Below are 72,089 nucleotides of genomic sequence, written 5' to 3'. Positions count from 1 at the left end.
CTGAGAATTGATAATCACACTTAGATGTGAGTATTATTAGAACTTTAATATTTTTAAATTAAAAGCTACAAATAACGTTTCATGGGAGCAAATTGCAAATCACTGACACACATGGCCACATACTGGGGAAAAATCTGTCCGTATTTTATTTCAGATCCTAAAATTAAGAAAGGAAAAATTATTCTTATAGAGATCAGCAATATTACAGAGCCATCAGAATTAGGTTGAGGAAAAAAAAAACTTTCTTTATTGGCAATACATTTTTGTAAGTAATGGTAATCCACCTCATGCTTATGAATTAGGAGGGTTTGATTTTAAACATATTTTGATTTTGATAAATTTAAATAAAATATTCATCGATCAAGACCTAATTAATTTTATACCTGAATAAAAATGCAATATTTGTGGATTAAGTAGTCCTGTAATGTTGTCTTTTGTGCCAAAGATGTAGTAAGGGGACTATTTTATCATAGCTGGAATGAAGAATATACAAGTGACATTTCATTTATAGTAAGAAGTCAAAAGGTGTGTTCATGAAGGAGGTGGTTCTTCTGGCAGGGCCTAATTCAAGCCTACCAAAACAAAGCAGAAAAGAAAAACTCCACCAAAATGGCCATGTTATGGCAGCTATGATATTTGAAAAAGACTGGGAAGAGGAGGAAGTGATGGCATCGTTCTACTCAGCCTTCAGTTTCCTTCCACAAACAGTCAAGTGAGTATACATCATGTACATGTAGAAAGTCTCCCATTACTGGACCTTGTTATTAAGCTATGTTTATAAAGTCACTGAGTTAGATATAGTTGTCATGAGGTCCATTTTGTCGGGGTTGGTACCAAAAGAATCATTATCACCATTTACTATAAATAGAAACTTATTTCGATTCCATAATACATATGTATATATATATAGGATATGAACCAAACTTTCACAGGAGATACATGTATGTCCCTAGATACATAAAAGTTGAATGCACATAATATTGATAATAAGGAACATGAATTATTATTTAGATATACTTATACAAATCATTGAAAATAAACTAAATTTGATCCATGTACATTGAAGGAGACAATTATGGCAAGCCGTTCTCGTCAAAACTATGTTTTACCCATTTTTTGAAAAATTTACACACTGAGATTAAAAAACTTAAAAACACACACTGAGATATTAAAATAACGTACTGAGAAATTAAAATTACTCACTGAAAATTTAAATTACACACTGAGATTTCAAAAATACACACTGAGAATTGAAAATTACCCACTGAGATTTGTGCGCATAAAATGTGCGCAAAAATCTCAGTGTGTAATTTTCAATTCTCAGTGTGTGTTTTTCAGTTTATTTCATCTCGGTGTGTAATTTTAAATTCTCAGTGTGTAATTTTTAATTCTCAGTACGTAATTTTAATTTCTCAGTGTGTGTTTTTAAGTTTTTTTAATAAGTTTTTTAATCTCAGTGTGTTTTTTTTTAAATCTCAGTGTGGAAATTTTTCGAAAAATGGCTTAACCCTTTCACCGATTGCTGCCCAGACAGAAGCTACTCTGAGACGATGGCTTCCCTGGCTACTTTTACTCAAGTGGGAGATCTTCATAATAAATGTCAATGAAAACTTTGTTTGTAGTTATTTGTGTATTTATTTCATTCACTAACACTATGTTCACAGTTTTTTTTATGTTTTGATAATTTTTTCCTCATAAAATATTCTAATTTTCAATTTTTCGGCATTATTGAAGTGAAATTCTCAAAATTCTGCTCTTTGACCCCAAATCGTAATTTTTTAACCCAAAACTGCAAAATTTTGAAAAAAATTGTGAGGCTGTACAAATTCCTCACACAGAACGATGTCCATTCCAAGTGTTTTGTACATAAAACGACATTTTATGTCAAAAACGTATACTAGTTTGGCTTAATTTTTCCATATTCATTCCCCAAAAATGTTCCCTCATTTCAAATTCTCGTAAATTCCGTAAATTTCCTCTGATTTTGACACGGTTTTCAACAAACGGAACCGCCATGTTTACACTTTCATCCGGGTATCCATCAAAGAAAGATAACTCATGTTTGCACTGTTTTGAGCGGAAAATAAAAAAGATGTATTCCGATCCCGGTAAAACGGGACTCATCGTCAGCAGTCTGAAGCGTGAATCTCGGTAAACCGGGACTCATCGGCGAAAGGGTTAAACATAGTTTTGATGAGAACAGCGTGCTATAGACAATCATCATAAATCCTATTGCGAAATTGGATACAGTTGTTAATACTGGAAATATGTTACAGAAACTTAAAAGTTCCACTGTAGAGATTAGTCTTTATCTGTCCCTTGAGCAAAGGGCCAGGGGACAGCACTAGTCAGTCTAGTCGGCCTGGAGTCAGAATTATGTGTCTGGGTAGGCCAAGGGTGACATGTCTTCCTGCAAACTGTTACCTTATGGGCTAGCATGTTAAAGATCCGGCTTGTACAAAGCAGGGTCAGTATCACTAGAAAAACCAAATAGCTAGAACGCCGCTAAAAAAGTCTAGAAATAGACTAAACATCTAAAAACTAGTCATTTACCACTTTATTCATATTATTAGCTTTCATACTCTAATTTTTGCCCTTTCCATAATTTTTAGCCTATACGTTCAGCACTTTAGAACTTTTTTGTTATCTCTCTCATAATCTCAGATAATAGTGACCCTTTAGCAATGTTTATTTAGTAATTTGCTTTTAATTATTAAGAGCTTGTGAACGTTGTTCTAATGTTACATTAGTATTACAATGTTTTTTTATTAATGTGTATTCATTTTACTGATTTTAAATTAAAAACAGGATTTTGAAATTTATTAGTATAAAATTTTGTACATAAACGACAATGCATCATAAAGCCTTCCTCTAAAGGCTGATTGGTATTAAAAAAAACTTTTGGTAATTTGACTAATTTCTATACTATCAGAATAATGTAATAAAAGACAACCAAGCTTAAAAGAAAATTGATTGCAACAGAGAAATATGTTTCATCAACATAAACCCAGGAGATAAACATTTCGGGAATTGTCGTTTATTTTGAATTTAGTCCTAAAAGACTAATATTGACTTTTAACCTTCAATATATCATTACTTCAATACTAAAACATGTAAATGTAATGTTTTTGATCAGGTAGGGGCGGGTTTTTATAGTAATGTCTTCTTAAAATTTCAATTTACCAGTATTTACCGCTGACATGGTCAATAGTATTGACTGTTTTTTTGGCCAACCATGAGAGGAATATTTCTATTGATTTTGAGGTGACAGAAGGTCAGGTCATGGTCATGACTTTATAAATATTAAATTAACCAAGTTCTAACATTGCACTCACAAAAAGGTTTTAATATGAGGTTAGCTGATCAGAGGTGTCAACTTGTACTTCACTTGAGGATTTGCGATCCCTCTTAGATTTTCTAAAAGTTAAGCCAATAATGAAGCTTTTCAATGGGAACCACATTTTTTTCAACTTAAATTTGCATGGGACATTGACTGTTTTATTAAGGACCATTCAATATGTTTATCTGAGAGATGGGCCTGTGCAAAAATTCAATGGGAACCAAATTTTTTTCAACTTAAATTTGCATGGGACATTGACTGTTTTATTAAGGACCATTCAATGTTTATCTGAGAGATGGGCCTGTGATCATGAGGAAGGGCAAATACATTCAATTTATTGCTGTACACAAATGTATATATTTGGCAGGGCAAAATCATTATTTACTAAGAATAGTGTTGGGGCAGGAACTTTTTCTGTTAATGATAATCATATGCTGTTAATGGGGGACTCAACCTCATTTTTGTCTCGCCTGTGACGAAAGTCACAGAAAGTGAGACATAGGTATTACTATCCGGCGGCAGCTGCGTTAACTATTTGTATATAGATAAAGCTTTATATTTCAGAAGGTTGAAGACCTGGATGCATCATACTTTGTATGCAGATACCTTATGTTACGAAGTTTCTGTCTGTCATATGTCCAATGTCCTTGACCTCATTTTCATGGTTCAGCGACTGCTTGAAAAAATTTTATAGTATTTTTGTTATGTAAATTTCTCACTTTTGAGTAATGGGATACATGTAACTATAATTGGTATATTGGTTCCTTGCAATGTAAACATGTCCTTCAGACAGGGTTCACCTGACCTCAGCCTCATTTCATGGATCAGTGATTAAGGTTAAAGTTACATGATTAGGTCTGTTTCTCAGATACTACAAGCAGTAGGTCAGCTATTATGTGGTGTATGGAATGATTGTAAGGGATAAATGTCAGTCTGGCAGGTGTCATTTGTCCTTGACCTCATTTTCATCGTTCAATGGTCAAAGGTAAGTTTTTGAGTTTTGGTTTGTTAGTGGAAGAAGACGTCAAGTCTTCTGAAGACTTAAGGGGCCGACCATTGGCTTTGAGTCTCTGTATGCCGCATTCATTTCGTGTATTACAATTTCAAAACAACTTAGATTCCTGACACCGATTTTTACACATGATTGGGCATCTGAATCATTTAATTTGTAAATTATGATTGTAAAACAATCACTAGCGTAAATATGACCCTTTTATTTATGTAAATTATTAGATTTCATCTTATCCACATGAAAGTAATTTGTTTACTTGTAACAGGATGTTTTAACTGTAGATATTTGTATTACGCATGCGTGAATTTGGTATCGGTACAACTCGCCCTGTTTACAAGTTCGCCCTTGAAGTTACGAATTTGCAATCCTGCAGACAAGAAGATTTTATTTTTATATAAATAAAAAGGATATATAAAGTGTTATCTTTATTCATGGGTTTCCTTTGTCATGTGAATTAGATGCCCTTCGTAACATACATGTAAACCTCCCGTTTAGGAGAAAAAACTCCCGTGTATGAAATTTTTCAGACGCCATATTTGATCATTTCTTACTACTGTACGGGTGTAATTGACACCTGTGTTAAATTTTACCTGAACATCAAAGAAGATGTATAATTATATGGCTTCACTTGACAGCTTGGGTGTCAAACATACTGGTAATCAACGATGTTTACCTACGGCTAACTGCCATTGTGTTATCAAAACGATGTGTATTGGGAATATTGAAATACTTTTTTGTTACTTCCCTTTGTTTTATCCTGTTTTCAGTTATTTTGCTTTTAAAAATGTAAATGGTAAAAAGACTATAAATGATTAATATTTTAATCAAATAATCATAAAAGGATGTTGATTAAATGAATTTAAATGATTTTGGACAAATAAAAAAATTAAAATTTATAAATTATTTTATTAATTTAGACCTCCTTTCAAGGATTAAATTGAAGTTTATATATTAAATTTGTTTACAACTGGTTAGAAGTCAACGTACAATATGTGCAACTATGGGAACTTTCAAAAGTTGGCAGGTATGTAACAAGTCTTACTATTTTTATGCTCCATTTATGGGCAATATGTTTTCTAGTCTGTACGTCCGTCCTGCTTCTGGTTATAAAGTTTATGGTCGAGGTATAGTTTTTGATGAAGTTGAAATCCAATCAACTTGAAACTTAGTACACATGTGTTCCTCTTGATATGATCTTCTTAATTACTGCCAAATTAAAGATTTTACCTAATTTTCATAGTCAACTGAACATAGAAAATGATTGTATGGATGGGAAATCCATGTACTTATGACCTTTTCTTGTTTGAAGAAAAAAAATACATTTTAACGATAATGGAACAAAGCAGCCTGGGTAAGTGGGGCTGCTTTTATGGTAATTCAAGTTACCTTTTATTCACCTTCTTCCACTTCAGAGCTATCAGCTCTTTGATTTTTCTAATACTATAAGCAATAGGTCAACTATGTTTGGTGTATGGAATAATTGTAAGGTGTACATGTCTGTTTGGCAGGGTTCTTCTGACCTTGACCTCATTTTCATGGTTCATTGGTCAGTGTTAAGTTTTCCTGTTTGTCTGCTTCTTCGATACAATATGCAATAAGGTCAAGTATATTTGATGCATGGATTGATTGTAAGGTGAACATGTATGTCTGCCTTGGTTTATATGACCTTGACCTCATTTCCATGGATCATTGATAATATAAAGTGTATGTGATACTTGTAACCAATCATGGTTAGTAAAACTTGCGAGACATTTCAGCGTGTACACTCTTGTTATTCATCATGTCCATGTGGGACAATAACTATTTCAGCAATTTTTTGTAACAATATTTGTTTCTTATCAAATAAGGCTTAAATTCCATTTGTATTTAACTTAAATTATCATATCTGATGTAAAGTAAGCACAATGATTTGTATTGAGTATGTAACAATCTTAAGATTAAAAAAAAAAATGACAATTTCTAACATTGACAATCATGATTTACTGAAAACAATTATATAATTTGCCTTTTTTCAACACGGTAGATCTCCAAACTAATTAGAATTTGGCATTTTGTAAGAACAGTATAGACATGACATAATGGTCCAATTTTATGAATAATCTTGGGTCATTTTAAAAAAGATATACATGTAGAATCTCTCGAAGTTGACTATTGGTATCTCAATTTATTCCCAACTGAAGATTCTTTTTTTTTTCTAAAGCATAAACTTTGACACTGATAAATTTACATGAAAAACAGATTTAACAATTTTGTAAGAACAGTATACAAGGTAGATACCTGTCAAGTTTTATGACAATCCCAGATGATTTGAAACAGTTAAAGGAAGTTTTTAAAGTCAACTACATGAATTTAATCCCAACTGAAAAAACTATTTTTTTTCACATATATTGATTATAAAGTTTATAACATTTGAGAGCAAAAAATCTTAATAAAAATAAAATTTGCCATTTTTAAGAACAGTACCTAATGAAATAGCTTTAAAGTGTTATGAAATTGAAGAAAATCCCACTTGATTTGAAAAAGTAATGGTCATTTTCTGTCGTAATTAAATGTATGGCAAGCCGTTCTCATCAAAACTATATTTAAGCCAATATTCCAAAATTTTTTAGACAGACTAAATAAACTGAGAATTGATAATCACACTTAGATGTGAGTATTATTAGAACTTTAATATTTTTAAATTAAAAGCTACAAATAACGTTTCATGGGAGCAAATTGCAAATCACTGACACACATGGCCACATACTGGGGAAAAATCTGTCCGTATTTTATTTCAGATCCTAAAATTAAGAAAGGAAAAATTATTCTTATAGAGATCAGCAATATTACAGAGCCATCAGAATTAGGTTGAGGAAAAAAAAAACTTTCTTTATTGGCAATACATTTTTGTAAGTAATGGTAATCCACCTCATGCTTATGAATTAGGAGGGTTTGATTTTAAACATATTTTGATTTTGATAAATTTAAATAAAATATTCATCGATCAAGACCTAATTAATTTTATACCTGAAAAAAAATGCAATATTTGTGGATTAAGTAGTCCTGTAATGTTGTCTTTTGTGCCAAAGATGTAGTAAGGGGACTATTTTATCATAGCTGGAATGAAGAATATACAAGTGACATTTCATTTATAGTAAGAAGTCAAAAGGTGTGTTCATGAAGGAGGTGGTTCTTCTGGCAGGGCCTAATTCAAGCCTACCAAAACAAAGCAGAAAAGAAAAACTCCACCAAAATGGCCATGTTATGGCAGCTATGATATTTGAAAAAGACTGGGAAGAGGAGGAAGTGATGGCATCGTTCTACTCAGCCTTCAGTTTCCTTCCACAAACAGTCAAGTGAGTATACATCATGTACATGTAGAAAGTCTCCCATTACTGGACCTTGTTATTAAGCTATGTTTATAAAGTCACTGAGTTAGATATAGTTGTCATGAGGTCCATTTTGTCGGGGTTGGTACCAAAAGAATCATTATCACCATTTACTATAAATAGAAACTTATTTCGATTCCATAATACATATGTATATATATATAGGATATGAACCAAACTTTCACAGGAGATACATGTATGTCCCTAGATACATAAAAGTTGAATGCACATAATATTGATAATAAGGAACATGAATTATTATTTAGATATACTTATACAAATCATTGAAAATAAACTAAATTTGATCCATGTACATTGAAGGAGACAATTATGGCAAGCCGTTCTCGTCAAAACTATGTTTTACCCATTTTTTGAAAAATTTACACACTGAGATTAAAAAACTTAAAAACACACACTGAGATATTAAAATAACGTACTGAGAAATTAAAATTACTCACTGAAAATTTAAATTACACACTGAGATTTCAAAAATACACACTGAGAATTGAAAATTACCCACTGAGATTTGTGCGCATAAAATGTGCGCAAAAATCTCAGTGTGTAATTTTCAATTCTCAGTGTGTGTTTTTCAGTTTATTTCATCTCGGTGTGTAATTTTAAATTCTCAGTGTGTAATTTTTAATTCTCAGTACGTAATTTTAATTTCTCAGTGTGTGTTTTTAAGTTTTTTTAATAAGTTTTTTAATCTCAGTGTGTTTTTTTTTAAATCTCAGTGTGGAAATTTTTCGAAAAATGGCTTAACCCTTTCACCGATTGCTGCCCAGACAGAAGCTACTCTGAGACGATGGCTTCCCTGGCTACTTTTACTCAAGTGGGAGATCTTCATAATAAATGTCAATGAAAACTTTGTTTGTAGTTATTTGTGTATTTATTTCATTCACTAACACTATGTTCACAGTTTTTTTTATGTTTTGATAATTTTTTCCTCATAAAATATTCTAATTTTCAATTTTTCGGCATTATTGAAGTGAAATTCTCAAAATTCTGCTCTTTGACCCCAAATCGTAATTTTTTAACCCAAAACTGCAAAATTTTGAAAAAAATTGTGAGGCTGTACAAATTCCTCACACAGAACGATGTCCATTCCAAGTGTTTTGTACATAAAACGACATTTTATGTCAAAAACGTATACTAGTTTGGCTTAATTTTTCCATATTCATTCCCCAAAAATGTTCCCTCATTTCAAATTCTCGTAAATTCCGTAAATTTCCTCTGATTTTGACACGGTTTTCAACAAACGGAACCGCCATGTTTACACTTTCATCCGGGTATCCATCAAAGAAAGATAACTCATGTTTGCACTGTTTTGAGCGGAAAATAAAAAAGATGTATTCCGATCCCGGTAAAACGGGACTCATCGTCAGCAGTCTGAAGCGTGAATCTCGGTAAACCGGGACTCATCGGCGAAAGGGTTAAACATAGTTTTGATGAGAACAGCGTGCTATAGACAATCATCATAAATCCTATTGCGAAATTGGATACAGTTGTTAATACTGGAAATATGTTACAGAAACTTAAAAGTTCCACTGTAGAGATTAGTCTTTATCTGTCCCTTGAGCAAAGGGCCAGGGGACAGCACTAGTCAGTCTAGTCGGCCTGGAGTCAGAATTATGTGTCTGGGTAGGCCAAGGGTGACATGTCTTCCTGCAAACTGTTACCTTATGGGCTAGCATGTTAAAGATCCGGCTTGTACAAAGCAGGGTCAGTATCACTAGAAAAACCAAATAGCTAGAACGCCGCTAAAAAAGTCTAGAAATAGACTAAACATCTAAAAACTAGTCATTTACCACTTTATTCATATTATTAGCTTTCATACTCTAATTTTTGCCCTTTCCATAATTTTTAGCCTATACGTTCAGCACTTTAGAACTTTTTTGTTATCTCTCTCATAATCTCAGATAATAGTGACCCTTTAGCAATGTTTATTTAGTAATTTGCTTTTAATTATTAAGAGCTTGTGAACGTTGTTCTAATGTTACATTAGTATTACAATGTTTTTTTATTAATGTGTATTCATTTTACTGATTTTAAATTAAAAACAGGATTTTGAAATTTATTAGTATAAAATTTTGTACATAAACGACAATGCATCATAAAGCCTTCCTCTAAAGGCTGATTGGTATTAAAAAAAACTTTTGGTAATTTGACTAATTTCTATACTATCAGAATAATGTAATAAAAGACAACCAAGCTTAAAAGAAAATTGATTGCAACAGAGAAATATGTTTCATCAACATAAACCCAGGAGATAAACATTTCGGGAATTGTCGTTTATTTTGAATTTAGTCCTAAAAGACTAATATTGACTTTTAACCTTCAATATATCATTACTTCAATACTAAAACATGTAAATGTAATGTTTTTGATCAGGTAGGGGCGGGTTTTTATAGTAATGTCTTCTTAAAATTTCAATTTACCAGTATTTACCGCTGACATGGTCAATAGTATTGACTGTTTTTTTGGCCAACCATGAGAGGAATATTTCTATTGATTTTGAGGTGACAGAAGGTCAGGTCATGGTCATGACTTTATAAATATTAAATTAACCAAGTTCTAACATTGCACTCACAAAAAGGTTTTAATATGAGGTTAGCTGATCAGAGGTGTCAACTTGTACTTCACTTGAGGATTTGCGATCCCTCTTAGATTTTCTAAAAGTTAAGCCAATAATGAAGCTTTTAAATGACTTAAAAAATGCATATCATAAAAAAAATCCATATGATATTTATCCTTTGCACAGGGATATTAAAGACAATAACAGAAATAATCATATAATTTATAAATTTCAGACTTGAAATCATGTTACCTTGCGGTAATTCCTTGGTTAAGCCCCATATTAGTGGAGGGAATATGGATGGCCAGATTATACACCAGATTTTCTGTAGGAAGACTATTTATTTACAACCGTCGAAGCAACTTCTTGAGGTAAGTTTACTTAATTCATTTGTTCATGTACCTCAGCTGAGGTCAAGATAAGGATAGGGTCTTTTGGGTACTTCACTCCTCTTTTCCATTCAATTGGGTTCTGCAGTTTTATTTTTAGCTCACCTGACCCATCTTCTAGAGAACCACTGAATGGGTTCAAACCATTTAATTTAACAAGGTCCAGGTCAGATGAACCATGCCAGGCAGACAGGTACAGCATGTACCTGTCTGCCTGGCATGTATTCTTTTGATCTAATACTATATGCCTTAGGTCAACTATATTTGGTGTATGGAAATATTTTATGATCTTTATGTCAGTAGCGCAGGTTTCTTTTGACCATGACCTCATTTTCACGGTGTATTGCACAGTGTTAACTTTTTGTGTTTTGGTCTATTTTTCTTAAACTATAAGTAATAGGTCAGCTATATATGTTGTATAGAAGCATTGTTCGCTGTACATGTCTGCCTGGTATGGTTCATCTGACCTTGACCGCATTTTCAAGGTTCATTGGTTTTTGTTTAGTTATCTTGGTTAATGTTAAGTTTATGAGACAGTTATAATAAATTAAAGCTTTATACTTAGGACTATCAACATAATATCAATGATTAGTATAGAAGGCGAGACATTTCAGCATGTGCACTCTTGTTGGTTATTATTTTGAATAATATTATAGATAGAGATAAAATGTAGACAGCAATAATGTTCAGCAAAGTAAAATTTACAAATAAGTCAACACGACCAAAATGGTCATTTGACCCCTTTAGGAGTTATTGCCCTTTATAGTCAATTTTAAACCATTTTTTGTAAATCTTAGTTATCTTTTATAAAAATCTTCTCCTCTGGTTATTATCTTGAATATGATTATAGATAGATTTAAACTGTAAACAGCAATAATATTCAGCAAAGTAAGATCCACAAATAAGTCAACATGACCATAAAAGTGAGTTGACCCCTTTAAGGAGTTTTTGCCCTTTATAGTCAATTTTTATACGACCCCAAACATTTTTTGGGATTGTATATTGGTATGATGTTGTCTGCGTCGTCGTCGTCTGAAGACACATTGATTTCCAGATAATAACTTTAGTTTAAGTGAATAGATTTTCATGAAATTTTTTCAGAAGATTCAATACCCCAAGGAGGAAGGTTGGGATTGATTTTGGGGATGTAGGTCCCAACCGATTAGGAATTAGGGGCCGAAAAGGGGCCCAAAACTAGCATTTTTCTAGGTGTAGGAGAATAACTTGTAGAAGTATTTCAATTGCTCTAAAATCATACAGCAATGTTTAAAACCACAAGTAGACGGTTTGGATTCATTTTAGGGGTTATGGAGCCAAAGTTTAGGAATTAAGGGCCAAAAAGGGGTCAAAACAAGCTTTTTTCTAGTTTCAAGACAATAACTTATGTTCAATTGTATGGATCTCTCTGAAATTGTGCCACAGTGTAACAAAGGGGAGGCTGGGATTAAGTTTTGGGTTAATTGCCCAAAATATGTAGGAATTAGGGGCCAAAAAGAAGCATGTTTCTAGTTTCCAAACAATCATGAAAATAACTTGCGTTAAAGTGTATGGATCTCTCTGAAATTGTACTACAAGGTTCAAAACTGCAATGGAAAGCATGGGATTGAGTTTAAGGGTTATTGCTCCAAGGGTGGTTCAAAAAGTTTTTTGGGGGGGATTTTTTGTTTACCATTTTTTGAATGGCTTCCTTTTTTTTCAAAGAAGTTTCAAGAAGAAATATTCAATTGCACAGTATTGTGCACAAGATTTGTTAGATCTTTGACCACATTAATTTTGTGACAAAAACCTTTATTATGTCAAAATTTTGATCACAATCCAAATTCAGACAGAATCAAGCTTGAATATTATGACCAAATTTGCCCCAACTATTCAGGGTTCAACCACTGGGGTCGTATAAAGCTGGGCCCTGCGGAGCACCTGGTTAATAATTTTGTAAATTTTAACAAAATATTTTCCTCTGTAACTAATGGGCCAAGCTCATTATCAATTGAGATAATTGTAAGAAGCAAGAATGTTCAGTAAAGTAAGATCTACAAACACATGATCACCATCACCAAAACACAATTTTACATGAATCCATCTGTGTCTTTTGTTTAATATGCACATAGTTTTTTTGAACTAGCTGTCAGATAACTGAGAGTACTCTCAGATCTGTTAATTGTGTCTTTTTGTGTCGGGATGTATAACTATAAGTACCCGGCCACGTTCACTTATATTTTTGTCCATCTGATGAGTTAAGCCTTTTTCAACTGTTTTTTATTGTTCGTTCTTCTGTTGTACTGTTATACCACTGTCCCAGGTTAGGGGGAGGGTTGGGATCCCACTAACATGTTTAACCCCGCCACATTATTTATGTATGTGCCTGTCCCAAGTCAGGAGCCTGTAATTCAGTGGTTGTCGTTTGTTTATGTGTTACATGTACATATTTGTTTTTCGTTCATTTTTTTACATAAATAAGGACATTAGTTTTCTCGTTTGAATTGTTTTACATTGTCTTATTGGGGCCTTTTATATCTGACTATGGGGTATGGGCTTTGCTCATTGTTGAAGGTCATACGGTGACCTACAGTTGTTAATGTTTGTGTCATTTTGGTCTTTTGTGGATAGTTGTCTCATTGGCAATCATACCATATCTTCTTTTTAACCGGATTTTTGTGACAAAAATGTCGGTTATTGATTTGGGGATGTGCGGCGGGCGGGTGGCAATCAAATGTTGTCCGTGCATTAACTCATGAACTGTTCAACCAAAGCTTTTAAAATTTTAATATGTTGTTACTGACAACTAAATGAAGGTCAACTATTTTTTAAATCTTCTCCTGTGAAACTACTAGGTCAAATACTAACAAACCTTAACTGAATGTTCCTCTGGGTTTGAGTTTATAAATTGTATCAGGTGATTGGATCCATCAACAAACATGGCCCCTGTTGCTAAAATAGAACATGGGGTCAAATCCAGTTTTTGGGTTATATCTCGAAAAATAAAGTTCTTAGACCGCATTCATTCTGTGTCAGAAACCTATGTTGTGTCAACTATTTAATCACAATCCAAATTCAGAACTGTATCAAGCTTAAATGTTGTGTCTATACTTGTCTCAACTGGTCAGGGTTCGACCTCTGTGGTCGTATAAAGCTGCGCCCTGCAGAGTATCTGGTTCTGTCTTTCTTAGTTTTTTGGCAGAAACTGACAAATAGAAACATAAAATGGCATTTTCAAACATGTATTAAATTGTACTTTAAACATAAATTATATAATCAATCACTTGCTCTTAAGAAGGGTGCAGGTTGGGTATCTGTGAGCACTAAATCACCTTATTCTAGTTTTTATTACATTTCTTTAAGGAAGATGATACATGTACTGTAGAAAAAGAGACATTGGATCTTCCAGATTTGCATCCTCCAAAAAAACGTCAAGATACATGCACTGTAGAAAAAGAGACATTGGATCTTCCAGATTTGCATCCACCAAAAAAACGTCAAGATACATGTTCAAAGGAACAAAAGACAATGGATCTTCCAGATTTGCATCCTCCAAAAAAACATCTCAAGTAAATAATTAATTTGCTTTTTTTTTTCTTTAGTTAGGTCATGTAAGCTGGTGTCATTACATTGTGTCTGCTGTCCTTTTATTCACATTGTTATCTTTTCAAGAATCATTTGACCGTATTTAACAAACCTGTTGTAAAAGGTATGATAAGGCCAAAAAAAAAAAGTTTCAATTCATTCTGATAAGTGGTTATGGAGGAGTTGCAGATACAAAGTGAAACATATTGTACCAGACGAAAGAACAGAAGGATGGACTTCCCCATCACTATATATACCTCTGCTTTTAAAAGGGGGGTATAATAATGACAAATGCTATAATGTCACAAGCTATCATCTATAAGGTTTCCATAAGCTATCGTCTATAGGGTAGACATTTTACCAACCAAGGGTCGCAGTTATTCATTCAATTCTTTTTGTGTAATATGATCCAGAAATCAGTGAAAAATGTTATACCACGAATATAATGATTTCACAGTATTGTTGAAGCCTTCATAGCAAATAAAGAACAAAAAATCTAAACACTGTTCTTATACTTGACTCATGTACTGTATACTATGTGCAATGTTTTTATGTGTTTATTCATGTATATCTCTGAAATTTTTAAATATAAAACTGATATAATTAGAATTTTTTTAATTTAGGCCAAACTCTGAAGGAACTGAGAGCATGTCATTTAAGGATAGCAGACCTAATATAAGTGACAGAACAGATGCATGTAATATTACACAACTTGATGATCTTTACATGAAAATGGTGTATGTATTCTTAATATTAACAGTCTTTCTGTATTGCTTTTTCATTTCATTTCCAATTTCAAAAAAGTCATTAACAGATGGATATTATCTGGGTGATTTCTTGTAATTTATGAAATTCCTTCTTGTGAAAAATGTTTCAAACAATCTGAAGCAAAAATACACATAATAAAACAATGCACCAGATAATACAGCACAAATCTCATTTTGTAATTTTAAGTTCCATCTTTATGGCAAGCCGTTCTCGTCAAAACTATGTTTAAACCCTTTTTTCGACAAAAATACACACTGAGATTTAAAAACCCAAAAGAACACACTGAGAAATCGAAATTACACACTGAGATTTAAAAAAATAAAAAACACACACTGAGAATTCAAAATTACACACTGAGATTTTAAAAAGACACACTGAGATGAAATAAATTGAAAAACACACTGAAAATTGTTAATTACACACTGAGATTTCAACAATACACACTGAGATTAATATGCAAATTTCTAATGAATATTCATGAGATGAATAATTCAACAGATTAATATCTTGATCTCAAGAACTCTTGTCATTATAATGAAATGCGATTCCTTCAACCAACATTCGTATTAAATTTCAAGACTTAACATCGCTCATATTCATAAGTTTGTTGCCTATAATTCAATGTAATTCAGATCATTACTACTACCAGTAATTAAACATGGGTCCCTTTGTAGTAGGTGGTTTTCTATGCGTTAATGAATAACACCTAACGAGAGCTAAAGGTTCTGATTCTTTATTGTACCAGTATATAAATAACAAGTCTGAAATAGCAATACAACATATATAAATAACAAGCTATTTCATATAACATAAATATATATACGTTTACGAATATCACAGGTTATATAATACAGAATTATAATAAATAATACCTTTATCTGTTATTAACTAAGTAGCAAGTAAAATGTATTGCAAGTAGAAAATGTTCAGTGTTTACATTCAAAGAAATTGACATCGGGTGTCACGTGTACTTTTACAATAGCTTGACCTTTGTCGATACACTAAATCGGAATGTGATATGTAATTTACGTGTATCTGTGTATTTGTATTCAATACTGGTTTACCTAACAAACGGTATATAATAAATGTTACATCTACATTTATTAATAATGACTTCATTAAAATATATAATACGTATAATAATTAACTACATACAACAATCATAAAGTTGCAAATATAATAATCATAAAGACTTATGATGTCAATATTATCGATTCATTAAAAGCTCCAAATTAACGGGAGGTAATTCATGTTTACAATACAATATAAACAAAGTTAAACTATAAATAAATATACTCTTACCACTTGTGGAGTGAGTTGTACTACTGATAAGGTTAACGACACATCATATACACATCACAATCATGTGTTCTACATAATTACATTACATGGAGTCCTGAAACCAAAATACGAACATAAATACTCGGACTCTTAATTATAAAAATATACAATGTAACAAATATTCTTTACTCATTCATATTTGTACTTGATAAAAACTATTTACTACAAAACTATTACTTTATATAAATGGAAACACTTTTCTGTCTTTCACTTAATAAGCCGTCATTTATAAAATATAGACTATTCATGACAATAATCAAATAGTCATGTACGCAAATTAACAATACAATTCTACCGTGGCAAATAAACCGTAGATTATAAAATCATATACTTCTAGCTTAATAAAATACTATCATGTACATCTCGTGTACTTGTGTTACATACATGCGATATGAGGAGAACGTTACAAAACAAAATAGAAACTTTACTAGAATCTCATTTACGTGAAAAATACAAATAATGTTAATAAAGAAGTAACTTACAGTATTCTGTAATAATGTTGTCCAAAATATATAAGGTTTACAGGTAAACTATATGTGGTCAATATAATCAGACCATAAATTCAATGGACTGTCATGGCTATCGTCCCGTGGAAATGTACAGGTACAAAACAAAGGAAATTAAACTTGACCGCGAAAATATTAACAGCCAATCAAATACAATGATTCAAGTAAATCCCTAATGAATATTCATAGAAAATAACGTGAATATTACTATACATAAAAATAAGGTTTGTAAGTAATAATTTAAACTGAATATACAATATTCAAAATATGTAATTAAGCTTTTATAATTAATATAGTAATTAAATAGATGATTTTTACAATATATAAAATGATCATAAAAATCACTCTACTACATTCTCCCCGCTGTAGGAAAATGACTTCCACGTCATTCCCGTCTGTTTCCCCCTTCACTGAATGTTGACGTCCTCGGCAAACCATTAACCAGTTCGCATGATGTCGAGGATGGTTCTTGACAACTCCATCTCTAAACCTTTAAATCTTCCTTTTCTTGCTTCAGACTCCAACCAGTGAATCCTCATTAACCAATCAGGCTGTTGGATAGTAGTAGCCTGCTTGGATACAACATAGTCCTCCAGGTATTTCGGTGGTTTCCTTTCTCTCTGAGGTCTAGTTGCTACTGGTGGGTCTCGTGGTGGTGTCGGTAATATACGTCTTCTTCTTTGTTGTTGTTCCGGAGCTATGGTGGGTTCGTCTGCCTCTTCATGTGATAAGTCTGTTGGCGCACTCTCATCTTGATCAATAGAAGTGTTTTCTTCGGTAGTCTGAGCAGTCGCTTCTTCAGGTTCCTCATCACTCACAGGGTTTGGTTCTGCAGCTGTATTAATGTCCACAGGAAGAGCGTCCCCTCCTAAACCAGTTCCCTGCTGATCACTACTCTCAGCTCCATCATGGCCGTCACCAGTGAAACCAAGAGTTCCTTCTTCTTGTAGGTCCACAACTGGTACATCACTGTTAGTGTTGTCCTGTGTATCCTGATCAAGTATATAATATCCATACTCCTGCTCCGACTCCTCATCTGATACTTCATCAGTGGTCCTGTTCTCACTGTTCCCTTCAGATTTCGTCGGTTCCTCAGGCTGCTTCTTTCTTCTTTGCCTGGGCGCAGGACGTTTCTTTTCTTTATCAATAATCTCCTTTGGCAGATCTCCAATAGGCAAGAACAGATTCCTATGTAGAGTCCTCTTTCTTCCTTCTTTATTCTCTTTCTGAACCACGTATACTGGTATTCCACAATTAGGCTGACTAATTATACAGTACGGGTCATCTTCCCACCTATCTGCTAACTTGTGCTTTCCATCAAAAGCTAGAGTCTTGACTAAAACTCTATCTCCCGGTTTCAGCACAGCTCCTTTTACTTTCTGGTCGTAGTGTGTCTTCTGTCGTTTCTGGGCAGCAAAGATGTTCCTTGTTGCTGTATCATATGCTTTGCGTAGTCTTTCTTGCATTTCCTCTGCATACTTAGTTGTGGTAATAGGTTCAGCTTCATCTCCAATTCCAAAAGCGATGTCGATAGGTAGTTTTGGTTGTCTTCCGAACATCAAGAAATATGGAGAGAATCCAGTTGATGTTTGACGAGTGCAATTGTAAGCATGGACAAGACCAGCAACATGCGACTTCCAATCTTTCTTCTGGACGTTCTCTAATGTTCCAAGCATACCAAGTAATGTCCTGTTGAAACGCTCGGTGATGCCATTACCCATTGGATGATACGGTGTTGTTCTTGACTTAGTCATACCAGTGATGTTGCATAATTCCTTAATTATTTTGGATCCAAAGTTGGCACCTTGATCGGAATGTATTCTTTCTGGCAAACCATAGTGGACGACAAAGTTGTTGAAGAATGCATCTGCAGTTGTTCTTGCTGTCTGGTTTCTAGTTGGTATTGCCAAGGCATATCGAGTGAAGTGGTCTGTTATTACTAGTATGTTCTCAAATCCACCTGTAGATCTTTCAAGTGAGAGATAGTCCATACAAACTAACTCAAGAGGTTGTGTCGTCTCAATGCTGATAAGTGGTGCTCTATGACTTGCAGGTTGCTTCCGTCGAATACATCTGTCGCAGTTCGATATCCAGTTGTCAACATCTCGATTCATTCCAAACCAAACAAAACGATCTCTAACCAATGATACTGTTTTGTCTCTGCCTTGATGTCCCATCTCATCATGTAATGCTGTTAATACTTTGGAAATGCAGTCTTCAGGTAATACCATTTGTTTATGTTGTTCCCCATTGTCCTGGATAATACGGTAGAGTACGCCATCGATCATTTTCAACTTGTCGTAGTTGTTCAAAAACCAAGTGTTCCATGGTGAACGTTCTAGCTGTTCTTTTCGTGGCTTGCGATGTTCATCAACCCAATATATCCAATCTTTAAGGTAAGTATCTTTCTTCTGTTCCATCTTGATGTTAACTAGATGTTGTGATGGTAAGTATGGATCATCAGTGGCTTTAGATGTTGTCATTGATAACGTCTGAACATATGGTTGTGCATGCTGTAACTGACAAATGGCTTTCACAGAATCTGTACTAATGTTGGAGGTGTTGGTACGACCAAGCAGTTCTGGAAGTCTGGAAAGTGCATCTGCATCAGCGTTGTTGACACCAGGTCGGTAGACGATGTTAAAGTTGTATGATGACAAACTTGCTATCCAACGATGTCCAGTGGCATCAAGCTTCGCTGTTGTTAAAACGTAGGTAAGTGGGTTGTTGTCTGTAACCACGGTAAATGTGTTGCCATAAAGGTAATCATGAAATTTCTCTGTTACTGACCATTTCAGAGCAAGGAATTCTAACTTATGGACTGGGTAGTTCCTCTCAGTCTTGCTAAGTCCTCTGCTGGCATAGGCTATGGCTCTTTTCTTTCCTTCTTGTGTTTGGTACAGTATTGCTCCAAGACCAAGCATAGATGCGTCTGTATGTAATTCAAAAGGTTCCTTGTAACGTGGATAACCAAGAACTGGTGGCATCGCTAGTTGACTTTTGAGCTTCTGGAAGGCATCTTCTTGTGGCTTGTCCCAAAACCATGATGTTACTGTTGGCTTCTTAAGTTTTCGCTTACTGGACTTCTTTGGTACAGGCATCAAATCTGTGAGCGGTCTTGCTATCTTGGAGAAATCTTTGACAAACTTGCGGTAATAGCCGACAAAACCAAGGAAGCGACGTACCTCTTCTGGCGTTGTTGGTCGAGGCCAGTTGATAACTTTCTCTAGTTTATCTGGATCGGGTGAAATACCATCTTTAGAGACAATGTGACCGATGTACTTGACTTTGTCTTTGAAGAATGCACATTTCTTGGGCGAAAGTTTCAAGTTGTGTTCTCTTAGTCGTTGTAGTACCATCTGTAACCTTTCAAGATGTTCTTCATACGTCTCCGAAAAGATGATCAAGTCGTCAAGGTATATAAAGCATATATCTAGGTGAAGATCTCCAAGTATCTGTTCCATGAGACGTTGGTAAGTTGCTGGACTGTTTACGAGGCCAAACGGGAGTCTGTTAAACTCGTAGAAACCAAGAGGGCCGACTGTAAATGCTGTTCTAGCCTTGTGTGTCTCTTCTACCTCTACTTGGTGATAACCACTCTTCATGTCCATGACGGTATAGTAGTTGTTTCCTCCCAAGGCGTCAAGGATTTCTTCGCTTCTAGGAAGAGCATATGAGTCTTTAATCGTCAGCTGGTTCAGTTGTCTATAATCTACACACATTCTGAGCTTGTTGTCTTTCTTCCTAACCAATACAACATTCGATGACCAAGGCGAATGTGAACGACGAATGATCCCAGCAGTAAGTAGTTGTTGAAGGTGTGTTCTAACTTCGTCGAATAAGGCAGGTGGAATACGCCGGTGTCGTTGTTTGAATGGTGTTTCATCTTTCAGTTCTATCTTATGCTGTACGGCGGTAATGTGGCCTATATCAGTATCTGAAGTGCTGAATACATCTCTGAATTGATGTAGTAGTTCTCTGGCTTTACGTAGTTGATCATCAGTAAGTGTATCTGGAAATGTAGATTCATTCCATGCATCTTGTTCGTAGGTGTCTGGTACATCAATGTCGGTGACTGAAACAGGTTGAAGTTCGCAAAGGATGGCATTTGGCGAAACTGTCACTGTTCTGGTAGTTACATTGCTGATATGTACTGGTATGATGCTGTTGTTTCTATACTGATATGATACTAATGATGGAGCTATATCTAAGTCTGATGGTATTGCTGCTCTATCAGTTGACTGTAGGAGTCCACAAACTGGATGGTATGGTAGTTCATGGTCCATGTATCCCTGTAGAACGACATCTTTGTTAGGTGGTATACGGATAGTCTTTCCTTCAGCACTCTTAATGATGGCAAGTCTGTTGCATCTCTTCTGTAGTTCCTTATCTCTAAGTAGGAGACATCTAAACGTAATATACCATGGTGTATGTAGATCTGCTGTTTGTAGAAAACGTGATCCATATCGTTGCTTTACATCAGTCATAGCTGCTGTCAAAACGTTGGTTCCCAGTAGAAGTGGTACAAGCTGGTTGTAAGAACTGTCTGGAACGACTAACAGTAAGCATGGCTGAGGATCTGCTGATGTAGATGTACCTGGTAACTGTAAATCTGCTGAGATGTAACCAAGGTATGGCATGTTCTGGCCATCTGCACATTCGATGTTAAGTATCTGGTTGAGTGTCTGAATAGGACTGTCAGCAAGGTACTGTCGATGGAATGACTGGCTAACTGTACTGACTGTAGAACCAGTATCTAGTAGTGCTGCTGCTTGAAGTCCATTGATGACTACTGTGACTTCATTAGGGCTACCAAGTAATCCTTCTGTATCACCTGATAACTGTCGTTGTTGGTATATCTTAGCTTCAGTGTTCATCTGCTGAAAGTTACAAGCTTTTCTAGTGTGATCCAATCTAACACAGCAGGCAAAGGCATAGTGGCCTGGTTGTCCACATCTGTAGCATATAACAGGTTCTCTGGATGGTTGAGATACATAAGTCGGAGTAGGAGCAGGTTGGTATTCAGCTTCTATCTGGTCCCAGTATGGACGTTGTCTGTTGCGTCTTCGGTGGCGACGACGTTTTCTGCGTGGTGGATAGTACTGTGGATCAAAAGTGTCGTAGGTATTGTAGTGTTGGTCATACCTGGCGTTGCAATATGGCTCATTCGGTTGGTCATACATGGCTAACGGTGTAGACTAGTGTACCTATAAACATTCAATTCATTCACCCTAATTCAAGTTCAATATTAATGCAACAATCTAATAAGTGTCAACACCACCACACTAAATGATCAAATGGAAATTTTTAATCAATATTAAAAAATAATCAACAATGTATATCTACACTCTCAAAATCTAGATACTATCTAACTCAGTGAATGTCTAATATGTCCCTACGTGGGCGCCATTTGTAGTAGGTGGTTTTCTATGCGTTAATGAATAACACCTAACGAGAGCTAAAGGTTCTGATTCTTTATTGTACCAGTATATAAATAACAAGTCTGAAATAGCAATACAACATATATAAATAACAAGCTATTTCATATAACATAAATATATATACGTTTACGAATATCACAGGTTATATAATACAGAATTATAATAAATAATACCTTTATCTGTTATTAACTAAGTAGCAAGTAAAATGTATTGCAAGTAGAAAATGTTCAGTGTTTACATTCAAAGAAATTGACATCGGGTGTCACGTGTACTTTTACAATAGCTTGACCTTTGTCGATACACTAAATCGGAATGTGATATGTAATTTACGTGTATCTGTGTATTTGTATTCAATACTGGTTTACCTAACAAACGGTATATAATAAATGTTACATCTACATTTATTAATAATGACTTCATTAAAATATATAATACGTATAATAATTAACTACATAATATCATACAACAATCATAAAGTTGCAAATATAATAATCATAAAGACTTATGATGTCAATATTATCGATTCATTAAAAGCTCCAAATTAACGGGAGGTAATTCATGTTTACAATACAATATAAACAAAGTTAAACTATAAATAAATATACTCTTACCACTTGTGGAGTGAGTTGTACTACTGATAAGGTTAACGACACATCATATACACATCACAATCATGTGTTCTACATAATTACATTACATGGAGTCCTGAAACCAAAATACGAACATAAATACTCGGACTCTTAATTATAAAAATATACAATGTAACAAATATTCTTTACTCATTCATATTTGTACTTGATAAAAAATATTTACTACAAAACTATTACTTTATATAAATGGAAACACTTTTCTGTCTTTCACTTAATAAGCCGTCATTTATAAAATATAGACTATTCATGACAATAATCAAATAGTCATGTACGCAAATTAACAATACAATTCTACCGTGGCAAATAAACCGTAGATTATAAAATCATATACTTCTAGCTTAATAAAATACTATCATGTACATCTCGTGTACTTGTGTTACATACATGCGATATGAGGAGAACGTTACAAAACAAAATAGAAACTTTACTAGAATCTCATTTACGTGAAAAATACAAATAATGTTAATAAAGAAGTAACTTACAGTATTCTGTAATAATGTTGTCCAAAATATATAAGGTTTACAGGTAAACTATATGTGGTCAATATAATCAGACCATAAATTCAATGGACTGTCATGGCTATCGTCCCGTGGAAATGTACAGGTACAAAACAAAGGAAATTAAACTTGACCGCGAAAATATTAACAGCCAATCAAATACAATGATTCAAGTAAATCCCTAATGAATATTCATAGAAAATAACGTGAATATTACTATACATAAAAATAAGGTTTGTAAGTAATAATTTAAACTGAATATACAATATTCAAAATATGTAATTAAGCTTTTATAATTAATATAGTAATTAAATAGATGATTTTTACAATATATAAAATGATCATAAAAATCACTCTACTACACCTTTTCAAAAGTCTTCCAACAGTTTCCTTGATTTTGCTAGTTCATCTTTTATATTTTTGTTACGTTTATATGCTATAATAGACACTTGGGTAAAAATTTCACTGCATTCTTTTTGCAGATTGTTCCAATGTTTTCTTATAATTTTAATAAAGTTTTTCACTATTTGGTTGTATTTTGTAATAAGAGTAAGTGGGTATTTTTCTTGTTCTTGTATTTCTAAAGTTTTTTTTATTAATAATTTGGAACCAAATCGAAGGACTAACGAGTTCTGTCCCCTTGTTGTTTTAAGCTTGTAATAGATTCAGATTAAGTATGCTAATTAGATATGTGCGCATAAAAAGCTCAAATATGAAAATCTCAGTGTGTAATTTGAAATTCTCAGTGTGTAATTTGAAATTCTCAGTGTGTAATTTCAAATTCTCAGTGTGTGTTTTCAGTTTATTTATTCTCAGTGTCTCTTTTTGAAATCTCAGTGTGTAATTTTCAATTCTCAGTGTATAATATTCAATTCTCAGTGTGCATTTTTCATTTTTGTAATCTCAGTGCGTCTTTATGAAATCTCAGTGTGTAATTTTTAATTCTCAGTGTGTAATTTTCAATTCTCAGTGTGCGTATTGAAGTTTTAAATCTCAGTGTGCTTTTTTGTAATTCTCAGTGTGTAAATTTTTCGAAAAATGGTTTAAACATAGTTTTGACGAGAACGGCTTGCCATTCATCTTAGTAAATTTAATCTCCAGTGAATTTTGGCATCCATCTGTAACTTTGTACATTTTATTCTTTTTCCTCTAACCACTTGGCCAAATGAAAGTGAATTTAAGCCATTTTTCTCGAGCCTTTGACTTTAGTCGAAAAAGCAAGACATAGCGATCCTACATTCCGTCGTCAGCGTACACAAATATTCACTCTGTGGTTAAAGTTTTTAAAATTTTAATAACTTTCTTAAACTATTCTGGATTTCTACCAAACTTGGACAGAAGCTTGTTCATGATCATAAGATAGTACATGTATCTAGAAGTAAATTTTGTAAAAACAAAATTCCCTTTTTTCAGTATTTGACTTAAAAATAGACTTAGTTTTTCTGCCAGGAAACATAACATTTACTCTTGGTTAAAGTTTTTAAAATTTGAATAACTTTCTTAAACTATCCTCAGTTTGTTCCAAACTTGAACAGAAGTTTGTTTCTGATCATAAGATAGTATCCAGATTTTTACAAAATTCCATTTTTTTCGCCTTTTACTTATAAATGGACTTAGTTTTTCTGCTGGGAAACATTACATTCACTCTGGTTACAGTTTTTGAAATTTTAATAACTTTCTTAAACTATACTTGATTTCTACCAAACTTGGACAGAAGCTTGTTTATGATAATAAATAGTATCCAGAAGTAAATTTTGTAAAAATAAATTTCAATTTTTTTCAGTATTTTTCTTTTAGATGGACTTAGATTTTCTGCCCTGAAACAACACATTCACTCTTTGGTTAAAGTTTTATCTTTTTTTAATAACTTTCCTATACCATTTTGGATTTGTACCAAACATGGACATAAGCTTTTTTATGATCAAAAGCTAGTATCTAGAAGGAAATCTTGTTAACATTTTGTACCTGTGTATCTGTATTTTACTTATACATGGACTTAGTTTTTCTTCCAGTTAACATTACATACAGTCTGCAGTTGAAGTTTTTAAAACATTTATTAGATTCATAAACTATCTTGGATTTTTAGGCAGTTAAGATGCCTTATGGGAGCATCCTGGGTTTGTGTTATACCCAATAAATGCTGAAATACGTGCCATTGTTATCATCTAGCTAGCTACTATATTATTTATAACTTATTGGACAGTTTTTTCACACTTTTCATTCTGGATTACAAAAATTATGACCAGAAAAACCTTAAATGATAGTCGATTTTCCCAAAAGTTTTGAAGTTGCACATAGGAAGTAGAGCACATTAGGAATCCTTGTGTAATTTATTCTACCTTGAGCTTTTGGCTAAGAACAAATGTATGAAATATTTAATCGCCGAAAATCTCTAAAGACATGTAGTTAAGATTTCCCAAATTGCAAAAGTCGTAGGAATATTGTTTGTGGTCAATACGTAGTCAACTAGGTCAGAAGTCTATTAATATTAGTTCAATTGATCACGCTGTTGGGGGGGCAATTTTGAATTAGAAAACGAAATTTTCGTATTTTTTTAGTTTGGACGCAGGGGGTCAAATTAGCGGTGGTCCGAGGTCTGAGACCTTCCACTTTTGCAGTCAGACTTTCTTCTTGGTTACTAGCTACGCCCTATATGCCCGACGTATGCCTGCCTACAGTGCTTACAGCACTTTGATTACCAAACTTGGAAAGAAGCTTTTTACGATCAAAAGATAGTATCAACAGGAATAATTTTATTGATTCTTTTCCCTCATATTTGCTGAGCCTGTGATTAACAGCAAAAGTAGGCGAGACTATGAATTTTTGTCGAAAAAATTATACTGACATAAAAAAACACACTTAGAATCAGGGCTTTTAATATCTAGGATTGTGGTCTACCACTAGGATAAAGTAGGGAGAAGTGGAATTTCATTTCAGTAGTTGCCTTATGTTTTCATATTTATCTATGACATATATACATTAAGGAAAGTTTTTCCTTGCAGAAGAAAAATATATCTGCAAAATTTTTATATGATAGGTGTATATATTGATAAACCTTAACCCTTACCATGCGGTGACCGTCATATGAGGGGCGTACCCAGACCACCTTTATTTGGCTCCAAGGTCGTTCCATACTTTTAGAAGACCACTTTAGGAAAATTATTTTAAAAGTTGTGCATGTTCCGTCAACCTGAGGCTATCCATGTTCATGTTTCTCATGTATAAGTTGCATTTTGAGCACAAATACTGACTAAAATTGAATCTGCTGAAACTTAGTTTTCTGGAGGGGTGGGCTTCACATCTGTGTCTTACACAGGAAGTTCAGAGGCATAAAACTTGCAAAAATAGTGCAAACTCATGGCCATATAACTTCCAATCGTTATTATTATTGAAATACGCATAGGAAATTACCACTTCCAGTTTCGTGTCCATTTGAAGTCAAAAATCAGAAAAAAAATCGTGAAATTCCGTATTTTTGGTCCAAATGACCTTCTGTAGACTGCTGAACCAAGATCAGATTCAATCCCACCTAACAACGGTTGGGGTCAATTTATTAACTAGGGTCCACTCTACATGCAGGCTTTACCAGCATCCCTGGGTCTTCTGGGTCAAGAGAAAGTACGTAAAATCGTCAAAATTGACGCTTTTTGTACCTGATGACCAACATTTCAGGTCATAGAAATATCTTCAGAAGAGATATATCCTTAGTTGGCTGTAACAGAAATAGAGAAAAAGAGGAAATTCTTCATGTTCTCAATATTTGGTTTTTTTTGTCAAGAATGATTGTAATACATGTATATTTCAAATGTCAGATGAATTTTTATTATTCAGAGGAGCAATGGATGAGGATGAGGCTCTTGAAACAGCTATTCAAGAAAGTGTTGATGAATATACTATAACCTCAAAATCTGAAGAGCGTGAGTCAGCATATGGAAAGTAAATAACATAATAAACTTTTTGATAGAACAATTGAAGGTAAGAGATGAGAACTTACTGGTCCAGCATTTTTAGCTCACCTTTCCTCCAGGGAAATATGAGCTTTTGCCATCACTTGGTGTCTGTCGTCTGTTGTCAAACTGGAACTGAACGATCCTTAGGGTATCTGGAATAAAGTGTGTTTTATTTTCTGTTATATAGTTTGTAAGATATCTCCTTAAGTTTTCAAGATATCAAGAAAGTTTATGAGATATCTTATAAAGTATATAATATATCTTATAAACTTTATCAGATATCTTTTTAAATATGTTGTTTGTAGAGATATCTCATAAACTAGATATCTGATAATCTTAATGAGATGTGTTATAAAGTTTTAGGAGATATCTTGTAAACTATATAGGATATCTTAAAAAGTCCTTGAGACATCTTGTTTAGTTTATAAGATATCTACTTAAACTGTAATTATATTAAGATATCGCCTATAGTTTATAAGATATCTTATATACATTATTGCATTACAAAATAAAGTCTCCCTCCAAAGTCATGGAAGTCAGTCCCCCAAAAAATTGTATTTAAGGGAAGCAAAATATTATTTTTGTTGAAAATATGTTACAATTCTTGTTGTTTTTAGTGTGCTGCTTCTTTTCATTCTAAGGTAAAAAATTTGCTGTAAAAAAAAAATTTCCAATAATATTCGTCCATGAATTGTGTATAAAGTAGGATCCAAGTAGACCAATAACTATTTAATGGTAACATGAAAAGGCATGTGTGTAGTTCATTAACATAATGAGACCAGGTGATGTAATAAATTAAGTACATTTTAACCCTCCCCCCCCCCCAAAAAAAAAAAATCTATATTCTCAAAGAATAGATAAATAAATAAATCATTGTGTGAGAATGCAATTTAAAGCTGCTTACAGAATCATCACATTAATGTCGCCTTGACACTTCAAAAAGTGGAAAACTTTATATCAGTTTCTGTATTCTTAAATAATGTAATAACTAATAAGTAACAGAAAACCTTGCATGGAGATGCAGAATGTAATTGACATTTGAATGGACCCTGACCTCAACATCATGGTTCATTGATCTTTGAAGATGCAGAATTAAACATTATATACTAATTACAGGTATGAACAAGTACAGGGTAGAACACCAGAAGAGGTCAGGGGTATTGTATCAGCATGGGCAGATAGCAAAATATCTGGGGTGGATAGAAGGCTCATTGTATCCAGAAATACAGTTTTCAAATCTTCTCTGATGTATTTCAAGAGGGATGCATTTGTCAAGAAAGCTAGCCTTTTAAAGGTATAAAATTCATAGATTGGTGATTGGTGAAATAATATAAAAGGTTTCAGTAAAGCAAGCTCTTAAAACCATTTTTCAAAAAATTTCGAAGCTGAGATTTCAAAAACTACAAATGATAATCAAAGGTTCCAGGATTATAATTTTATGTGCCAGACCATGTTTCATCTACAGAAGACTCATCAGTTACACTCAGTGACACTCGAATCAAAAAGTTAAAAGGCCAAATCAAGTACAAAGTTGATGAGCATGGAGGACCAAAATTTCCAAAAAGTTATGCCACACTGAGAATTCAAAAAGACACTGAGATTTAAAAACTTCAAAAACACACGCTGAGATTTAAAAACTTCAAAAACACACGCTGAGATTTAAAAACAAAAACAAACATTGAGAATTTAATTAAAAAAACCAAACAGATTAAAAACTTAAACAAACACACTGAACTGCTCAATATTAAAAAACTTTCAAAAAAACAACAGAACTCTACGATTTCAAAACCTCAAAAAATACACACTAAGAATACAAAACACACACTGAGATAAAGAAACTTCCAAAAACACAAGAGATTTTCAAAAAGACACACTGAGATTTAAAAACCTCAAAAGCTACACATTGATCACTTTTATCTACATGTGTTTTTATTTTACCTTCCTAAAAGCCAGGGTGAGCTTTTCAATCACTTTCTGTTGTCCTTTGTCCATGAGTTAACTTTTTCATAAATCTTCTATGAAACCACTGGGAATACTCAATTTCTGAAATCTAGATCTTAATATTATACAAACACCTTGTCATTATCTTGAAAACAGGACCCATCCAGTGAGCTAACACTTGTTAGTTAATTTCTGACTTGCGGTCATTCTTCCTGCCAAGAGTTGTCTTTTGTAGCAGTCAATGTACCCTCGGGACAAGCAGAAATTTTTCTTTCAAACAAAACCATAAATTAGAGTATTCCGAAGGAAATTGGAAAACGCTGAACTTTTTAGTTTCATGTTATAATTTGTACATTTGGCACCTCTATGAAATTATTCGAGGTTTTATTTCTGATAAAAAATTATTTGGAAGTTGCAAAATTTTTCTGTTGACGAATACCTCTTACAACGCAGAGATTCCACATTTTCACTCAGATCACTCAAACTGTATCCTTAGGCAGCGGAGAAAAGTCATGATGTCTTCGAATGTTATACCTACTGAAAAGGGAAAACTCTGACAAAAACATCTAAGTTACGGATGCATCCAGGTCGCCGCAAGTCAGGAATAGATGTTAATTTCAATAAAAATTTGAAATCTGTCAATCCATCCTGTTCCTATGTAATACTTTATTTTTATCCTGACAACTTTAAGAATTTTAAAGTAAGGTTTTACTTTGGCATGTTTGATCTGTGGGTGATTCAGTATAGAATATAGTTCTCCGACCTTCTTTTATTGTGGAAAGTAGGTGAGATCTCTAAAAATGGACTTCTTTCTAATGCATCTATTCTGAAGCAGTGGACAGGAAATATCTGCAATTATATAAATCTATATTTTTAGGTCAGTTTTACATCAGATGAAGGTAGTGTGGAGGATGCAGCTGATGCAGGGGGACCCAGGCGTGAATATTTCCGACTTCTCTGGCAGTCTGTCATTGAGTCCAGTGGTCTTGTTACAGGTTTGACCCTATATATATATTATGGCCAGCAGTTCTCGTCAAAACTATGTTTAAACCCTTTTTTTCGAAAAAATTACACACTGAGAATTAATAACCACACTTGAGATTTAAAAACCTAAAATAACACACTGAGATTTTAAAATTACACACTAAAATTAAAAAAAAATGAAAAACACACACTGAGAATTTAAAATTACTGAGATTAAATAAAATTGCCTTCCCTGGGAACAGCCTTTAGCAAAAATTGAATTTTAATCATTTTCTTCAGAACCGCCAAGACAAATTGAACAAAGCATGGCTTAAAATGTTCCTTTCTCAGATCGTCCTGAACATGCATGAAATATTTGCCACTGGCCATTAAGCAACCAACAATCAATCAATCAATCCTTCCTCCGATCCATATTTGTGGTGTTAAAATATTTGATATTTAATTTTTATAGTGAATGTTACAGGCTGTACTTTCTTTTTATTTCAATTTTTTCCCCATTCTATATGTATACCATATTGATATATTTAGTAATATTTAACAGACTTCTACCACTGTAAACCAGATCAGTGATTAGAGCCTCATGTTTAATTGCACCAAAAAAAAAACGGTAAATATCATCGATCTGTGTAAATATAATTAACTGAAATCTATATTTATTATAAGGTTGCCGTAATAGAGGATATACTTTACGCCCTAATTATGGTGCCCAGGCAAGAGGGGAATATATAGCTTTGGGTATTATGATGGCCACAGGGATTATACAGGGTTCGGAAGCACCTGCACTATTTGTTCCCTCAATGGTGGATGCAATTGTGGCAACTTCAACAGTCATAAGTCAGGTTGATGATGTGGTAGAAGAATACTATCACCAACAGCTAAACGAGGTACAATAATTTGTAAAGATGTAGGATAGTCAAATTTTCAGTTGGCCTACATTCATAGAAACAAACGTAAAAAAAATAAATATTTTACTAAAAGTAAATAAACTGAACAAACGTCAAACAAAGTGAACACAATTACAGCATGCAAATGAAAACATGTTATTTTGATTTTAGTTTCTTGTGTACAATTTGGAAATTAGTATGGCATTCATAATCACTGAACTAGTATATATTTTTTTAGGGGCTAGCTGAAGGACGCCTCCGGTTGCGGGAATTTCTCGTTACATGGAAGACCTGTTGGTGACCTTCTGCTGTTGTTTTTTCTATGGTCCGGTTGTTGTCTCTTTGATACATTTCCCATTTCCATTCTCAATTTTACATAAATGAAATGGCAAAAGAAAATATAAAAGTCAAAATTCAAACACAATTTACAGTTAGTAAACTAAGAATTAAATAAATCAGCTAATTATGTCATCACAACTACTACCATATACTTTTCATCTATTGGTCAAGATTTAGGACGATACAGTAATTCATTGAACTTCAAATTTATTTAGTTTCAAACTTCATTTCTTTTTTTTCTTTTTTTTTTTTACATAAGCAACATATTTTATTTTAAAATACATGAACCCTAAGCAGTCCAGGGCAGCTGGCTTAGGGGTACCTGGTCTTATTACATAACCCATTTGACAGGGAAATAACAAAACTCACTTTAAAAAGTTTATTTAACATTGTATGTAAATACCTGCATTTTTATTAATTTATAATTATATACATCTTAAAGATTTTATTTTTTTCATAAATTTGTTATTTCATACTAAAAGAGTTTTTCCGTATTATTTCAAACATCATCTCTAATAAGCAACAACAACCAAGTTGATGTATATATAAATTCTTTTGTTATTTAAATCATGTTTCCTTCAAAATAATTTGATCGAAACTGAAATCGACAAACCACTTCATTTCAATTTCATTTGAAACTTGAAATATCACAATAATTATTAAGATGAATCGCTCAATATATTATCAGATTATACATGGCATTTTTCATATCAGATGTATTTATCAGATGTATTATCAGCCCAAGAGGTGAAGGATCGAGGGCTTATAATACATCTGATATGAAAAATGACATGATATGATCTTTTTATCATATGCTTCAACAATGGTAAAAATAACAGTTTAATATATTGATCCTTGTAAGTGAGTCTGAAGTAGAAGTTCAAAAAGTGAACAGTTTACAGACGCCAAATGTAATACATCCAATATGAAATCTTTCTATCATATGCCTCAACCGATTAGAAAAACAACGGTATAATAAATTTTTATATTGACGATAAAAAAAAATCAACAAAACATAATGAACACTGTTTGGAAAATAAATCAACTTGCTAAATTGTGCTGGAAACTTTGAAAAATGCATTTATTGTATCAGTTGTTTTGCATTTTACATATTTTCTTATATTTGTTTTGTACTGTATTTTTTTACTGGAAACATACCATTGAGGAGTATTTTCCAGAATTTGCAGAGTTACCCCTTTAACTATATATTAACTAAATAGCAAACAGCATTTAAACTATAATTCCACTGACAACTTTGTATATCACCAACAGAACAGAAATTATATAAACTCCAACCTCTTTGAACCCATAAAAAGCACTTAACAAAATTATCTGCCATTGAATGCTTCAATTAAACCTCTGTATGGCAAGCCGTTCTCGTCAAAACTATGTTTAAACCATTTTTCCGAAAAAAAATACACACTGAGAATTAAAAACCTAAAATAACACACTGAGAAATCGAAATTACACACTGAGATTTAAAAAAATAAAAAACATACTGAGAATTCAAAATCACACACTGAGATTTTAAAAAGACACACTGGATGAAATAAATTGAAAAACACACACTGAGAATTGTTAATTACATACTGAGATTTCAAAAATACGCACTGAGATTAATATGCAAATTACTAATGAATATTCATGAGATGAATAATTCAACAGATTTATATCTTGATCTCAAGAACTCTTGTCATTATAATGAAATGCGATTCCTTCAACCAACATTCGTTATAAATTTCAAGACTTAACATCGCTCATATTCATAAGTTTGTTACTTATAATTCAGATCATTACTACCAGTAATTAAACATGTGTCCCTTTTCAAAGTCTTCCAACTGTTTCCCTGATTTCGCTAGTTAATCTTTTATATTTTTGTTACGTTTATATGCTATATTAGACACTTGAGTAAAAATTTCACTGCATTCTTTTGCAGATTGTTCCAATGTTTTCTTATAATTTTAATAAAGTTTTTCACCATTTGGTTGTATTTTGTAACAACTGAGTAAGTAGGTATTTTTCTTGTTCTTGTATTTCTAAAGTTTTTTTTATTAATAATTTGGAACGGCCAAATCGAAGGACTAACGAGTTTTGTCCCCTTGTTGTTTTAGTTTGTAATAGATTCAGATTAAGTATGCTAATTAGATATGTGCGCATAAAAAGTGCGCACAAATCTCAGTGTGTAATTTTAAATTCTCAGTGTGTAATTTCAAATTCTTAGTGTGTGTTTTCAGTTTATTTATTCTCAGTGTGTCTTTTTGAAATCTCAGTGTGTAATTTTCAATTCTCAGTGTGTGTTTTTCATTTTTGTAATCTCAGTGCGTCTTTATGAAATCTCAGTGTGTAATTTTCAATTCTCAGTGTGCGTTTTTCATTTTTGTAATCTCAGTGCGTCTTTATGAAATCTCAGTGTGTAATTTTTTATTCTCAGTGTGTAATTTTCAATTCTCAGTGTGTAATTCTCAATTCTCAATGTGCGTTTGAAGTTTTTAAATCTCAGAGTGCTTTGTTGTAATTCTCAGTGTGTAAATTTTTCGAAAAATGGTTTAAACATAGTTTTGACGAGAACGGCTTGCCATACCTCTGCACTGGTATTTCACATAATGGAGGTGTGCAGATCCACATGATTTTCATGAAATATTGTCAAAATGACAGGTAGTTTGGACGTAGTCAATTTTTTGTACTAACTGCATAAAGAGAACATGGTTTGTCCGGCTTACTCCAACAGTTTTCAAGCTGGAACTTTTGTATTATGTAGAGTATTAGAACATTTACAAACGTCATGCATATTGTTCGATTCTGTTTTTAAAAAATTTCACAAATGTCAGGATGGTGAACTTTGTCACTATATGCCTTTGTCATTACACAGCCACAGAGGTGTAAATATGCATTACTGATAATTGTTCATTTGAAAAATAGAATTCATCATGTGACATTTGAATATTAAAGTTACCTCTTTTTAATTTTGAAAAACTTGAGTTGTGAAGCTAAGAAGGAACAACATCACCGGTATATGTTCTACTTTATAGAATAAATCAACTATGATGGGGGCATCAAACATGCCTTACAGACACAACCATTTAAAGATGTACTTCTGCATCACTGTTTGCTGAATCTAATGCTTGCAAACCTATTTTCATATGCATGCAGCAGGGCCTCAGGGGGCATCTTTTTTATCTAGTTTTTTTAAGTGGAACCCAAAAGGAATCTAGGTGATATTTTTTGGTAAATTAAGTTGAAAAAAAAATACCCCAAAAAACACTTGCAATTGAAATAGTTGTTTACATTTCATGTATCTTGATGATAAATGAAAGTTTTATTTGGTGTGCTCAAATAAGTTATTTGTATGCAGACATTAGTCAGTTGACTAGATCAGATATCATAAAAGATAGGATTACTTGATAGGACAAAGAGTGAACATAATGACAAATATTTACAGTAGTAACCTCTTTCATGTACAATTAGATGATAGTTTATGTATATCCCTTTAAAATATTATCTCTCTTCAATACTTTATGTATAGGTTGAAAATGCAACTTGCGACAATGAAGTTAGAGAAGCAGTTGACAAAAATAGATGGTGGGAAGAGATAGATGGAATAATGTCGAGGGTAACAATGGATAATAAGGAGGAATTTATTGGAGTTGCAGCCTCTTATCTGACCACACTCAGATGCAGCTCAATGATCACTGATTTGAAGAAGGGGCTGGAAACATATGATGTAAGGTTAAATGTATTGATAAATTAGTTTTTTTTCTCACCTATTATTCATCTCATGAATATTCATTAGTAATTTGCATATTAATCTCAGTGTGTATTTTTCAATTTATTTCATCTCAGTGTGTCTTTTTAAAATCTCAATGTGTAATTTTGAATTCTCAGTGTGTGTTTTTTATTTTTTTAAATCTCAGTGTGTAATTTCAAATTCTCAGTGTGTTATTTTAGGTTTTTAAGTCTCAGTGTGTATTTTTTTTCGAAAAAAGGGTTTAAACATAGTTGTGACGAGAACGGCTTGCCATAGGTTTTATAAAGTATTAACATTATTATAAGGGAAAACCAAAAAGAATTTGTAAATATCGGGGTAAAAAAGGCAAAATTTAAATATTTGAAATTGGTCAAATTCTTAGGACATGTTTTCTTCCAAAGCTTGGATATGGTATATTATGGGTTTAATAATGTGTTTTGTGTATATAGTAGTTATGGGGTAAAAGAAATGATATAAAAAACTATATAATTGACAAAAAAATCTTTAGATATGTGGAATGAGTGAGATTTGCAGTCCCTATGACTGCTATCTCGCTTGTTTTAATTGAAGACAAATTAGTTTTACTATATAGTTATTTACAGGTACTAAAACTAGTCATCAAGGAGAATCTAAGAGATCTGTTCGAGTACAAAAAGGTCAGAATCAATTCGTCTGACCTTTTGGCATTACTGAAGCCAAGGTTCTCCCATGATCCAAGGAAGAAAGAGCACGAAGAATTGGTGCTAGTCAATTTTCATCATTTTGTTGAATCAATTCAAGGTATGTTTTTCTAGACTTTTAAGGGCATACAATACAGTTACAGGGGAGGTAATGACGTTGTTAACGTAAAATGTTATTTTCGCAACATATTGGTAAAGATGCATTTTTCGACTGATTTTTATCATTCAAACTGATTTAATTTGAAAATGAGTGCATTAAAATGACATTTTGTTTCATTTTGCAGAGAGATTATGTGGACCAAATTTTATAAAACAGTAAATAGTTCAATTTTTTAATTATTGATAAATATACATTAAAAAATTACGTTTTTTTCTCAATTCATGACCATTTGATAAATATGAGTTATTTCTGAATAAAAAATGCATAATTTTTTATGATACTTATAAAATACAGAAATTACTTATTATTTACCAAAAAACAAATTGTGTTGTCTTTTAAAACAAAAAAGTGATGTTTTTCTTTCGAAAGGGAAATAAGGCCACAAATCCAAATTTTCCGCAAATATACAAAATTTCTACCTCATTTAACTCAAAAAGTAGCACATAAAGGTATATTTTTTATTACAGATTTGATTTAATCAGGCATAAAATAGCCTATATGCAAATTTTCATCAAACTGTAAATACAGGATCAAAACTGTATTGTATGCCCTTAAATAGAAAATTCTTCTCAAATATTATTATTAATTTAGAGTATATTTGTGATATCAATTTATCCAGTATATGTTGGTATACAAGGCAGTTTATACGTGTATTATATATTAAGTAAGGGAAAAACAGTATTAATAAATGAATACATTTAATGACATCAAAATTTACATGGAAATTTATGGCTGCTGTTGCATTTGGGGTCTCCAGAACTACTGATCCAATCTTTTCAAAATTTGATGGTTCTAAACTTGTGAAGACCTTCAAGATTTGATGCTGTTGCCATAAATACAAAACATAAAAGTGAAATTTTCCAAAATTTGATTCAATACTATTGAAAATTTATATATACATTCCTAATCATGTATTGAGGTTAATTTAGTGTTTCTTTTGAGGTTGACAGATGCCATTGCCATTGATAAATATATTGAAATCAAGAAGTGTTAAAAATTTTGCAAATTTAATCCCCCAATTATTGGAAGATTTATACATACCTTCTTAACTGTGATTGACAAAAATTAGACTTACATGTGACAGATTTTTTTTTTATTTAGACAATGAACTGGAGACAGTCCTTAAAGAAGGAGATGTTATTCTTACAACGACAATGAATGAGTTCATCAGAGAATTAGAGCCAAAACATATCCTTGTTTTTGCAACAGGATCAAGCAGAATACCCACAACTGGGTTCCATCCAAAACCTGCGGTGACATTTCACCATGACAATACACAATACTTTCCATGTGCAGTGACTTGTTCAAATGAGTTGCAGTTGTTTGTAAATGCTGCAAATACCAATCTGTATGTATTTGCAAGTAACTTTTTGGTTGGGTTGATGAATGGAGGTACTTTCAGTAAATGTTAATGTATAAACAGTGATTGTTGCTCAGACCATTGTAGATTACTGTACATTAAATGTTAAGCTAATATAAACAAAACAAATATTAGCATAATGCTATTTCTTGGCCACACATTAGCTTTAACTTAAAATAAAATAAAATGAAAATAATCCTATTCATTTTTTCATCATTAGCCACAAGTCAGATATGAATCAATCCAAATGTTGTAGAATTTTAAAATTATCAATTACAGAAATGAATGGGAACTGTTGACTAAAAAAGTTAATCTGTTCACTCACATTTTTGAAGAAAAACTTTCAAAAATTAATGATACACTTGTAGAGATTTATTTTTTTCATTTAATGAACTTAGATGACTTAGTGGCAAAACAATTGCAATATAGCCAAAGTTGCTTCTTATAATTTTATCTGATGATGAAAAGAATTTGTACTTTTTTTGGTCAATTTTGGATGCAAGTAATGCCCTGACCACATTGAATTTCTTTGTATATCATTTTTATTTAAAAGTAGATATTTATCATACAAATCATTTATGAGTAGTAATGGCCAAATTTGATATGAAGGTTGTTTTGTTGTTTTTTGCAATATTTTATATTTTGTTTTTGATGCATCACTTATTTACATCATAAGCATTGATGTTTATGGGAAGCCATTCTTGTCAAAACTATGTTTACGCCATTTTTCCAAAAATTTACACAATGAGAATTGAAAATTAAAAATTACACACTGAGATTAAATAAACTGAAAAACACACACTGAGAATTGAAAATTGCACACTAAGATTTATATGCACACTACTAATGAATATAATAAGGATGAAGTTTTCATTTTCCATTTGCGATATAAATTTGTGATTCCCAAACCATCTTTTAGCTACGTATTCTAGAAATTTGTATTCACCGCCATCTTGGTCAGTATCAATGTTGTATTCCATCTCTTGCAACCACTCTGGCATATCCACTGTTGACAGCTTTACATTCCAGTATCTCTTCAAAACAGACCTTGCCTTATCATAGAAACTTTTTGGCTTCATAATGATTTTCTCCTTGTCATTGATTACATACTCTATAAGTACATTTGTCCCAGGAAGGACAATGCCATGTTCTCCACATGTCACAAAATCCACATTTTTATTTTTTTTTAAATCTCAGTGACTAAATTCTTTGAATAATGGCTTAAACATAGTTTCAACATAGTTTTGACGAGAATGGCTTGGCATAGAGGTTTAAGCAGTTCATTTTAGTCATGTTTGATGTTAGTAGAATTAAGTTTACAGGCATTTTTTTCAATATAAATACTCAATTTGTTTTACGTGTGTACATATATTTCTTATCGTTGTGCACCTTACATGTTTTTCTATTGCCTTTACTGTGCGTGGTGATATATTATTTTTATAAGACAGCAACAAAATTTGTGGTTTTATTATTGTATAGGTGTGTTCGTCGTACTAGACAAATGTTCCTGAAATTTTTAACATAATGGTCCTTGCCACTAAATGAAGCATGACATTTGAAACTGAGATTGTAACCCCACTTGTTTCAAAAGAAGAGGGCCAAAGGGGCCAATAAGGGTGTGTTCTTATTTCAATGTGGATCATTTATTTTGATACTGATTTTGATGATATTTTTGGTCAGGCTGGACAAAGTTCAAAACCTGTTTATCGATGGGCGGGGAAAAGTAGGTACATAAATTGTGTAATCAATTCTCCTACAGTTTTCATCCCAGACCCCTGAAACTTTACAGGAAGATTGTCAGATGTTAGCTCAAGTTTTTCTTCTTTTATAGATTCATAATGAAATAGACTGCCTGTGATTTTCCAAACAAATTTGATTGACCTATAAAGGGGGCTAAAAGGACTGATGTCCAAACTATTTACAACGTCCTACGTGTATTTGAAACTACATGTGTTCTATCATTTACATCAAGACTTGCTGTGTTTTTATTAAGCTGCCGCTACATATAGCCCTACATATGCTTTTCCTGTGCAATTCCTATTTGTTAAGGTCAATTAACTTATATAGTTTTAGTGCTATACTATTTTAGTGACGAATGACAAATTCCAGATCTTGTTTGATAATAAGTCTTCATGTTGACTTTAAAAACATAAAGACTTTTTTTTATGAAGTATTTGTTTATATATAATATATATATATTTGTTTTGTCAAATATTATTTTTACAACTTTATGTTCAAGTATTCTAGTCTTGTTTAATCTTATATTTGTTTTGTCAAATATTATTTTTACAACTTTATGTTCAAGTATTCTAGTCTTGTTTAATCTTATATTTGTTTTGTCAAATATTATTTTTACAACTTTATGTTCAAGTATTCTAGTCTTGTTTAATCTTATATTTGTTTTGTCAAATATTATTTTTAAAACTTTATGTTCAAGTATTCTAGTCTCGTTTAATCTTATATTTGTTTTGTCAAATATTATTTTTACAACTTTATGTTCAAGTATTCTAGTCTCGTTTAATCTTATATTTGTTTTGTCAAATATTATTTTTACAACTTTATGTTCAAGTATTCTAGTCTTGTTTAATCTTATATTTGTTTTGTCAAATATTATTTTTACAACTTTATGTTCAAGTATTCTAGTCTCGTTTAATCTTATATTTGTTTTGTCAAATATTATTTTTACAACTTTATGTTCAAGTATTCTAGTCTCGTTTAATCTTATATTTGTTTTGTCAAATATTATTTTTACAACTTTATGTTCAAGTATTCTAGTCTCGTTTAATCTTATATTTGTTTTGTCAAATATTATTTTTACAACTTTATGTTAATCTTATATTTGTTTTGTCAAATATTATTTTTACAACTTTATGTTCAAGTATTCTAGTCTCGTTTAATCTTATATTTGTTTTGTCAAATATTATTTTTACAACTTTATGTTCAAGTATTCTAGTCTCGTTTAATCTTATATTTGTTTTGTCAAATATTATTTTTACAACTTTATGTTCAAGTATTCTAGTCTCGTTTAATCTTATATTTGTTTTGTCAAATATTATTTTTACAACTTTATGTTCAAGTATTCTAGTCTTGTTTAATCTTATATTTGTTTTGTCAAATATTATTTTTACAACTTTATGTTCAAGTATTCTAGTCTTGTTTAATCTTAGTAAAATTTAGTTTGCAGATCTTATTTAAGATCTCAGGTGAGCTTTTACCGTCACTTGGTGTCTGTCGTCTAGAATATGTCAGTTAATTTTTTTAAATTTTAATCTTCAGAACCACTCTGCCAAATTCAACATAATTTTGCTGAACATTCCTTGGATTGTCCTCTCGGATTCGTGTTTTTGATGTGGTCCAAAATTAAATATGGCCCAGTAAGTTGGAGGGGATGTTGAAAAAGGGCAATTTTAAATTTTTTTCATAGTTCAATTTTATAGCTATTTTCTATGTAACCAGTGAAGATTCAAGGTTCAGCACAACTACTTGGGTGATGCTCTGTAATTTTTTTAAAATGTAGGTCAATGTGACCTACACATTAAATAAAGTGTTAATGGTCAATATAAACAGGTAGGGAGTTGTAAAAATATGTACATATGTTTTAATGTGAAAATGAAAATAGACAATTCAATCAAAAGAGATGCTGTCTATCAGATCAAACTATTTCCATATAATTTGTGTTCTTTATGTATTGGTATCCAGTTTATTTTTTGAAATTAAAAACTTGCTTTTTATGCACAAAAAAGTGTTTATTGAATTAATGTGGGACTTGTAAACAATTTTAAAATTGGTTCCTTATTCAAATATCTGACAGTACAAGTGTACATAAGAAAAGAGATACAAGAACTCTACCAAAAAATGAGACCAAATCAGAATTTTTGTATGGTAAGCATATCATGCACCTGTCGATGTAGTACAGTTGCCATAAAAGTGCAGTGTAAACCTACCTTAAAAATGCATGGGAAAATGGTGTTGTTATAATGTGTAGTCCTTGTTGTAGACTTACAATTTTCTCAAGTAACTGTGAGCAAGCAAGACCAAATCATGGCAAGCTGTTCTCGTCAAAACTATGTTTAAACCATTATTGAAAAATTTACACACTGAGAATTACAGCAAAGCACACTGAGATTTAAAAAAAATTGTGATACACTGATAGTAATGATCTGAATTATAGGCAACAAACTTATGAATATGAGCGATGTTTAAAAGTCTTGAAATTTATTACAAATGTTGGTTGAAGGAATCGCAATTCATTATGACAAGAGTTCTTGAGATCAAGATATTAATCTGTTGAATTATTCATCTCATGAATATTCATAAGTAATTTGCATATTAATCTCAGTGTGTAATTATCAATTCTCAGTGTGTGTTTTTTATTTTTTTCAATCTCGATGTATAATTTCGATTTCTCAGTGTTATTTTAGGTTTTGAAATCTGTATTTTATTTCGAAAAAAGGGTGTACAAATAGTTTTGCACCTGAACTGCTTGCCATACAAAATTCAAATCATATTCCATTTCTATCAATTTATTGGTCTCATTGCCAATGTTGATCACAACAATTGTGTGTGCTACATGTATCAGCAGAGTCAAGGAAAATAAACAGGAAGTGACCATAATCAAATAAATTACATAATATATGGCCAACTTGCAAAACATTAAAGGGTAAATTCTGGTAGGTTGTGATATCGATTTGGTATGGTTGATTTACAACAAAAACAACGTTTGGTACAAATATTCTTCTTGGTACACAAATTTTATCCTTGGCTTTGAAGTTCAAGATAGACATTTCAAAAGAAGCTAAAAAAACCAACTGCATACCTGAAAGGTCGGACAATATCTGTTACAAAACTGCAGAAGCGCAGTTAAAACTTAGCCGCAATGCCGAACCTAACCAACATGTATCCACTTTTATTATGTTTGCTTTCCAAGAAATGGACCTTAATGCCATAAATGAATTAAAGCATAAAATATAGGTCATACTCAACAAATTATTGTGTGACTTAAAAGTGGGAAAGACAGGTGCCTTGCTTAGAAATGGTTAGAATACAAACCAACATGTAGGTCATACTTGCCATTATATGGAAAGAATGTTCAGTATTCCCCAACATGTATCCAGTGATGACATTCATTGCTATATGTATAGTATCCAAGAAATGGACCTGAACCCAAAACATAACCAGACTTGCTGAACCGTATAATATAGGTCATAGTAAGAAAGTTGATGCACGTTTGTTCAGTAGTACCCAAGATGCATACTTTCTGTAATAGTCTGATGGTAAATGATTGAGCCCAACTGAAGTAATGGCACAGAAAGCAAGAGAATGAGTAAAATCGGTTTTAGTGGTAATGACCTTGATTTTTTTACCATTTGCCTCCAAAATATTAAGTGTGGGAAATTTTGATGACTAAAGGTAGAGACACACTGAAGTTACAGTGGGGAAACCAAAAAAAATGATCGTAAATAGATATCACAGACAAATGTTTTGCCTGCCTAGCATCAAAGTTATAAAACAGCCTTGTTTTAGACTGTGTATACCTGTGGGTGAAATAGTAACCATGAACAAACACAATTTTTAAACTCTTGATATTGACTGCACTATCGGGAGTATTAACTGGAGCATTTTTTTAGGTTTGAGCTTCAGTATCTGCATGAAACAGATATACAGGTAGACTAGTGATAACATGAGGCTGTGAAGAGCCTGAATCGCTCACTTGTAATGTTTTGCCTAAATCGTTCATCAATGTTTTTGTTTTTTTTACTTTTTAATGTATATTGATTAGTGTTTGAAAATGCCATTTAAAGTTTATGTTTCTGTCACATTTTCTTTAAAATGAAATAAAATGCTCTGCAGGGCGCAGCTTGATATGACCCCAGAGGTCTTACCCTGAACAGTTTGGGCAAGCATGGACACAATATTCAAGTTTGATACAGCTCTGAATTTGGACTGTGATTAAATACTTGAAAAGTATTGTTTTTGGCCCCTAATTTCTTAATGGTTAGGGCCATATAACCCCCAAAATTTATCCCAACCTTCCTTTTTTGGTATGGAACCTTGTGGTACAATTTCATAGAGATCCATAGACTTATACTCAGTTATTGTCCGGAAACCAGAAAATCCTTGTTTTTTGGCCCCTAATTTCTAAACGGTCGGGACCTTAACCCAAAAATCAATCTCAACCTTCCTTTTGTGGTATGGAACCTTGTATTCACTGACAAGGAAAGGTGAGAAAAAATGTCATTTTCCGCTATAAAGATAATGTTCTTTCACTAAATAATTCGAAATAAAGTGAATATGACCTTGACCTTTGACCCAAAATCATTCTCTTTGCTCAACCCGCATGAAGTGTGTATCCAAGTTTGATGCATAAGACATAAGCAGAGTTTGAATTACATACATAGAAATTGTGTATAAATCATACCAAATATCATCATAACAGATATTTAGGGTATCTAAAATAAACTTTGACTCTAAAAACAATAGGTGTTTGCCCCAACCATATGAAGTAAGTACCAAAATTTGGTACATAAGGATTGAGTAAATCAGTAGTTATGAAACCAACCTGACAGAAAGATGTATACCATTATTCACAAGGCCAACACTAGATGTCAATGACCAATGAACCATGAAATGAGGTCGAGGTAAGGTTATACCTTACCATTAACCAATACACAACATATAAAAAGATGGCTTTGAAACTTTGCATGCTTGTTTTTTACCATATTAGGACTTACATAGTCATACTGCTCTCGGGTTTAACTAGAGTATTTTTGTTGAGTTATTGCCCTTTAACACTTGTAAAAATAGATTAATACAGTACAAAAAGAAATCTACTTGTTTACTATCATCAAATAATAATCTGGATGCTGTTCAAAATACATCTTGTAATTTAAAAGGTCTCTAAATATCTAACAACATTCACAAAATGATTAATGCCATGATTGCCATCATCTGTTAAAGGTTGCACTTGATTATTAAGGTAAATTCTGGCTTCATCCGATAAAGTAAACAAATTTTCTGGCACTGTTATATTGTTGTTGAGATTTAATGCTGCATGAGGGGCTTCCCAATCAATTCCATATTGTTGTATATCTACTACAACCTCTGTCATTCTATCACCCATAGAATAACCACATAATGAATACCAAATCTGCATTGGTGACATATTGTTTTCAGTTCGTAGTGAATGGTTATTCCACTGAACAACAAATTCAGCACAAGATTTCTCAATTCTAGGTCTATATACAAAATGTAAAGCATACACATGCAACTCGATATTGCTGTTCAATACTTCAATATTTTCCATATGACTGAAAAGGTGTTGATAATACATTGTTACAGTTCTGTTAATGTCGGACCACAAACGTTCTATCCTCTGATTATGTACACTTCTACCAGTAATAAAACTACCCCTACCATCTCCATTTTCATTGTTCATAAATCTGGCAATATCTGTGTTTTCAACTCCGCAGTCTCCACGTACTCTTGATGGCAAGCCATATTTACTAACACCAATTCTGAAAAATGTCAATGCTGTGTCTTTTTTGTTGTTATCTGCTATATTCAGATATGTAATGAGACGACTTTTCCCATCAATACATCCATGAAACACAAATCGCCAAGCTATTAGCTTATGGTTTGTATCAACATGCCTGAAAAGAAAAAGAAAATCTCATGAATCATGTGATATAATAAAATCACTTTAGGTACCTGTTCTAGTGAAACATGTTTCACCCTTTGTTTATTGTGAAAGGTTTAGTTTTTGTATAAAGAACTTTTCTTTTAAATCAATAAAATAAAGTTCCAAAAAGCATCAGTGACCCTTAAATTTTAGTAAAGGAAATGCAAGTGTATTCAATTTTGACAACTTTTTTAATTAAGTTTTGGTAATATCAGAAGGGGTCAATATTTTTTTAAACTAAGATGTTCACCTACAAGTCTACTATATAGTATGGCAAGCCGTTCTCATCAAAACTATATTTAAACCATTTTAAGAAAATTTACACACTTTGATTTAAAAAAAACACACACTGAGAATTGAATATACACAGTGAGATTTAAAAAAAAACACACTAAGATTAAATAAACAGTAAATAACACTGAGAATTGAAAACTGCACACTGAAAACTGAAAATTACACACAAATTGCATGCGCACATATTTAATAATAAAATTGAGAATGGAAATGGGGAATGTGTCAAAGAGTCAACAACCTGACCAAAGAGCAAAAAACGGCACAAGGCCACCAATGGGTCTCAAACAGAGCGAGAAAATCACGCACCCAGAGGCAGGCTTCAGCTGGCCCCCATACAAAAATGTGTACTATTTAAGCATACTTAATCTGATCTATTACAAAGTTTTGGTATATTTTTAGATCTTGTTTGCTTACATACTCTGCAACTTTTTGTAATTTGTCATTTTAATATTTTTTTTATATTATTCAGAGCAACACTGAGGGAAATAAATTATTTCATATTGTTATATTACTATTCCTAATCAAAGAGATCTGTAAAGAGTTCTGTGGAAAATCCAATTTTCAAAATGGTTACTTATATTTTTCAACTGAATACAAACAAGAAACCATTTTCAAATTTTGACTTGGTAGCTATAGTTTCACTTAAATCAGTACATGTTCAACACAGTTTTCAAATGTGAGGAGGAGGTATACCACTATCAACCTTTTTTAAATTAAGTACAGCAGTGATGGCCATCTTGGTTATCCTATTTACTGTAATGCAAGGGAGTGGGGGAGTCACCTGCTTCTAGATTGCATTGTTGTGATGCATAGTCCAGCACAGGGCAAACTGAGTTATTATAGATAAAGTTATACTTCATGTATTCATTAAAATTTAGTGAAAATATGACTCTCAGCATAAGCAAGGCATTCCATGACTGCATGTCTAGATAACCAGATGAAGAGGCTCTCACATACCAAATACTGTCGACTTATCATGCCTACTTACTGAGAAACTGACTTAAACACAAAAAATTGACCTCAAGTTTTTCCTTAATGTACAGAGTTAATGAACCATAAAAATGAGGTCAAGGTTAGCCGACACCTGCCTTGTCAAAGGTCTTTCAATAAAATTTGATGGCATCGGTGTGGGAAAGCAATTTGTCACAGGCGAGACAAAAATGGTCTGTTAAATCTGTTGCCAATTTTTTGTTGGTTAAGGGAATTACTGGTAGGCATATTTTGACAAAAAATTCATTTACAAATGTTTTCCTCTGAAACTACTGAGTCAATTGAAAATGAAGTTGGCCTGGATGGTCCTTAGATGAATTCCTTTAAAAACTGTGTCCAATAGATCCACCCTCCATCCAAGACCAAAATGATTCAATTTTTGTTGAGGTCACTTGTAATCAAGATGAGCGAATACAGGCTCATTGGGAGCCTCTGGTTTAAACAATAGGGCACACAACCCCATTATCAAACTCCATCTGTATTTTGTCAAAAGTAATTCGGTAAGGGACCGGTCAATATTTATTGGTGGGTTGGGACTGGTGCAAAACATAGTCAATAGAAGGACACACATTTATTTTTACTTTATTTTTGATAGGACTTCTAGTTATTTGGTCATTTGGTCTTCAGCACTAATAGGACAGCAATATTTCATTTATATATTGATCTTATAGAATGCCAAGTTGTTTGGTAGTTTGGTGTGTTGCTGTCATTCTTATGGTTTTAAGAAAAAGCTCAAATTTTCAGTTTTAGGTTATTTCAAGATAGTCCTCCTTAAATTTTTTCATAAATTTTTCAAATCAACTTCCATTTTCATAAAACTCTACTGCTATATCATTTTTATATTGGTCTTACTGAATGTCAGGCTATTTATTACTTTGGTTTTTTTTTTGCTTTCATTTTTATGGATTTAAGTTAATAGGTTAAAAAAGCTACAATTTAAAGTTTAAACTAAATTCAAATGGTCACCTTTAAAAAAATTTATAACTTTTTCAAATCAACTTAGATTTTTATATACCTGTACAGCTATCTCATTTATATGTTGATCTTACAGAATGTAATGTTGTTTGATAGTTTGGTGTTTAGCTGTCAAATTTATGGAATTAATTAATAGGCGAATAAGGCTGCATCAAAGTCAAAAACATGTCTGCCTATATTTGCTTAAGAAGACCATAATTTCTTTTTTGAAAAGTAGAATAGATAAAGGGACATTGGTATTTGAACTATAAACATGCTCTAGCTGTTATTAGGACAATAATTATTAATTCAGCAAATGATAATATGATAAAATCAAATCTGTACATTTATATTCATACTGTGAGTTGACAGGTATGAATCACACTTATTAAAAATGTGGAAAAGATACAAAAATAGGTCACTGTGACCTGATTTTTAAAAATAGGTCACTGTGACTTGGTTTTTTTAAAGTGGTCATCCTAAAAAAATTGTCTTGTTGATCATTATTTAACATTTACATTTTAAAAAATTTCACTAACCAGAGATGATTTATTCCTTCTACATTGTATACACGTCTTTGAATTGCTCTTCTTTTTCTTAGTGCTCTACCAACAGGGTCAATTACATTAAGTCTTTCTCTTAATCGCCATCGTTGTATTCTAATTCCTATAAACAAAGTTCATTGTTATTACTGACATTTACATACTATACATTTAACACAGTTTACACTTACAAATGTACCATACTTGGTAACAATATTATACATTGTTCTTGAATCAGTGTTTTGTGGAATAAAGTATACGGTATTGAACTAGAGTTTGTACCCTGATGCCTCGGGATGTGGTCTAGTTCACAAATAGGATCAAAGAGTCCAGAGCTACTAATGTCCCAATGTGGTCTGTCATGCTGATCTACATTTGTGTAGTAGCTTCCATTTTCAGGCTATAGTGAAAACAAGGCTAGTGAAAACATACATTGTACATGCACATGTATCAGCTGGAAGACCTGGGACATCCAGTTTATATAGTGGGAACCATACAATAATGGCTAGAAATATATTTTTTTCTTGCTAAATTTTGTTTACTGAAATATTCCTCATATATCATGTATATTTCATCATCTACCATCAATTACTGGACAATCAATTGACTTTAAGACTATTTTCTTTTGAAATTGTTTTAATACAGTTAATAAAACTGATTAGAAGATATGCATAGGCAACACTCCCTTGATTCATGTATTCTAGGATTATGGGTACATGAGTAAAATTCTTGGTTTGATCGCTAAACATATATGTAAATGGTATATATATCAGAAAATAGTATGGTAACACTCAGAGTATATACATGTATATATAGGAGGCATGATGGCTGTTCATACTTTTGATGCCAGATTGTGAAATCTAAATGTATTGAGCTTTTACCCATGTTGTTTTAATGTTTCAGAATTATTATAACCAATGCAATCCACAATGTTCTGCTCTTGACATAAGTTGATGCCACAAAAGAGGCTGATCCAGTATTCCATAAGAGGAGCCAAGACCTCTCACCTGTTTATCTGGGTCAAGCTTCACTTAATCCAATTGTTCCAGTGGTTTCAGAAAAGATTTTTCATTGAATTATAGTTAAAATAAGCCTAATATATGCATTTTACACCTATGTTTTATTTTAATATACATGTAGTAACAGTTGCCATGTTGGTTGAAGGTCAAGGTCATCAGATATAATCCTATGGATGATTCATGCCAACTTTGCAGTGGAATTGAAGACGAGAATATTAAAATGTAAAAAGTTAACAAACGGACGACAGAAACAAAGTGATGGCAATAGCTCATATAACCCTTTGGGTTTATATGTGAGGTTAACCAGAGGCTCAAAAGAGTCTGTAATCGCTCACTTGATGCCACAAAGTGCATAAAATTTTCTAAGTGCAATGGTTGTAATAAGGTCAAAAATTGGATCAACTAGAATGAAACTCAAACTTGATCTGTAACTACTGATTACTATTATACAATTATATACCATATATATCAGTTCAATTCAAATACATATGTAGATTTAAAATTATATATATACAATTATTCTTATTACCTCTTCCCCTAAAACTGCCTTGTATAAAGGATTCTCCGGCATTAGGTGTGAATTGGAGTGCTGTGATAATTTCTTGGTCCAAGTCATTGTTGCTGATTCTTGAAAATCTATGCATATTAGAGGGGTCTAAACCAAGCTCATCTCTCCTTCTTCTGATAGTAGACAATGAGACTTGGAGACAACTGTAATAATATTCAGGTTGGTATATTATAATTAAACAATATTATGCATTTTGTCCCTATTTCATCAATAATTGAAAGACTCTCTAGGGATGAATAAAATATAAAAAAAAAACAGAGTTCCAATGTCCCCCACGTTGCACATATTTTATCTATCCAAGGCCAATAACTAAACAAACAGTGTTTTTTTGGTTCTTAATAACAATTTATAAATATCTTAATTAGCATGATTAGAGAAATGAAGCATTTAGAGCAAATGCAATGTGATTTCCGTTATAATAAATTTTTCCAAGGTGCATAACTACAGTGCACTTATTTTTGAAAATGTCAAAGACATTGCTGATATAAACCTATGATATAAGTTTCATAAAATTCTGGCAGGAATTGTACACATGAGAGCGCTAGCAATGCAATTTTCCATATAATCATTATTTCCAAGGGGCATAACTCTTTTAAAAATAATTGATCGACACTGATTTTCAAACACGTCAATGTCATGAATGTTGCTGATATAAACCTATGTTATAAGTTTCATAAAATTCTGGAAAGAATTGTACACATGAGAGCGCTAATGGTGCAATTTTCCATATAGTTAATGTTTCCAAGGTGCATAATTCTTTTAAAAATGATTGATAGACACTGATTTTCAAACTCGTCCAAGATATTACTGATATAAATCTGTGGTATAAGTTTCATAAAAATTTGGCAAAAATTGTACACATGCATGAGAAAGCTAACGATGCAATTTTCCATATAGTTAATGATTCCAAGGTGCATAACTCTTTTAAAAATAATTGATCGACACTGATGATCAAACTCGTCCAAGACATTGCTGATATAAACCTATGATATAACTTTCATTAAAATCTGGTAAGAACTGTACATGTGAGAGCGCTAACAAGACTGGAAGGACGGACAAAAAGCAATTTATTAGTGCTATAAATACCACCAGAGCAATCTCAGGCTATAAGGCTTTAGTATTGCATGCTGATGGACCATTGTCCCCAGTCAAGGAAAAGGGAGAAGGGCTTAGGCGTTGGCATACATGATTAACTCCACCACATTCATGTCTATGTGCCTGTCAAAAGTCAGGAGCCTGTATTTTGGTACAATGTAGTTGGTGTTTGTTATACTTTCATCATACATTGTATTTGTTTTTTTTGTACTTCATTGCATTTTAAAACTAACAAACTGATAAATCCTATGAAACTAATGTTTGCAGCTAGCAGCAATATTCTTGCAAACATAACGGGGCTCGCGGGTCTAAATCAATTTTTTTATTTAATATAGGATTTCTCTATATTTTTCTATAAATGAAATTTATCTTATACTAAATCATGTAAATAGAAAAATGAAATAAAAATATGGGGTCACCGTTCATTTACGCTCACAATCCACCTTCGAAAGAAGCATACATTTTTGTTAATGTCCATTTTTTCTGTTGAACTAATAGGAGAAAAAGCGGTAATATCGGAATAAAAAAAGAACTAAATTACAGAAATCGCTTAAATTTTACAATTATTTAGCTTATGTACAGCTTATTCGAAAACAGCAATAAAAAATATAGGTCACCGATGGGTTAAAAAAATATTTCAATTTCAATGTCAAAAAATGGCAGTTTTGCACCAAAGGGAGATAATTTGGAGCTTTTTCAATAATATCCAAGTTTTAAATGTCACCTGGGGCCACAAAAAATTGATTTTTGTACCATATGATAAAGTAACAACTACTTAAGGTAATAAATAAAATTTGTAATGAAAAATTAATGTTAATTTTTTTCTGAAATTCTTATACCCGCGAGCCTCCATAAGCATTTTGCAGCAAATGTTTGCAAGTAGCCTATTTTTTGGTAAATAAATAAATACATAAACTTTATTTAGAGTCAGCATGATTATAAAACAGTTTAACATAAGTCTAAATAGCTTGTAACCGACACAGTAAGGGATTAATTATATATATACATGTACTGCCATGTCATTTTTTTTATTTGGGATTACAACTGATGCAAAAAAGGTGGGTGCTTAGCTGGTTCATCACCAGTTTGAATGAAATTATTAAAGTGCACACCACTATTGCTTTCTTATAGTATATAGGAGCAGCATATGTTATTTTTATACTGCTTATATAGTAAAAAATGTACATGTAGGTCTCATTGGGGTCTAAGCGTGATGCGGGATTGGACGATTTTTTGTAAGGGTGACAGTTAAATTATTAAGCGTGAAATGAAGTTGGGCGGGACACGTGAAATTACAAGCATTATTTCTACAATGATAAGCGGGTATACAGGAATCTGACAAAACAATAAGCGGGATCAGACCCCCTTTATCATGTTTATATTATTTTAAATGATAAAATGAGGTACATGGACATGTACATGTAGCTTAAGAATGATTTAGAAATATTGTGTAACCTTGCCATTCTGCTCCATGACATCCCACTTTCATATAAATACATAATTGATTGATTTAAATTGTACTTTGGTCGTCCTGTGGATGTTTCTGCGAACAGCAAAGCGTCTTCGCCCTCATCATTAACATGATTAACCCCCTCTTCAATATTCAAAGTATGTAGCATTTGTGTTGCTTGTCCAAAAAGATCATGTCCAGTTGAGTATAGGGTTTCAATAGTTAGATTTAAATCTGACCCCGGATCAAGCACAGAAAGCATAACATTTAATATCTCTAAACAACTTTCTAGTCGACGACTGATGTTTTCGATTAAGGTTATGTCGTGAGCTGTCCAAGGTCTGTTTAAGTTACGATTAGTATTTTCAAAAACATTCAATAAAGATGTGAAGAATTCCCCTAAATCTTCTGTATCGTTGATCGACATAATAAGGAAACTCGAGAGTTCTAATGCATCTGTATATATTTTTCACCTCCTGGAAATTTTTTGACAGGAAATGACACCGACGAGGAGATACGAAAGTAACGTGAGGTGTTCCGAATGATATTTTTATGTGACAAGAGTTTGGTTGACCAAGATATTAATCTGTTGAATTATTCATCTCATGAATATTCATAAGTAATATGCATACAAATCTCAGTGTGTATTTTTGAAATCTCAGTGTGTAATTTTCAATTCTCACTGTGTGTTTTTTCAGTTTATTTCATCTCAGTGTGTAATTTTCAATTCTCAGTGTGTGTTTTTCATTTTTTGTAATCTCAGTGCGTCTTTATGAAATCTCAGTGTGTAATTTTTAATTCTCAGTGTGTGTTTTTAAGTTTTTTAATCTCAGTGTGTTTTTTTTAAATTCTCAGTGTGTAAATTTTTCGAAAAATGGTTTAAACATAGTTTTGACGAGAACGGCTTGCCATATCTCTCCTTCGACTTGACTAGGATAGTGATCCGGTTTTATCCTGCAATATGGTGTCCTACTATACAGATACAGCCCTACAGCCTAACAGCCCTACATATATCGCTATGCTGTATCTGTATACTATACTGATATCGCTTTAAAGCTCCGCCCACAGCCGGACTGAGTGTTGTATGAACCTGCGTGACCTCAGAATGTGTATTGCAGTCGCCTTCCAATGACGTATTGTTTGACCTTATGCGAATTAACGATTCAAAGCTGTCCTAAGATACGTAGTCATACCTGTGTAAAATGCTCTTATGGCTGTCATAACTAATAAACATATTTCCTTTGATTAAGATAGACAAAAATAAATAAACAAATGATAATAAGGATGAGCATAATTATTATTACCATTCTTCTTATTTACGACTATGCGTTCATGTATTTTCAAACAGGAATGGTTACATGTATCTGATCGTAAATATTTAACGACTCGTACATCGAGTACCTACATTTGTACTGAACGAAATGCCGCGCAAAAAAAAAACGTTGATAAAGTACTCAATTAGGAAAGATATAATATGACTGTATAGTTATTATATACAAAATCATGGTCAAGAAAAATAGTCTAAGATTTACGTAGCAGGAGATTCAAATTTTAATTGACGAAGTGGAAAAAAACAAATCTTTACTATTTAGCCGACTGGGCAGCACAACTATTATTTCTATTATAATTAACATGAAAATATACATCGAAAGTAATTTACATTTTAGTTGATAATCATAAGGCCATCACCAGTCATATCACGAGAACTCTTCAATTCTTAATTTAAGGTTTCCCGGGATTTAGGTATAGGAAGATGTGGTATGAGTGCCAATGAGACAACACTCCATCCAAATAACAATTTATAAAAGTAAACCATTATAGGTTAAGGTACGGCCTTCAACATGGAGCCTTGGCTCACGCCGAACAACAAGCTATAAAGGGCCCCACAGTTACAAGTGTTAAACCATTCAAACCAGAAAACCAACGGTCTAATCTATATAAAAAAAAATAGAAACGAGAAACACGTATAAATTACATTAACAAACGACAACTACTGTACATCAGATTCATGACTTAGGACAGGTGCAAACATTTGCAGCGGGATTAAACGTTTTAATGGTACCAAACCTTTACCCTTTTACTGAGACAATAGTATAACATCACAACATAGAAAAACACACGATAAAATATCAATTAGAAGGCTTAACTCAATCAAAAAACGTAAATTAACACACCATGAACGAATAAATTTGAGATGCGATACCTGAATGCATATACATAGTACATTGTATAGATCAGCAACACTGCAATAGACATATTTTTTTCAAAAATTGCATCTGGTGCAATAAGGGAGAAGGTTCAGTAAGACCCCTCTTTGGCCCCAAAATATAGCAGTTTTACAAAATTGGGAAAATGTAATCGTTAAGCTATTTGTTGGAAAGAAGAATGATTCTGCTATATAAATATGGGCTGATTTGGCAATACAATGCACATATACCCAGTATTAGCATCATTAAGTCATGCTAATTTACTGAAATCTTCACAATTTTAGCATTTTAGTTAAATTTCAGACGGTTTCCGTCTGAAATGAAAGTGGCCGCATTCGTGTTCATTCATAATATTGAAATGTAAGTTGTATTTGATGATAATACATGATATATATAAAGGTTGAGGATGAACACGGATGCGGCCACTTTCGTTTTTGACGGAAACCGTCTGAAATTTAACTAAAATGCTAAAATTGTGAAGATTTCAGTAAATTAGACAAAAACCATCTGACAAATTACGATTTTTGGCATATTTAATAGATTTTTCATATTTAAGCTTGCATAGGAGCGTTTTTAATGACTTAATCAGTTAAAATCTGTCACAGAAACTAATGGAATCAATTGAAATAGTCACTTAAATGTTTAAAAAGTGTCTAAAATATTTCGTTAGGTGAACTTGAAAATTGAGGCCAAAATCGGCCCTTACCGGACCTACTCCTTTGTATCCATAGTCATGGTACTAGCATTTGTTCATGTTTGAATATTAATAGCATGTAATCTTTATTGTTTGTGGTTTGTACTTGGTTGAAGGTCAAATAGAGACAGCCCATTGCTTCTACGGGTGTGTTTAACTACATTGACTACTCATGAGAGTCCTGTGAGTTGTCAATTTGACTATCATATCACATTTCCTATATCTTTCTATCAGATTTCGTCCATTTTTGTACACAATATTTGCCACTGAACGTTAGACCCCCATTTGTCATTGTCAGTACTGTGGTGTCTTTTTCACGTTTTTACATGCCGTCTCATATATATAATCATGGTGGAACTTTCTAGAGCATGAATTTTTTATGTGTTTTGTATTTCAAAATTAAAGAATCTATATATATGGAAAAAGTAATGCAACGCCTTATCTTTTTTTTTTTTAACCTTAGAAAACTAGCCTCCCTTTTTTTGATATGATATGATAAATTATTGGTATAATGATATTTAAACATTTTACTGTAATCGAACATTACGATGTCAGACATTAAAAAAACATAACTATAAAATGATTGTTCACATCATGTATGGTTGATCTTATGCGAAAAGGGATCAATACTTGGTGCAGCTTCTATTCGACAAATTTGTTGCTGAGGTAACCTCAACCATTCCTGATGAAGGACATTGTTTATTTCATGCAATGTTTGAACTGGGGTGTCTTTGTGCACTTTGCGCCCAATAATGTCTCATATATGCTCGATATGATTCAAATTCGGGCCTCGATCAGGCCAAGGAAATTAAACCAACTTTCATTGGACCGATGGATCTTCCTCCAAGATACTAATTTACAACGTTGGCGAGCTCTGCACAGTTGGATATAGGCCACTCTTTGTTCGTAAACAAAGGTCTCAGAAATGGGCTTTTCGCACGATAACCAGTAATTATGAGTCGATTTCGAACAGTTCTTGTTATAGTCTCCTGTATGTCAACCACTCTCTCTTTTTAGGGGGGGGGGGGGGGGGAGGGGGATTGTACTGTTTGCAAATGGTTCCTTCTGACCAACCTTCATATGGTTTGGTTTTCCCTATTTGTTGTTATATGGGGGTATTTCTGATCTCGGTAGGTCTTTTAAGCCTCGGTCACTCCTTAACGGATAGCTTGAACGGATGCCTAAACGGATAACTTTTTTTCAATCTGTTCATGTCCGTTAGACGTCCGTTCTTATCCGTTAGACGTCCGTTCTTATCCGTTAGACGTCCGTCCATATCTGTTACATGCCCTTTAGCGTACGGTTTATCCGTCGACGACTGTTCTGTCCGGTGGAAAATTTTGAGCATTTTCAAAACTTTGAACGGACGTCCAACGGATGAAATGTCCGTTGAACGTCCGGTAGTCGTCCGTTTTGTACGATACCTATCCGTTTCGTTTCCGTTTTGTATCCGTTAAGCCTCGGTCACACCTTACCGGATAGCTCGAACGGACGCCTAACGGATAACTTATTTTCAATCCGTTGATGTCCGTTAGACGTCCGTTTTTATCCGTTAGGCGTCCGTCCATATCCGTTGCATGTCCGTTAAGCGTCCGTTTTATCCGTTGACGTCCGTTCTGTCCGGTGGAAAATTTTGAGCATGTTCAAAACTTTGAACGGACGTCCAACGGATAAAATGTCCGTTGAAAGTCCGTTAGGCGTCCGTTAGGCGTCCGTTTTGTACGGTACTCGTCCGTTTTGTATCCGTTACGTGTCCGTTATGCATCCGTTGGAGATCCGGTAGACCAATTCACCAACGGACGTCTACCGGACGCCTAACGAACGCCTAACGGATAAAACGGATGTGAAACGGACATTAACGGAAGGATAACGGATAAAACGGATGCCTACCAGATGTAAAACGGACAAATGCCTATTGAAATTTCGCGTCAGAAATGCCAATAATTGGTATGCTAGATTTTCGTAAGTGTCATGAATATTTATTATTCGTGATGGATCTTGGAGTAACAGCACGTCTTCGCTTCCAAGCAGCCCTTATTCAGGCCATACTTAACTTAAATGTAGCAAATATAAACCTTATAGCTGTCGAAAGGAGAAGAAGGAGAAGACAAAGGAGATGGTGGACACGACCATGGCTTAGTCCTGAAAGACGACGCAGTTTTGGTCTATATGACCAACTCATGACCGAACTTAGGCGGGAGGATCGGCGTACACTTCCTTCGAATGCCCACAGAGATGTTCGACGAGGTATTGCAGCGGGTTGGACCTCGCATAGCCAAGCAGTATACCTTTTACAGAAATCCGCTGGAACCAGGACTCAAGTTAGCAATTACACTTAGACATCTTGCTTCTGGAGCAAAATATCGTAGCATGCAGAACGGATGGAGAGTTCCGCATAACACCATATCCGTTTTCATACCAGAGTTACATAATATAAACAAATTCAGAAAATCAACTTAAACTCTATAAAAATGAATTACCACACTGCTTCTACCTTGACTTTTTTAATCAGAGGAGCTCTACATTTGCACATATATCATGCTATACATCACGCAATACAAAATAAAATCAACTAAACCAGTTAACTAAAGTGACCCTCGTGTGTAAACACGTAAAAAAAATCGGATAAATTGTTCAATTTGTTTGGTACATGTGACCTTGATACCTGTCCTACTGACCACACTTTCTCAGAAGCAAATATTATAACATATATACCATGTCCATCTGACGCGCCTTTAATTTTCAGATGGTTTATTGCTTTTAATTTTCAGATGGTTTATTGCCTTTAATTTTTAGATGGTTTATTGCCTTTAATTTTTAGATGGTTTATTGCCTTTAATTTTCAGATTATTTTGTTCACCCGTTTTATCCGTTACGCTTCCGTTAGGTGTCCGTTTTATCCGGTACTCGTCCGTTGGATGTACGTTCGACGTCCGTTCTGTCCGGTACGTATCCGTTTCAGGTACGTTCAATGTCCGTTGTGTGTCCGTTAGGCATTCGTTACATGTCCGTTAGTACACCAACGGACTCCCAACGGATACAAATTTTGTCAACGGATAACTTTTTTTTTATCCGTTAGGCGTCCGTTCGAGCTATCCGGTAAGGTGTGACCGAGGCTTAACGTGTCCGTTATACATCTGTTGGAGGTCTGGCAGATAAATTCACTAACAGACTTCTAACGGACGTCTAACGGATAAAACGGATGTTGAACGAATGTGAAACGGACTTCTAACGGACGTGTAACGGATAAAACGGATGATGAACGCATCTGAACTGGATAAATGCCAATTGAAAATGTCGCAACAGAAATGCCAATTAGATTTCGTAAGGTTCATGAATTCTTATTATTCATAATCTATCTTAGAGTAAGGGCACGTCTTAACAATCAAGTAGCTCTTATTCAGACCAGACACTGCCCTTTGGCGGTATTTTTAATATCAAACCAAAACCAGTTACACAGAAACATTTTGAATATTTATGCAATTTACATGTTTTATTATTGTCGCCTTTAATTTTTCCGTATATCTTGTCCATCCGTTTTATCCGGTACGCTTTCGTTAGGTGTCCGTTTTATGCGGTACTCGTCCGTTGGATGTACGTTCGACATCCGTTCTGTCCGGTACGTTTCCGTTTCTGGTACGTTGCATATCCGGTGTGTGTCCGTTATGCATTCGTTACGCGTCAATTTTTATTTGTCAGTACATCAACGGCCTCCCAATGGATAACAATTTTGTCAACGGACACCTTTTCTTTCATCCGTTAGTCGTCTGTTCGTGCTATCTGGTAAGGTGTGACCTAGGCTTAACATGATTTGTTGCCTGATTTTTATTCATAAAACGACTTATAGTGGAGTATGGTGCTGACCAACTATAATTTGTCGAACAGACATACCTGCTTGTCTCATGCTGATATTCCGCCGTCTTACTCCAGTTAAGAGTTGTCGAGAACCCATTACATGGTTTCATTCACATAACTTTACAAACTTGTTAAAGTTATTGACCAAGCAAGTCGGCATATATCATTTAACCCACACAAATATACGGACGATAATCCGCAATACCGGACTCCCATGAAAGTTTCTTGTAGGCTAAAGAAAGGGAAATTACACTCTTATGTAGTTAAAGGTGTGTAAGTATTTAATAACTATTAACTTTTTAACATTTTTTGAGAATTCGATTTAATGGTAGATTTTTTTTTCGTTTCTGTTAAATTTATTCTCAATTTTTATATAAATAAGTGACGAAATTGTGTAGAGACCTCTATTGTTGAATACTACTTCATGTTGCCCTCTATAGATGTCCTTAACTTGTGTTTGTGGTCTGTATGCTGTCTTAGGTGTCATACCACCAATTACTCCCTCAAATTTTCAAGTATTTTCTATCAAAGTCATACATTACAGTCAGTTTAAATTGAGCTGTGAAATTTTTATTATAAGTCGCATAATGCTCAGATAGGCTGTTTTAAACTACAAATTGACTAAGGATTAAGAATAAAGCAAAATAAAAGATTTCTAATCAACTTTTTTGTCTCTTTAGGTGTCATACCACCAATTACTCCCTCAAATTTAGAACGTATGTGAAAGTAGGCCTACTCGGACAAAAAAAAAGTGCATTTGATGTCATTGTTCACCTAAACTAACTAACAAATTTGCAGAAATGAAAGTTTTGTTGAAAGAGAAATATATTAAGACCATTTTGAGCCAAAATTTACCTGTCTATGAGTTCGCATTAAAAATTGAGGATTAATGCGCTCCATAGTATACTAATTTAAGATTTCCAGAAAACCAGGGGTTATTTTTAGTGGTACCTCCTTTCGGAAGCTCTCTGCTTTCTTATATGATTTTGAATGTATGTTGAAAATTGGCATGCAGAAAGGTGACACCTGTACAATTCAGGATATACCTAGTTTCTATGAAGTTAAACTTAAGGTAAAATATTTAGAAAGCTGTGAAAATTGCAATATTTGGTTGAACAGATAGGGACTTTTAATTGGTGGTATGACACCTCTTATTGACGTATAATCTACACCTCCAGAGCTAGTTTTAGTTCGGTTTGGTGTACTTTTTGAATATGCAAGAAAAAATCAAAATTGACAGGGTTATTAAGTTAAGATTAATTGAATTTCTTTCGCTAAATAATATGCTTAGAGGAAGATGAACCAAGGATAGATCTACATAAATTTATACAGATAAAGTAAACTGAAAGAAAAAAAAATCTCGTTTCAATCTTTAAATTTGTTTCTACTGTATTAATTATTGAAGACATGTCGTATCTTTATAAAGTCTGGTTGATCTGCAGCTTATTTCCCCTGAAATATGACCCTCCTGAAAATCGAGCATAAAAAAGTCACTTAAAAGGCATACATACATGTATCTAAATAGTCGTAATAAAATCCATTGAGTAAAAAACTAATCCAAATCGGATTTAAGTTATTTGGATATTCTATAAAAAAAAAAATGAGTATGAAAAACCCGACCAAAGAGCAGAGAACAGCAGGAAGGTCACCAATAGGTCTTAAATGCAGCGAGAAACTCCCGCACCCGGAATCGTGCTTCAGCTTGCCCCTAAACAAAAAAAAAGTATATAAGTTAAATTAGAATACAGATAGATATATATACATCACTGTTTTAACAAAAACTACCAAAACAATGTTTTTTTATCGGTTTGACTTTGAAACACTGATTTGAGATTTACATTGAATACCAAAAAAATCATAAAATATTTAAGATCCCACCTTTTGATTGAAAACAAATACAATATTTAATCGTAAAATTGTCAAAAGTGTTTTTAGTCTCGTTGCACACGATGATGTTTTTTTTTTTTTGTTTTTTTTTTTTTTTTTAAACTTATGGAATTACATGTACACACCTTTCAAAATCTAGGGTCCGCTCCTACAGGTCAGAGTATTTTGAACTGTGCAATATATCTGATGTAGTTTATGCACACTTTTACTATGCATTATCCATATTATAGCACAGTAATAACAAAGAGACTTTACCCAGGTCATGTGTTGAAAACAATGAGGATAAAAGCAGTTAATTTGCTGTTTACGGGAACAGTAAAGATAACTTATCGAGTCGACATTTATTTCGATTAAACTCGAGTGAGATTTAAATAATGTTTAACTAGTCCTATTGCAATAACTTATATCACAAAACAATATAGAGTGTTTTTTTATTTTGCATTTCAAAATACCTTTTTCCATGTGTATATATAGACCGTTGAAGAATCTTAGAGATGTAACTTATTTTACGGTAGTTTGCAGGATGTTAGACTAGAAGTAAAAGTCGAAGCCTTATGGGCTATAGCTAGCTAGGACACAAGATGTTGTTCCAAGGTTAATATAGTTAAACTGATTTAAATAGCAATTACAGTCAATCTTATGAAAAAAGACAGGGTCACCGCGGATTATTAGAGAAACTATGTGGAGCTCGCTTCGAAATTATAAAGCGTATTGATAGCAACATTTAGTATAATTAACGGATGCGTATAACACATTCTTAGTCATTTTGTAACATTCAAATTACATCGACCTAATATACATTTTCGTAAATTCCATATTCTACAAGCCGTGCACTTGTCTGTCTAAACTGATTAGTGTATTACTATGCAATGTAGGCATTTTAATTATATCATTTTGAAATTGGCGTACCACACGGCCGTTTCTTTATTGAAAATGACACATTAAATTATCATAACAAATAAGGTGAACAAAAATTAGAAATAAACTGAAAATAGGTGCATATCCGTTGTTGATGTGTGCAAATGTTAAATGCTTATTCAGCAAAGTGAAATTACCTTTTAAATTTGTTACACACTATATTTTCTGAACGAGACGTCTATATCTAATTTTCTAAAACCTATACGATTGCCTTTTCTCTGAAAAAGAAGCTTATTGTGCACGTCGTTTGATATGCATGCCAAAATTATGCAAGTATTGAATAAAGATGTAAAATATTTATCACTGAGACAGCAACCTAACAGACAAAATAAAAACAAAACACATGCGTTTGGTATCCATCTTCCGATTTTCTTTATTGGATTAAATCGATTAGGGTGTTAAAAGGGAGTCGTAACATCTATAGGAGCGATCTTCCATTTCATAAAGAAACAAAAACATTTAGTTGATAATATGAGGAAGGCGCTACCTTAACTGCCAGCTTTATACTAAGACAATGTCCTATATATTGATTGGTTGTTGGTTGTTTAACGTCCAGTGGCAAATATTTCATGCATGTTCAGAACAAATGATCTAGGCTATATTAACATATTGTTTATGTCTAAAATAAAATTATAAGTTCAGATGGAAAATGTTTAGGGAATGAACATTGAACTTGAAAAGGCATGAGGGGTTATGGTATTTTTCCTGAAAAAAATATTCTGATTCCCGAAATTGATGAATAAAAAAATCTGTTCAAGTATAGGACAAAACAAATATTTTGAATCCAGATCTTCACCAAAAATCATTTTATCTTTCAGATATATGCAAAATAAATACTTTTATATATCTAAAAACATAAAAACTTCCCAAACCGCACATGTAATATGTACACATTAGTTGTTTAGGTGATAAAAAGGCCGTATTTGCCAATTTGTTATGATAAACCTTAATACTAATGTTAAATTTTGACTAAATAATTTTAATTGATAGGGCTGAAGGGCTTCGGTAAAAAAAAAATCTGAATAATAATATAGGACAAAACAAATATTTTGAATCCAGATCTTCACCAAAAATGATTTTATCTTTCAGATATATGCAAAATAAATACTTTTATATATCTAAAAACATAAAAACTTCCCAAACCGCACATGTAATATGTACACATTAGTTGTTTAGGTGATAAAAAGGCCGTATTTGCCAATTTGTTATGATAAACCTTAATACTAGTGTTAAATTTTGACTAAATAATTTTAATTGATAGGGCTGAAGGGCTTCGGTAAAAAAAAATCTGACTCGAATAAAAAAACATTTGTATTTCTGATCATCTTCAGTTTGTGAGTTCTACATGTTCTACATCAATTTCATGAACTAATTGAGAGTCGGTTTTATGACATTTCTTGCATATTTTTTTTTTGTTACATGTACATGATGTAGCTTACTTTTCAAGTTTTTATATGACTGCAAAATAAAATTGAGAATGGAAATGGGAAGTACAAGCATGTAAAATTTTGCTTTCGAGTAATGCTAAATCATGTCAAAGTTGTTTTCAAGAAAACACATTTGGTTTCCAGACAATAACTTGAGTATAAGTGAATGGATATCTATGAAATTTTACTAGAAGGTTCAATACACAAAAGGAAGATCAGAATTGATTTTGGGGTTATGGTACAACATTATTGGGGGTGGATTTTTTTTCAAAATTTAGGGTTTTTCTTCCAAAAATTACCTTATTTACCTTGATTATACTCATCTAGTATAAATAGATGCAACAAATACTGATTTGGCAGGAGACGCACTAAAAATAGGGTGATTTAAATATTTTATCTGTAATTTGTGCATTTTTCCTATGATATGTACTTCTTGATAATGTTGATGTGAGTATCATGATAAAGAAAATATATTTGGTAAGTATATTATATTCACAATTGACATGCGCCAGTGCGCTGCAAAATGATCTTCTTTCCCTCTAATTCCAAAAATTGCACATGATTTTTTTTTTCTCACAGAAACACATAAGTTATTTAGTAAATAAAACACTTGTCATTGTTTGAAACTTTCAGTAATAAAATTCTAGTTTAGCCTGTTTGAATGTTTCACTGATTGTGTGAAAATTTCAACAGAAAATGTACAAACCACTTGATAAAATTGCATTATCTGCAGAATTATTGATAAATTTCCTCACAATATATTCACAGGGACATAGAACTAACATATTGTCCATGCTATTCTGATCTGAGTTTTTATTCATACATATACTGGCATGGCTGGTGCTGTTTCAAGTTGTCTTCTTTTTCGGTTTCTTGAGAAGTATTTGTTTAACCTGTTCAGTCACTACAAAGTGTTACAATTCTTATTTAGACGCAACACATAAATAGTGACCAAAAAGGTACTGCTTTCACATGAGAGAAGCTAGAAAAAAAAATTAAATGTACACATTTTCAATATTTTTGTAGGACTTACTATCATATGAAATTAAGGAGATATGTACATTTTTAGTTAGAGACTTCTGCTAAATAGAAATATGTGGGTTCACCTGATACCTGTTTTCAAATTAGTCCATATTGAAGTTTAAAGCTTAAATTAAAATATGTTTGAGTTCAAGTGACATACAAAAAAAAATGTGTTTTTTATATGCTAAATATACATCTGTGGTTGTATCAGGCTGTGCGTGGCGAAGCATTTTATTGCCTTTGGGTTTGTACTTTTTTTTTGCTTTGGTCATGAAAATAAATTTGTAGTTCTGTTGTAAAGTTGCTAACATGAGAATACCCAAATTGCACCTAAATTGTCATTTTTTTAACAACTTTTTTTATGTACCAGACAAAAGTTTATTCTGTGCTTATTTTGTAGACTATATAAAAAAGAAGATGTGGTATGATTGCCAATGAGACAACTATCCACAAAAGAACAAAATGACAGACATTAACAACTATAGGTCACCGTATGGCCTTCAACAATGACCAAAGCCCATACCGCATAGTCAGCTTTAAAAGGCCCCGATAAGACAATGTAAAACAATTGAAACGAGAAAACTAACGGCCTTATTTATATAAAAAAAATGAAAGAAAAACAAATATGTAACATATAAACAAACGACAACCACTGAATTACAGGCTCCTGACTTGGGACAGGAACATACATAAATAATGTGGCGGGGTTAAACATGTTAGCGGGATCCCATCCCTCCCCCTAACCTGGGACAGTGATATAACAGTACAACATAAGAACGAAATATATCCTTGTTTACAATTTAGTTACACCAATTTAATTTTGAGTCCATGTAGAGTCATTGAAAAATGGGTTTGAAATTACATCCAAACAATCCATGATACTGACTGTAATGAGCCTCATTATGAGGTCAGTACCCAAATTCCATACATCATTACATGTATGGTTAATTTCAAATCCTTAAAACTGGGATATAAACAGAGATTTTGTTTTATTTCTTCAAATATTTCGAACAATTTGACATAATTCCATGCTTTTACTATATTTTTTGAAGAAAAGTATGCTGGTAACAAGTTTAATTTGCTCATTTTAAAAAGATGATAATAAGATAACTTCACATGGTGAAAGACAACTTGTAAGATTTTTGCAGGTTTTTTTTTGCTGAATAGGTGCAATTTGGTTACTGAGTACAATTTTGGTACTGTGATGTTATATAACCATAAGTGTGTATTGCTAAATAGGTTGAAATGTGAACCTGATAGTGATATAGTGATAAAGTACTTGGTAGAGTGAAAATGTTTTGATCAGGTTTAAACTGATGCATAAAATATGCAGGCGACTGCTGCAGCTTGAATTTTAAAGGATGTAGCCCACATACTTCCAAGTAGCATGCCCTGTATATACATTGTACCTATCAAAGTCATGGTATTCTCATGGGTTATCATTATAACTCCGTCTTCCCATAAAATCCAATTTTGGACCTTTATGAAAAAATACCAACTACGAAACACTCAATTATGTATGATTTCCCAACTAAAAGACATTTCAGTATATTCGCCCAACTAAGAACTGGCTATACAGAACTCAATTAGGGAGCTACCATTTGATTTTTATGGGGGGGGGGGGGGGGGGGCTAGGATGAAAAATTTTGTCCTGCCTTTTTTTTTAGTTGTAATCTCTGTCCTGCCTTTTTATTTTTCACTCTATTCGGTCCTGCCTTTTTTTTTATTAGTTTATCCTGACTTTTTTTACCTAAATTGTCATCCTGCCTTTTTTTTTTGCAAAGTGTCTCATCCTGCCTTTTTTTTTACTCAAAACTCCTGTCCTGCCTATTTTTTTCAAATTTCATCCTAGCCCCCCCCATAAAAATCAAATGGTAGCTCCCTTACTACAAGAACCGAGTAGGCCAAACCAACGCCATAGAGTCATGCAACTGTGGAGCACCTGAAACGCCTCAACATTTCCTTCTGGGGTGTGCCTGCTATGAAAACGAACGAGAAGATATGTTACACCAAATATCCAAAGAGGTCGGGGTCAGAAACTTGAATTTAGCTACTATGCTAACGAGACTGGACGGCGAGAACACAGAAGAAACAAAAGCCAAACTACAAACAGTGGCACATTACATTGACAGAACGGGTAGATTTAATACTGCTGTTCTACAATCCCAATCTTAACCAGCGCATACCAATTTAAAGCACAGAGAAAAAATTACGTCGAGGAAAACCGCACATTGGGACGATTCGTGCCAACAGGCCTTAAGATTGAGGATTGAGGATTTGGACAATATGGAAGCATACAATATATATACAGTAGTCAGTTCTAAATGTACTACTCAGACTCAAGTCTCCTTTTGTGATTAAACTTAGAGAGAGAAACAAAACAGTTTCCATCTCCTGGGACTGTATAAGGTGCGACATAATCAATAAAAAGATTTGTTGAGAGTTTGCCAAAGGAAGTACAAAATTAGAAGATTGTGAATTATTTGAATAATTTTTTATGTTTTAAACTTTTGTTAAGTTTTGAATTAGTCTGTGGGTTACCATTGGATCCAGAGGGGGGACGGTCCCCCTTTTCTTGGGATTTTTTTTTTATTATATAGGGAAGCACTGAAGCATGACTGGAGCGCCCTGTCAGCGGGCCCCCTTATGAAAATTTTTTGGATTCGCCATTGTCTACAAGAATAACCGTGATCACATCTAACAGTATAATTATCACTGGTCCTTGATGTGGGGAATAATGTGGCAGATGAACATCAGGCCCGTAGCTTGGAACTTCCAAAGGGGGGTTATTAGACCTCAAAAACTCGACTTTAACAGTCACAATTTGAACAGATCGTTGACTTAAACAGTCCTTATTTGTTTTCAAGGGGTGGGGGGTTCGTCTGAACCCCTGAACCTCCCTGTCTACAGGTATGAACATAAGCAGTCATGATCAACCAGTGCACCGAAGTTTACCCCGCATGCCGCATGCCCATTATAAAAAACAAATCCGAAATGTATTGCTTGCAGAGGTTTTTTCTGTGTTCCCATGGTTGGACGGAACTTTTACGCTAAAAATGTTATCGTTAACTATGATTGTGTGACTTTTAATGAAGTACCTATGATTATTTAGGTAATTTGTTTTTGACCTCACTGATAATGGAATGTTGAAGCAGACGAAACATGGCGTCAGATGTTGTTCTCCTAACTTCGGTAATTTCCGTGGTACAATAACATTTAAATAAGCTACACAAATCACCAAAATTTCTTGTTTTTGCAAACAAATAAAATTCATGTCGTATTTAACATCGAAATTATTTCGATCTGTCCCGTTTTTTCAAGATCGAGTTGAAATGTTAAATTCGGCCGCCATTAAAAAAAAATAATCGTACGAGATTTAATGAGAGTGACGAAACTTTTCAGATGGGTCGTGTAGAGAGAGTTATCGTTCTTTATTCCAAAACGATGCTTCTACCAAAAGTGCCAGCTAAAGCTGGCATATGAAGACTTTTACCACGGATTTTGAGATTTTTTTCGAGGTTTATAAATTTTGATAATTGATAAACTATTACAAGGTTAATAAGAGAACATCCATAGAATGCAGGTTCAAGATTTACCGCGCTGAAGTACGTTCATTATTCATTTTTCATTATTCAAAATTCAATAATGAATAATGAAATAGATCATTATTCACTATTCAACGTTAAATGATGAATAATAAATAATGATATAGTTTATATTTCAGTATTCAAGTTGAAAAGTGCATAATGAAATTAAAAAAAAAAATGACTGTGACACTAGTACTTAATCTTTATCCCGTATTTCGGAACTCGTCGATTTGGTGCTATTCAACAAATCCTCTTTATCTATTTTTTTTTTAGTTTCGGAGCTTAAACTTGTTTATTTCCCTAACCATTTTAACAGAATTTTCTTTGTAAATGATAATAAACGATATAAACGACCTACATACCAAAACATTTATAAAAAATATCATACATTGTCTTTTTTTTTTAGTTTACAGATATATCTTATACCACATTCGAAAGCTCACCAAAAGAGTAATAAAAGGTATATAGTAAATATGTTCCACGACACCTATTAGAAGAGTTACGGAGAACCTTAATGTCGAAATACGCGTGAACATTAAAAAATAGCTTATTTTGAATAATGGACTGCTGCGACCCGCCATTCCTTACGGACAGAACACTTTATACACCTTTTGAAAGCTTGTTGATAGAAGAACAAAATGGATATAAACAATATGTGCCACAGTGACCATTGGAGGTGTTACGGAGGACAAAAATGGAAAAATACGGAAACTTACCAATAGAGGAACATAAGGTACATAGTAAATATGTTCAGCAACGCCTATTAAAGGAGTCACGGAGAACGCAAATGTCAAAACACGCGTGCATTTTAAAAAAAATAACCTATTCTAAATAATGAAATGGACTGCTGCGACCCTTAAGCCTGTATTTTCATACATATATTATACCCACTTCGAAAACTCATCAATAGAGTTACAATGGGTAAATAGTAAATATGTTCTGCAACGCCTATTAGAGGAGTAACGGAGAACCTAAATGTCGAAATACGCGTGAACATTAAGAAATAACTTATTTTAAATAATGAAATGGACTGATACGACCCACTAGTCCCTTTATTAGAAAAGTTTATACACCCTTAGAAAGCGTGTTGATAGAAGAACAAAATGGATATGATAAATATGAGCCGCAATGACTATTAGAGGGGTTACAGAGGTCATGAATACCAAAAAACGCATGAAAATTCAGAATTAGCCAACTTTGAATAACAAATTGGACTGCTGCGACACTTCGGGCCATAATAACAGATGTATTTTATACCTCCTTCGAAAGCTTACCAAAAGAGGAACAAAAGGTATATAGGTATAAGGTAAATTTGTTCCGCAACGCCTATTAGAGGAGTTACGGAGAATATAAATGTCGAAATACGCCTGAACATTAAGAAATAGCTTATTTTGAGTAATGGCATGGACTGATGCGAGCATCTAGCCCCTATATACAGAACAGTTAATACACTTTTTAAAAGCTTGTTGATAGTGGAACAAAATGGATATACACAATATGTGACTGAATAACAAGATTAGGGGTTACGGAGGGCATGAATGCCAAAATAAAATTAAAAAATAGCCATTTTTGAATAAGGGAATATATATTTTGAGTAATGGAATGGACTGCTGCGACTCTTCAGCCCTTATTATTTATATATCTTAGACCTCATTCAAAAGCTAATCAAAAGAGGAACCAAATGCATAAAATAGATATGCTCCGCAACGCCTATTAAAGGAGTAACGGAAAACCTAATGTCGAAATACGAGTGAACATTATGTGGAACGCATCTATCCAATCGAACTAGAGATAAAGGATACTACAGATACAGTTTAGTCGGCTTCATATCTTGACTTACATCTAGAAATTGACAATGAGTGTCGGTTGAAAACAACACTTTACGACAAAAGAGATGATTTCAGCTTTCCAATTGTGAACTTTCCATTTCTAAGTAGCAACATTCCAGCAGCACCTGCATACGGGGTATATATCTCCCAATTGATAAGATATTCCCGTGCTTGCATTTCCTATCATGATTTTCTTGATAGAGGTTTGCTGCTCACAAGGAAGCTATTAAACCAAGAGTTCCAAATGGTGAAGTTGAAATCATCCCTTCGTAAATTTTACGGACGCCATCACGAGTTGGTTGACCGTTATGGAATAACCGTTTCACAAATGATATCGGATATGTTCCTTACGTCGTAACTACAATCCCCTTCCCTTTCATGAATATGACCTACCGAATTAGACTATTTATCGGATTTGTAATCGCATAAGCAACGCGACGGGTGCCACACGTGGAGCAGGATCTGCTTACCCTTCCGGAGCACATGAGATCACCCCTAGTTTTTGGTGGGGTTCGTGTTGTTTATTCTTTAGTTTTCTATGTTGTGTCGTGTGTACTATTGTTTTTCTGTTTGTCTTTTTCATTTTTAACCATGGCGTTGTCAATTTGTTTTAGATTTATGAGTTTGACTGTCCCTTTGGTATCTTTCGTCCCTCTTTTAAGAAATAGCTTATTTTGAAAAATCCAATGGACTGCCGCCCCTTATTACTAACATATCATATGCCTCATTCCAAAACTTACCAATAGAGTATTTAGGGGCATGCTCATGCGGATTTGGACATATAGCTTCAAATCTATTTTGTTCCTCTATCAACAAGCTGACAAGGGTGAATAAACTTTCTGTATAAAGGGTTTGCGGGTCCCAGCAGTCCATTCCATTATTTAAAATAAGTTATTTCTTAATGTCACGCGTATTTCGACATTTAGGTTCTTCGTTTCTCCTCTAATAGCCGTTGCGGAACATATTAACTTTATACTTTTTGTTGCTCTATTTATTAGCTTTCGAATACTTCAAGTAAACAGAAAAGCTGTGCATCATGTCACTTTAAGCCTTCTTCTTGGAGCACATGGGGGTATCTGGTTTGATAGCTTATTCTTAGATGACTTGGTTAGAATCTTAAATAGATAATATAATCGCAATTTTACATTAGACGTTTTACTAAAACACTTAGTAAATGACAATAGGGAAGTAAAAAGATGTAGAGAGGGCAGAACAGCTCTTCTTAATCCACTGATTGAAAAGTTCTAACATACTTTTTTAAACTGCTTCTGCCCCGAAAACTCAGTGCAAAAAATTGCTGCTGCAATTCATTCACTTTATATCAAACCAATGTATCGTTCTGTCATTAATGAGTTTTATTTACTTAATTCAAAGGAGTAAATTTACAGGGACATATAGGTGCAGAAGATTTTATGAGGTTATTGGATGAACTTAAAACCTGTCATGCTCATTATTTAGTGCACATTTTACCAGTTTGCATTTGTTTGAGATGCAATGAATATAGACATGAAAGACTAAATCAGCTTTCAGAATGTACTTATGTGACACCTTACCATAGTCCTATTACAAATAGTCTTTTCCGTCATTTACCAGGAGAACTACAACAGATCATGATAAATGATTAGTACACAATTGATTTATTGATAGAAAAAAACATACTGAAAAATAATAAACAGGAAAAAAGATTTGAAGAGGCCATATTTTGAATGAACATTCAAAATTATTGTAGCATTTTCAAAGGTCTCAAGGTCTATTGATTCACGGAAATGTTTTTTTTTTTTTATGTATTAATAAAACAATTTCTCATTAAATTTCCAAATATAGGCAACCAATGTTCAATAGTCATAATTCGATAAAAAGGAAACAAATCAAGGCTGCAAACAAAAACTAAGGGAAACGCATCAGTCGCTAAAAGAAAATAAAGGAACAACAGAAATACTAAACTCAAAGAAAAAAATCTATGTAAAACAATCGCTAATAGCCTGGCCAAAACAAACGCTCGAAAGCTTATAGATACGGACCAACTAATAAACAACTGTCAAAATATTGACTTGGTACAGGCCATTATTTAAAACAAATAAAAAAAATGTTTTAGTTTAACCAGGTTTATGTGTTTTTATTGTTTGTTATTGTTTTGATGTATTATTGTGTTTCATTTAGCTTGTTGAATGTGTTGCTTTGTTGCTTTGTTACTTGTGTAGCTCATTTGACAAAAGAATGTCCTTTTCAAATTACTGTTGTACAGGGGACTTAGACTCTCTTGATTGGGTATTTGAAAGTTTCTCAACGTGACAGCTTTATTTCTTATTTTCCTCCTTCCAAAGTCATTAACCCTATACCTGGAATAACTTTTATAGTTAGGTAATGAGGTTTCATGATTGCCAATGGTCTACTCTCCAGCTAAAGACACAAGGATATGAATATTACAGTATAGCCTTCATCATGAAAAAACTCTTTGATTGTATTTAAAGCAACAGTAGTATACCGCTGTTCAACACTCATAAATCTAATCAAATAATAAAACAAATTTGGGTTACAAGTCAAAACCGAACAATCAATTATAAGAGGAAAACAGAACATC

General features: G+C 33.1%; 3 protein-coding genes and 1 long non-coding RNA gene across 4 annotated transcripts; 1 reads left to right on the top strand and 3 right to left on the bottom strand.

The window, feature by feature from the left end:
* Positions 1–15,686: 15,686 nt before the first annotated feature.
* LOC139495800 (uncharacterized) lies at positions 15,687–18,872 on the bottom strand. Its single transcript, XM_071284173.1, has 2 exons — positions 16,837–18,872; positions 15,687–15,774 (listed from the first exon to the last, which is right to left on the bottom strand). The coding sequence occupies exon 1, from the start codon at positions 18,849–18,851 to the stop codon at positions 17,298–17,300; it is 1,554 nt and encodes a 517-aa protein (XP_071140274.1). The 5' UTR covers positions 18,852–18,872; the 3' UTR covers positions 15,687–15,774; positions 16,837–17,297.
* Positions 18,873–22,323: 3,451 nt separating this feature from the next.
* On the bottom strand, positions 22,324–23,716 carry LOC139495799 (uncharacterized). The gene is made up of 2 exons (XR_011657476.1): positions 23,434–23,716; positions 22,324–22,363 (listed from the first exon to the last, which is right to left on the bottom strand). It is a non-coding gene; the product is annotated as an uncharacterized lncRNA (long non-coding RNA).
* A 7,237-nt stretch (positions 23,717–30,953) lies between these two features.
* LOC139495801 (G2/M phase-specific E3 ubiquitin-protein ligase-like) lies at positions 30,954–37,651 on the top strand. Its single transcript, XM_071284174.1, has 4 exons — positions 30,954–31,207; positions 35,070–35,267; positions 35,894–36,071; positions 37,233–37,651. Exons 1-4 carry the CDS (start codon positions 31,064–31,066, stop codon positions 37,541–37,543), a joined length of 831 nt encoding a protein of 276 aa, XP_071140275.1. The 5' UTR covers positions 30,954–31,063; the 3' UTR covers positions 37,544–37,651.
* A 6,659-nt stretch (positions 37,652–44,310) lies between these two features.
* LOC139495798 (uncharacterized) lies at positions 44,311–52,605 on the bottom strand. Its single transcript, XM_071284172.1, has 4 exons — positions 52,087–52,605; positions 49,498–49,679; positions 47,947–48,073; positions 44,311–45,140 (listed from the first exon to the last, which is right to left on the bottom strand). Exons 1-4 carry the CDS (start codon positions 52,506–52,508, stop codon positions 44,378–44,380), a joined length of 1,494 nt encoding a protein of 497 aa, XP_071140273.1. The 5' UTR covers positions 52,509–52,605; the 3' UTR covers positions 44,311–44,377.
* Between the last annotated feature and the right edge of the window lie 19,484 nt (positions 52,606–72,089).

This window comes from Mytilus edulis, chromosome 11 (genome assembly GCF_963676685.1).
Source record: "Mytilus edulis chromosome 11, xbMytEdul2.2, whole genome shotgun sequence".
In the NCBI taxonomy this organism is placed as follows: Eukaryota; Metazoa; Mollusca; class Bivalvia; order Mytilida; family Mytilidae; genus Mytilus; species Mytilus edulis.
The sequence above is the reverse complement of the archived record's forward strand: the minus strand, read 5'-3'. Positions and strand labels throughout refer to the sequence as shown.

Coding starts and splice junctions, on each gene's coding strand:
- LOC139495798 (XM_071284172.1), bottom strand. CDS start 52,508: ATGTCGATCAACGATACAGAAGATTTAGGGGAATTCTTCACATCTTTA. Junction 49,680..52,086: donor TCATGGAGCAGAATGGCAAG/GTTACACAATAT, acceptor ATATTATTACAG/TTGTCTCCAAGTCTCATTGT. Junction 48,074..49,497: donor AGGCAGTTTTAGGGGAAGAG/GTAATAAGAATA, acceptor CTTTGTTTATAG/GAATTAGAATACAACGATGG.
- LOC139495801 (XM_071284174.1), top strand. CDS start 31,064: ATGATGGCCACAGGGATTATACAGGGTTCGGAAGCACCTGCACTATTT. Junction 31,208..35,069: donor ATCACCAACAGCTAAACGAG/GTACAATAATTT, acceptor CTTTATGTATAG/GTTGAAAATGCAACTTGCGA. Junction 36,072..37,232: donor TTTTGTTGAATCAATTCAAG/GTATGTTTTTCT, acceptor TTTTTTATTTAG/ACAATGAACTGGAGACAGTC.
- LOC139495800 (XM_071284173.1), bottom strand. CDS start 18,851: ATGGACTATCTCTCACTTGAAAGATCTACAGGTGGATTTGAGAACATA.